We start from the raw sequence: 72,089 nt of genomic DNA, 5'->3' as shown, positions 1-72,089 counted from the left end.
TTGAAACATTGAAGGGTACAGCAAAATGCGTTATTTTGCATCAACGACCAACACAGTCTGCGGATTGTGCTTGGGGCAGCCCGTGAATATCGCCATGCTTCCGACACCAACAGAACCTGCCTACAACTGTAACCCGACTTTGGAATGAGGGAATGTCGTTGTCTTGGGAATGTAGGAAGAAATCGGAGCACCTGGAGGAAACCCAGATGACGAATGTCCAAACACCTTACAGTCAGCAATGAGAAATACACACTGAATGGTGCTGTAAAGCAATTGTGCTCATCACTATGCTACCGTGCTTCCAAACGACTGTGGGCGTTCACCCTATCTGTCCTCTTGTAGTTTTATACATCTCTACTGGATCACTCTTCTACACTCTGAGCAATAAAGGCCCAACGTGCCCAACCTCTCTGTGTAAGTCAGTCCCTTAGTCCTGGCAGAATCCTTGTAATCCTTTTCTTCACTCTCTCCAAAGGGCTGAAGCACCTGTTTCCCTGCTGTAAAAGTCTGTAACACTCTCAGCACAAAAAGAGGCCCTTTGGCCCAGTATGTCCATGCCAAACATTGTACTTATAGAAGATAGGCCAGTACAGCACAGAAACAGGGCCTTTTGCCCCCAATGTCTGTGCCAAAAACGATGCCAAGTTAAACTAAATCCCTTCCATTTTTCTGTTCAATGGCCTCTTGAACGCCAGTATCATATCTGCTTCCACCACCATACCTGGGGGTTCCAAACTGTCTGTTTACTCCATCTATGCCTCTAGTAGTCTTATAAACCTCTATCATACCTCCCCTCAGCCTGTTCCAGGAACCCACCACTTGCTGCGTATAAAAAACTTGCTCCATGTATCTCATGTAAACTTTCTCCTTTTCACTTTAAATGCATGTCCTAGAGTCATAGAAAGGTACTGTGCAGAAACAGGACATTTGGCCCATCTATTTTGAGCCGAACCATTTAATTTCCCAAGTCCCATCGACCAACATGAGGATCATAGCCCTTATTGCCGGTACTAGTCAAGGCATTGAATTCGAAGGTCAGGAAGTTATGTTGCAGCTTTATAAAACTCTAGTGAGGTTGCATTTGGAGTACTGAATACAGTTCTGGTGGCCTAGGAAATGATGAGGCTTTGTAGAGGGTGGATAAGAGGCTTGGATAAGAGGCCATGTTCTATAACAACAGGTTGGACAACTTGGGTTGTTTTCCTTGGAGTGGTGGAGGCTGAGGGGAAATATAATAGAGTTTTATAAGATTATGAGGTACATAGATGGAGTAGACAGACAGTATATTTTTCTCAGGGTTGAAATGTCTAATACCAGAGGGCATGTAATTAAGGTGAAAGGGGGTAATTTTAAAGGAGGCGGAGCTAAGTAGCTATGGCACCCAACGACGACTCCTTTTCTTGCATCTTCGAAAATACTTCTATTTCCACCTTTAATATCTCTACTTTTCCCTTTCAGGGTTCTTTTGAAGACCCTGACCTGGAGTTACACGTTGACTAGGGTTCTTTGCGGGAATGGGACCCGCTCGGCCGTTGTTATTCGGCACGCCAAAGGCTTGGCCTAAGATTTTGGCTCGGATTCGAAAGCCTGGGATCTCGGGGCTCTGCAGAAGTGCAGATCAAGGATCGGTGTCGCGACAGGAGACCCGTGTGTCGTTGGGGGAGTCGGAACATCTGCTGTGCGCCTGGGGACCCGGGATCCTTGCGATCTCCAGGCACAGAGCTCAAAAAAGCAACATAACGGACTTTTAACATCGAAAACCAGCCATTTCTTTGTTATGTCTCCTCGCTTATTGGAAAATGGAGTCACCCCTTTCTCCCTTATTAGGGGAGAGAGAGAGAGCGAGAGAGAGCCTGCAGCATGTCGAATTACCAGGAGTCTTTGGGGGTAACTGCAAGTCTCTGTCTTTGCTATTGCCTTGAGTGCTGGTGCGCTTTATTTTTGCTGGTGGGGGGGAGAGGTATGGTTTCTCGCTGCTGCTTACGTGCTGGAGGGAGGGTAGTTGAGGGGTGTCTTTGGGGTTCTAACTTTGAACTGTTGTTCATTCTTGGGGCAATTCTCTGTTTTTGTGGATGTTTGCGAAGAAAAAGCATTTCAGGATGTATATTGTATACATTTCTCTGGCATTAAATTGTACCTTTGAGATGTCAGGGGCAAGATTTTTTACACAGGGAGTGATAGGCTCCTGAAATGCACTGCCTGGGGTAGAGGCAGAGGAATTAGGGAGTTTAAAGAGACATTTAGATAAGCACATGGATATGAGGAAATTGGAGGTAGATGAACATTGCAGAGACACAGAAGAGATTACCTTAGTTGGCCAAGTAATTACTAATGTAATTGGTTTGGCACAACATTGTGGGCCGAAGGGCTGTTCCTGTGCTGTATTGTTCATGGGAGATGGCAGCAGAATGGAGTTGAGAGGGTAAATCAGCCGTGATTGACAGGTAGAATGGAGTCGATGGGCCGAATGGACTTATACCTCTTCTGCCGTATGTCTTTGATCTTTTGTGTGAGTTCAAAGGAGACGGGTGGTGCAGTTTGTTTTTAACACAGACTGTGGTGGGAGCCTCGAATCTGTTGCTACGTTTGATGGTGGAGCCAACGGCAATGGGCATGTTCAAGAGGCTCTTAGAATATGCAGAGAATGGAGGTGGCAGGGATGAGCTTTAAGTAAGCTAATTACTAGTATATTACTACATTTAATTACTAGTATAATGGCTAAATAAGCTCCTTTAAAGAACGGATTTCCCCTTCCTCCACCAGTGATGCTACCTTCACCCGCATCTCCTCCATTTCCCAAATGGCTGCGCTCACCCCATCTTCCCATCCCCTTAACAGTGATAGAGTTTCTCCTATTCTTACCTACTGCCCCATGAGCTCCACATTCAACAGATTATCCTCTGCAGCTTCCGCTATCTCCAAAATGATCCTACCACCAAAAATATCTTTACCTCTCCTCCTCTCTGTACTTTCCACAGCAAACCCTCCCTCTGTGATTTCTTTGTCCATTCGTCCCTCTCCACTGATCTCCCTCCTGGCTCTTACCCTGCAAGCAGCTTAAGTGCTACATTTTCCCATTCACCCCCTCCCTCACCTGCATTCAGGGCCCCAAACAGTCCTTCCAGCTGAGGCAAAATTTCACCTGCGAATCTGCTGGGTCATCTATTGTGTCCAGTGCTGAAAGCAGAACGTCCTGGAGGCCAAATATTTCAATTCTGCTTTTCATTCCCATTCTGACATGTTGGTCTATGGCCTTCTCTTACATGAATATTGACTCTTTTCAGTAAAATAAAATCCCTCCCCCTTCCTCTCTTCTTCTATGCCCCACCCTGGCTTTTTACCTCCCCTGGATCCCTTCCTCCAAAGTTCCTCTCTTCTCTCCCATCAGATCCCTTCCTCTCCATGGCTTTATCTTTCCTACCACCTGGCTTCACCTATCACCTTCTAACTATCCTCCTTCCCCTCCCCTCACCTTTTTATTCTGGCATCTTCCCCCTTCCTTTCCAGTCCTGAAGAAGGGTCTCAGCCTGAAATGTCGACTGTTTTTTTATTTCCATAGATTCAGCCTGAGCTCCTGAGTTCCTCCAGCATTTTGTGTGCATTGTAGTGTATAACTAGTCAAGTACATCACTGTGGGCCAAAGGACCTGTTCCTGTGTTGTACAGTTGTATGTTCAGTGGAAATAAACACTAGACTAAAACAGGAATGCCTGAGAGAGGAAAGGGAAGCAAAAGGCAAATGCGGAATAAATGATCTGAGATGTGGGATGGTACGTATTGGGTCATTTGATTATTTGCCTCCTCCCTTAGGCTTTATACAACTGCTCCGCCCCAGAGTGGTTTTCAGAAGCAACGGAGGTCCTCAGTTACTGCCCTGGCACCCTGCTCTGCTCCTCCTAGAGAAGACAAAAATGAAGCATTTCCTTCTCCTCGTGTGTGGTCTCGCTTTCTGCATGTCCCTGGGTAAGAGCACCAATTTACTTCGAAACACTTCCCACGTACATTATCTTTACCTTGATTTTATTGATTACAAATGAAGCATTTTGCATATAAAACAAAACACAGCTGATAGCATGGTTAAGAAGGTGTAAGGGTGTTGGTTGTTATTAGTCAAGAGCTGCAATGTAACGTTATAGCTCAATACAACCCTGGTTAGACCACTCTTGGAATATTGTGTTCAGTTCTGGTCGCCTCATTACAGGAAGGATTTAGATGCTTTTGAGAGGGTGCAGAGGAGACTTACCAAGATGCTGCCTGGATTATTGAGGGGAGGTTGAATGCAGTAGGGCTTTGGAGAGAAGGGGGATAAAAGGTAAGTAGATAGAGGTGCACAAGATGATAAGGGGCATTGACAGAGGGAACAGCCAGGGCGGAATGGCTCATATGAAAAGGCATAATGTGATTGGAGGAAAGAATAGGGGGGATATCAGAGGTAGGTTTCTGTACAGAGATTGATGGCTGTGTGGTGGGGTAGGGCAGATACATTAGGGGCATTTAAGAAAGATAAGCACATGGATGATAGAAAAATGAAAGGCTCTTTAGGAAGGAAAGGCTAGAATGATATTGGGAGATTGAAAGGTCAGCACATTAGGGGCTGAAGGGCCTGTCCTATGCTGTAGTATTCTGTATGTTCCACAAAAGGAGAACTAATGGAACATTACCCCTAATTCAATGGGACTAGCACAGCTATGAGACAGGGTGGTTATCCTGGAGCTGCATAAAGCATGCAGTGCTAATCTTAATCTTTCAAAAAGATTGGTGTACAAGATGGTAAGAGGCACAGATAGAGTGGACAGCCAGTGCCTTTCTCCGAGGATTGAAATAGCTGATGTGATGGGACATAAATTCAAGGTGACTGGAGAATAGTATGGGGGGAATGTTGGAAATATGAATTATTGGAGTATGAATCATGTTGTTGGGGTGGAGGTAGAGGCAGATACATTAGGGACATCATGAAATTCTCAGATAGGCACATGTGGGAGGGAAGGAGCAGATTAATCTTGTTGGTTAAAATGATGGCAAAACTTTGTGGGCCGAAGGGCCTGTACTGTTCTATATTCCGTTTTAAGCCATGCATGAGGAGGAGGAGGCAGATAAATGGTTGGTCGATCATGGTCTATCTTCTCGTACAAAGGGACCTAACAATTTAGGTGAGATTGCAGCTAAATTGCATTTCTCTGTAGCTGTTACAGTCTATTTTGCATTGTTATTATTTTATCTTGTCCTACCTCAATGCACCATGTAATGATTCGATCTGTACGAACAGTCGGCAAGACAAGCTTTTCACTGTATCTTGGAACATGTGACAATAAAGAACCAATAAATAACTAATTTAATCGTCATATAAGCTGTCTTCGAGCCAGGCGGTAGGTGCTTTCAGGCTTTTGTATCTTCTGCCCATTGGGGGAGAGGAGAGAGAGCGTCCCGGGCTGGGTGAGGTCTTTGATTATGCTGTCTGCCTTCCCAAGGCAGCCAGACGTGTAGTCAGAGTCCTTAGGGGTGGGGCAAGCTGGTTTCCGTGATGTGCTGAGCTGCGTCTACAACTCTGTGGTTTCATGCGATCTCGGGCAGAGCAGTTGCCGTAGCAAGCCGCTCTGCATCCAGGCACGTGGACAAGGTAATAGTTACAGGGAGAAGGGTAGGAAAACCACGGGGAACACCACCCCCTGGAAGCTGTCCTCCATGACACACACTGTTGCCGTTCCTTCACTGTTGCCTGGTCAATGTCCTGGAGGCCCCTCCCGGACAGCACTATGTGTGTACACTTAACACACGTCTCAAGGACTGCGGGGGTTCAATAAGACAGCTCACCAGTACTTTCGCAAGGACAAACAAGGTGTGGGCAATGAAATACTGATTCAGCCCACATGCACTGAATAATAAAAATACTTTCTGTCCTGTTCTTGATGTACAGGTCGCTGCCTGATGTGTTACAACTGTACAACAAAGGCCCATTGCAAAGACACCTGGATGAACTGCACCTCTGAAGATGATAGCTGCTACTATGGATTTTCAAGCCAAGGTCGGTAAGAATTGAAAGGGAGCAAGAAACCCTTGGACTGCACAATAGAGTCACAGACAAGATCTTCAGATGCTGGAAATCAAAGTCACACACACCAAAATGCTGGAGGGACTCAGCAGGCCAGGCAGCATCTATGGAAAAGAATAAACAGTTGATGTTTTAGGCCGAGGCCCTTCATCAGGATGTTTCATCTGTCCTGCTGAAGGGTTTTGGCCCGAAACGTCGACTGCACGTTTTTCCATTGATGTGTCCCGCTTGGCGGCGCAATAATATCAGCACCAGACTCCGGAGTGAAGGTTCCGGAATTCGAATCCAAGTCGGGTTGAGTGTCGAGCTAGCAACTCGGCCTCGTAAAACAAGAATAGCTTGCTACAGAAACACTGTCAAAAGACGGCGCCCCGATAACTCCATTGCTGATTTAAGGGCTATTCTTCTTCTTTTCCATTGATGATTCCTGGGTTCCTCCAGCATTTTGTACATACTGCTGCACAATAGAGTAGTGGTTTGCCTAACAAAAGTGACCAAGGTTCAGTTCAGCCCGTCGATAAGGACCTTGTGCGTTCTCCACAGGGCTGCATGACTTTCCACTGGCTACGCATCCAAGAGCATGTAGGTTAATCAGTCACATGGGTGTAACTCGGCAGAGTGTGCTCACTGGGCTGGAAGGGCTATAACTGCAGAATAAAAATAAGATCAGGGAGTATGTGTGCAAAGATGAACAGAATTAAAGGTGCAGATCAAAGATCCTTGGTCAGAAATGGGAAAGAGAAAGCAGTTTAGTTAGAGAGGGTGACAGGCTGATGGACAATGGATTGGCAGATCAAAGGGAATAGTTGGAATAGCTGGAAAGGAAATTTAGAAGAATGCAAATCACAAGAGATTCTGCAGAGTAACATACATAAAACGCTGGAGGAACTCTGTAGGCCAGGCAGCATCTATGGAGAAGGAGAAACAGTCAATGTTTTGAGCCAAGACTATTCATCAGGACTGGAAAGGAAGGAGGCAGAAGCCAGAATAAGAATCAAATCACAAATGAGAAATCTGCAGATACCAGAAACCCGAGCAAAACACACAAAATGCTGGAGGAACTCAGCAGCCCAGGCTGCATCTATGGTCAAATGCACAGTTCACATTTTGGGCCAAGACCCTTCAGCAGGACTGGGAAAAAAAGGAGGTAGATTTAAAAAAGGTGGGAGGAGGGGAAAGTGAAGCACAAGGTGATAGGTGAAAATGGGAGGTGTGTGGGAGTGGGGTATGAAGTAAAGAGCTGGGAAGTTGATGGGTGAAAGAGATACAGGGCTGGAGAAGGTTGGGGGGTCCAAAAGGAGAGAACGCTAGGCCATGGAAGAAAGAAAAGGAGGGGGGAGCAGCAGATAGAGGTGATGGGCAGGTAAGGAGATAAGGTGTGAGACGGAAAAGGGAGTGGGGAATGGTGAAGGGGAGGGGGGTGGGGGCATGACTGGAAGTTTGAGAAATCGATATTCATGCCATCAGGTTGGAGGCTACCCAGACAAAATATAAGATGTTGTTCCTCCAACCTGAGTGTGACCTTATCATGACAGTAGAGGAGGCCATGGATTGACATATGGGAATGGAAATGGCAAGTGGAATTAAGATGGGTGGCCGCTAGGAAATCTTGCTTCTTCTGGTGGACAGAGCATAGGTGCTCAGTGATGTGGTCTCCTGATTGATGTCGGGTCTCACCGATATACAGGAGGCCACTCAGGGAGTACCGTACACATTATATGTCCACAAGAGACTCACAGGTGAAGTGTTGCCTCACCTGGAAGGACTGTTTGGGGCCCTGAGTGGTAGTGAGGGAGGAGTTTTGGGGGCAGGTGTAGCACTTGTTCTCCTTGCAAGGATAAGTGCTAGGAGGGAGATCAGTGGGGGGGGGGGGATGAATGGATAAGGAAGTCGTGTAGGGAGCGTTCCCTGTGGAAAGCTGAAAGTGGGGTGTGGGGTTGGGGGTGGAACACGTGTTTGGTGGTGGGATCCCGTTGGAGATGGTGGAAGTTCTGGAGAAGTATGTGCTGGACACGGGACCATTTTGATTCCACTTCCCATTGTGGTACGTCAATCCATGGTCAATACTGTCGTGATGAGGAACAACACCTTGTATTCCGTCTGAGTAGTCTCCGACAAGGCGGCATGAATATCGATTTCTCAAACTTCTGGTAATGCCCTCCTCCTCTCCTTCACCGTTCCCCATCCCATTTTCCCTCTCTCATCTTACTTCCTTGCCTGCCCTTTGCCTTCCTCTGATGTTCTCCCCTGATGTTTCTTTCTTCCATGGCCTTCTATCTTCTCCTATCAGACTCTCTGTTCTCCAGCCCTGTATCTCTTTCACCAGTCAACTTCCCAGCTCTTTACTTCACCCCTCCCCCTCCCGGTTTCACCTATCACCTTGTCTTTCTCTCCGCCCTCTCCCCGGCTGTTAATTCTCTTCCTCATCTTTTTTCTCCAATCCTGCCGAAGGGTCTCGGCTCGAAATGTGGACTGTACTTTTTTTCCATAGTTGCTGCCTGGCCTGCTGAGTCCCTGCAGCAATTTGTGTGTGTAGTCAGAACAATAAGGGTGTTGCGTTGGTGAGAAGTGCTAGCTCCAAACACAAGAGTCTCTGCAGTCTCCTGTCTTTCTGCAATTCTGGAGCTCAGACATTTGGTACATTTTTGCATTAATAGCATGGGGACTGTGTTGAACTGGCAAAGGGAAAAGGTGAGACTTGGGTGCAGTTGGCCATAATCATATCAAATGTTCGGGCAGGTTTGAGGGGCTGAGTGGCTCCTCTTTTCTTGTGTAATGTTTTAACCATGGGTTCTTTTTATCTTGGCAGATAAAGAAAAGTATTCTGCTGGCTGTACCAATCAGACCATCTGCTCCTCGATAAATATGATAAATATGACCTCCTACAATATTACCTGCTGCAAGACCGACTTTTGTAACGAAGGCAGCCTTATGAAGGTGTCTCCTTTATTCTGCCTAGCTTCACTCACACCCTGGTTTGCACAGTTTCTCTGAAGCGGAACCTGCTTCAGGTGTGTGCCTGAACTTCTCGCGGTATTTCCCTCTGCCATGATGGCGAGTCTTTCTGATATGCAGTGATTTGACTACTTAATGTAATGAAAGTTAAAAGCACAATCCTTTCGCATGAAGAAGTCCACACCATCTGCTCCATAGAATAACTCTTTTAGTGTAAAAGGTCCAAATATTTAGTACAGCAAGTGTTTTTATTTTCTTTTGCCATTCAGCCCATCTGGTCAATGTCAGCTCACAGTGCAAACCCTTTCTCCTACTGGTTTCCCCTACATTCCCATCAACTCAAGGCTAATTAATTTCTAATGAAGCTTCTTATTTCACCCCCAGCCCCCAAGCAAACCACCTCCTCCCCTTACCTGGTCTCATCTATCACATGCCAGCTTGTACTCCTTCTTCTCCCCTTCCTTTGCAGCTCAGAAAAAGGGTTTTAATTTCTTTCCAGAGATGGTGCATGATTTTGCTGAGTTCCTCCAGCATTTTGTGCACATTGCTCAATATCTCCAATTTCCCTGGACTGGACCAATGGTTACAGAGGGAATCTATGACCCACGTGCACACACACACACACACACACACACACACACACACACACACACACAGTGCCTCAGTGATGAGTAATAAACATTCATTGTTTTGGAGAACACACACACTCTCACACTCACTCAAACACTCTCTCTCTCTCACACACATACAGACAACTCACTCTCTAACACTCACACACACACTCACATTCACACTGTCTCGCACTCACTCATACATTCAGACACACAGACTCTCTCACACTATCACTCAAGCACTCACAGACACTCACTTCCTCTCTCACACTCACTTACACTCACACTCTCTCACACTGACCCTCACATGCACTCACCCTCTCACTTACACTCTCTCACACACTCATGCACTCACCCTCTTGCTCTCACTCTCACACACACATACTCTTACACACTCATATACTCTCACTCACTCAGACATTCACACACCCTCTCATACTCACTCACATACTCTCTCACACTCTCACTGAAACACACTCACCCACAGCCACACATACTCTTATGCACTCGCACACTCACTCACACATACTCTTACGCACTCGCACACTCACTCACATATACTCTATCACACTCTCACTTATACACACTCGGTCACTCACTCGCACACATTCATTCTCACACTCTCTCACACACATTCATACATTCACACTCTCACACACTCACTCACATGAGACCTTCACACAGATCGAACCTGGATCTCTGGATCTTTGAGGCAGCGGCCCTACCTGCTGCATCATTGCACTTCCCCAATTGACCGGGGCAATTGTTATTTTTAATTGCCAGAGTTGACAGTGTATAGAATGGTGCATCACATAATATCTTAATTTTAAAAATACAATGTGCGTTTTAAAAGACTTGAGCACAAACTACAAGAACTGAATGTGCGGATTGGCGCCGGTGTGCAGTCAACTCCACCTCAGTCAGAGCACTGTTGGTGAACAGAAGCTCTGGTTTTGTTAAAACTGCTCTGCCCTTTCTGGCCTGCCATGGTATAAGGGACACGTTGTGTTCCGATGATACCACTATCCATTTACAGTTCCCCGCCCTGTCTATTTGTGTGGAACCCCAAAGGATACAGCCTTCCCTGTGGAAAGACGAGGTACTGTTGTTTGGAGTTTGGAGATAATCACAGCTTATGGTATCTGGCTGTTGGGGTGCTGGAAATGCTCGAAGCTTGGATACATAAACTGCAGGGAAATGAGGGGAGAATGAAACCATAAGACATAGAAGCTGAATGAGGCCATTTGGCCCATTGACTCTGGTCAGCAATTTGATCATGGCTAATTTATTATCCCCTCTTATTCCCATTCCCCTGCCTTCTCCCTGCAACCTTTGACACCCTTACTAATCAAGACCCCATCAACCTCCACTCTAATTATACACAATGTCTTGTCCTACACAGACACCAATGGCAATGAATTCCACAGTACCCTCCAACTAAGTAAATTCCTCCTCATCTCTGTTGTAAAGAGATGACTTTCTATTCTGAGGCTATGGCTTCCGATCCTAGACGCTCCTACTATTGGAAACATCTTGTCCATGTCCACTCTGTCTAGGCTTTTCAGTATATGGCAGGTATAGCCAGATGGGATTTACTCTTTTGGGAACTGGCATGGACACGATGGGCCAAATGGTCTTAAGTAAGCTTATAGTGGTCAGAAACAAGTTAATATACACTGAGAGATATCAAATGTAATTAAATGAATATTTTCATAGCAGGAACAATAGTTTATCTTCTTTAAAGGTTACAGGGAGAAGGCCAGGGAGAAGGGCTGAGGAGGGAAGAAAGGATCAGCCATGATGGAATGGCAGAGCAGACTTGATGGGCCAAATGGCCTAATTCTGCTCCTATGTCTTATGGTCTTATCTACCCCTATGGAACCATTATTTGCTCCATTTTCATCAGCACAGGTGGTGCGTATCTTTGATTATTTAAATATGCTTTGGGACTGGAGGCATTGTTTCACTGGTCTTTTGCCAAATCCTGATAAACTACTAATGTGCCAAACATGAGCCATTTCTTTCTTTTCCCCAAATCACCTACTTTGCTTTATAGCCTTTTATAAAATAAAGCACTCTGCTATATTTAGACAGCCAGATTACCAAACAACATCTGTATGCATCACCCAAGCTCCATCATGGCTGAGGGGCGAGGCGGAGTTAACATTTCACCCTGCCACTGGTTTCCAAATTTACCTAGATTTGTTATAACTGGAAATAGGTCAAATGTATAAAATTTATTATTTAAAGCAAGTTAAGTTTCAAACATTAATATTAAATAACTGAAGCTAAATAATATAATCACAGTGTTGGACTTTGTCTTTCTCCGTTTTCTTTTTTGTTCACGTAACACTTAATAAAATTGCTAACAACAAGCCTTATGCCTCATTCTTGCTTCATGCTAAAACCATCAGGATCCAACAATGGGTTCAAGGCCCAAGTTCAAAATATCATCTCTATTATTTATTCCCCCTTCCCATTCTCTCTCAACTTGTTCTTCACCTGCTTTCCTCTCTCATTGTTGCTGCTGGTAATCTGCTTCCTCCTCCAAAACTAGCTTCTCCCTCCCGATCTCCCTCCTTGATTGTCCCTCCCTCACTGTCTCCTCCACATCAACCCATTCCAACATCTCTCTCCCTTTTTCTCGGCCTCACCACTTCAGTTACCCTCACATCTCTTCCCATTCAGCCCATACCAACACCTGTCTCCCCTTCACTTCTCTGCCCCCTCATCAATCCCCAAAATCTCTCTCCTGTCCTCTATATCTCCCCACAACTGTCTCCCTCACTGGCTTCCCACATCTCTTCCCATATTAACCCATCCCAACATCTGTCTCCCCTTCACCTCTCTTCCTCTCAATTCTATCTCAATATCTGTCTCCCTCACTGCCCCCATCTTCCCCTCCATGCCTCTCTCCCAAAATCAACCCACTCCAAAATGACTCACATCATCTCTCCCTTCACAGCAATCCATTCCAGCATCTGTCCCCTTTTCCCATTATCAATCAACCCTGACATCTGCTTCCTTCCTGCATCTGCTTCCCACACATCTCTTTCTAGATCAAGCCCCATAGTTCTCCCCTGCTCAACAATCCATCCAAACTTCTCTTACCACTGCCTTACTGTCTCCCTACATTTTCTACATCAATCCACCCGGAGATATTTTTTCCTCCCACATCTGTCTCCCATTCATATTCCTCCACCCTCCCCAAATCAACACACCCTGATATCTGTCTCCTCTCTCTTTCTGCTTCCCCACATTAACCTATCCTGATTCTTCCCACTGCCTCCGCACTTCAATCCCTCGTTCACAACTCTCTCCCCACATGAATCCATCCCAATGCCCCCACCCTCCTACAACTCTCTCATCTTCCACACTGCTCTCCTCCCCCTTCCCACAAACCTCCTCCATATTATCTCCACATCTGACTGCCTTCCCAACTCTCTCAATACATCGGCCCATCCCTCCCTAACTTACTATAGCTCTCTATACTCCTGCACAGTCCCTCTTTAACTGTCAGTCAAGCCCTTGCCCATACTCTGACCACGTCCTGACCTCACCGAAGCCTCTCGTCGCCCACGTGAACTAGTGCCTCCCAGCTTTGCACCACTTTCCCTGCAGTAGACTGACAGGAGAGTTCCCCAAAGAAGATCAGTATAGGCCATCGGATTACTGGGTTATCCCTGTAGCTTAACCCAGAATCCCTTAAAGGATATATCACAACTCAATTTTATTTGCAGAATTGGGAGTATTTCAGATCTTGGGCTGAATAAACGGTGTAGGCTCCTCCTGTTGTATATACATCTGCAGGAGGTTGCAGAGAGTACTGACCACAGCCCTCCCCACAGCTGACACCATCTACAAAAGGTGCTGTCTTAACAAGGAGGCACCTACCATCGAAGGCTCCACGCCATCTGGATTACGTCTTTTTTGTTGCTGCTACTGTCGGGCAGGAGGTAAAGAACCCTGAAGTCCCACACCACCAGGTTCAGGAACAGCTACTCTTCTATAACCATCAGATTCTTGATTCCTGCTCAACCCTCACTTTATCTCAGGTACAGAATGCTGCTGACCGTCTCTTTCGCTACCATGGATTGTCTCAATCACAAGAAAATCTGCAGATGCTGGAAATCCACACACAAAATGATGGAGGAACTCAGCAGGCTCGGCAGCATGTATGGAGAAGTGTAAATGGTCAATGTTTTGGGCCGAGACCCTTCATCAGGGCTGGAAAAAAGATAAGAGGCCAAAGTAAGAAGGTGGGGGGAAGGAGAGGAAGAAGTACAAGGTGGTAGGTGATTGGTGAAATGGAGGGAGAGGAAAGGGGTGAAGTAACAAGCTGGGAAGTTGATTGGTGAATGAGATAAAGGACTGGAGGAGAGGAAATCTGATAGGAGAGGATAGAAGACCATGTTAAAAAGGAAAGAAGGCGGAGTACTAGATGGAGATGATGAGCACATAAGGAGATAAGGTGAGAGAGGGAAACAGGAATGGAGAATGGTGGGTGGGGGGTGCAATTACTGGAAGTTTGAGAAATCAACGTTCATGCCACAGGGTGGAAGCTACCCAGACAGAATATAAGGTGTTGCTCCTCCAACCTGAGTGTGGCCTCAGCTCAGCATACAGGAGGCCATGGACTAACATGTCAGAATGGGAATGGGAAGTAGAACTGAAATGGGTGGCTACTAGGAGATCCTGATTTTTCTAGCAGATGGAGTGTGGGTGCTTGGTGAAGCAGTCTCCCAATCGACATTGGGTCTTACCAATATAAAGGAGGCCACACTGAGAGCATGGGATACAGCAGATGACCCCAACAGACTGACAGGTGAAGTGTCACCTCAGCTGGAAGGATTGTTTGGGGCCCTGAATGGTAGTGAGGAGGAGGTGTAGATGCCATCTCCAATGGGATCACTTCTTTCCTCCCCCCCCAACTTTCCCAGTTTGCTCCCTACGCGACTCTCCTGTCCACTTGTCCCTCCCCACTGATCTCCTTCCTGATACTTATCCTTGCAGCTGGAACAAGTGCCACCTCTGCTCCTGCACGTCCTTGTGTTCCATGTGGGAAGCCTCCAACCTGATGACACGAACGGAGATCTCTCAAACTTCTGGTAATCCATAACCATTCCCCATTCCTGTTTCTCTCTCTCTCTCACCTTATCACCTCCCTCTGGTGCTCTTCTTCCTTCCGTTTCTGCCATGGTCTTCTACCCTCTCCTATCAGATTGCCCATCCTCCAGCCCTTTACGTCTTCCACCAATCAACTTCCCACTCTTTATTTTACCCCTCTCCCCATTTCCTGGTTTCACCTATTACCTACCACCTTGCACTTTATTCCTCTCCTCCCTGTAATGTTCAATCAGGCTCATAGTTCCAGCAAGCGAGACAGGAAATGCATGGACCAAACAGGTATATTAATCATTTATTTACTAACAGCAACAATTTGATCAAACATTCATGTTCCCCAAGCTATAGATGCTACAAAGAAGAGAAAATCTGCAAATGTTGGAAATCCAAGCAACACACATAAAATACTGAATACCCAATAGACATATGTACATTCAACAAACGTACTTACAGTGTCATGCAAAAGTTTGGGCACTCCAGTCAAAATTTCTGTTACTGTGAATAGCTAGGTGAGTAAAAGATGACCTGATTTCCAAAAGGCATAAAGATGACACATTTCTTTAATATCTTAAGCAAGATTACTTTTTTATTTCCATCTTTTACAGTTTCAAAATAACAAAAAAGGAAAGGGGCCCGAAGCAAAAGTATGGGCACCCTGCATGGTCAGTACTTAGTAACACTCCCTTTGGCAAGATTCACAGCTTGTTAACACTTTCTGTAGCCAGCTAAGAGTCTTTAAATTTTTGTTTGGGAGATATTCCATCCATTCTTCCTTGCAAAAAGCTTCTAGTTCTGTGAGATTCTTGGGCCGTCTTGCATGCACTGCTCTTTTGAGGTCTATCCACAGATATTCAATGATGCTTAGCTTGAGGACTGTGAGGGCCATGGCAAAACCCTCAACTTGTGCCTCTTGAGGTGGTCCATTGTGGATTTTGAGGTGTGTTTAGGACCATTATCATGTTGCAGAAGCCATCTCTTTTCATCTTCAGCTTTTTTACAGATGGTGTGATGTTTGCTTCCAGAATTTACTGGTATAGTATTTAATTGAATTCATTCTTCCCTCTAACAGTGAAATGTTCCCCATGCCACTGGCTGCAACACAAGCCCAAAGCATGATCGATCTACCCCCGTGCTTACCCGTTGGAGAGGTGTTCTTTTCATGAAATTCTACACCCTTTTGTCTCCAAACATACCTTTGCTCACTGTGGCCAGAAATTTCTATTTTAACTTCATCAGTCCACAGGACTTGTTTCCAAAATGCATCAGGCTTGTTTAGATGTTCCTTTGCAAACTTCTGACGCTGAATTTTGTGGTGAGGACGCAGGAAATGTTTTCTTCTGATGACTCTTCCATGAAGGTCATATTTATGCAGGAGTCGCTGCACAGTAGAACAGTGCACCACCACTCCAGAGTCTGCTAAATCTTCCTGAAGGTCTTTTGCAGTCAAACGGGGGTTTTGATTTACCTTTCTAGCAATCCTACGAGCAGTTCTCTCCGAAAGTTTTCTTTGTTTTCCAGACCTTGACCTCCACCATTCCTGTTAACTGCCATTTCTTAATTACATTACGAAATGAGGAAATGCCTACCTGAAAATGCTTTGCTATCTTTTTCTAGTCTTCCCCTGCTTTGTGGGCATCATTTATTTTAATTTTCAGAGTGCTAGGCAGCTGCATAGAAGGAGCCCATGGCTGCTGATTGTTGGGACAAGGTTTGAGGAGTCAGGGTATTTATAAAGCTTTGAAATTTGCATTACCTGGCCTTTCCTAATGATAACTGTGAACAAGCCATAGACCTAACAAGCTAATGAAGGTCTGAGACCTTGGTAAAAGTTATCTGAGAGCTCAAATCTCTTGGGATGCCCAAATTTTTGCATGGTGCTCCTTTCCTTTTTTTCATTCTAAAATTGTACAGAACAAAAATAATACACTAATCTTGCTTAAAATGTTGAAAAGAATGTTTCATCTTTAACTTGATGACTTTTGAAGATCAGTTCATCTTCTACTCACTTAACTATTCACAATAACAGAAATTTTGACTGGGGTGTCCAAACTTTTGCGTGCCACTGTAGTTGAAAGTGTGTGCAGAGCATAACTTCCCAATAGTCATGTCTTAAACAAAGGTGGAAGAAAGCAAGCCCCTTCTATGTGCTATTTTATTTACCCAAGATATGTGAAAGTGTCTACCAGGCATCTATTCAATGGGAAAGCAGCTGCACCTTTTAAACCAACCAATCACCAACAGAATAAAGCAACCCCCCCCCCCCACAGGACACTCCTTCCCACCTTCTTACTCCGAGATTTTTTTTAGTCCTGTTGAAGGGTCTCAGCCTGAAACGTTAACTGTTTGCTCTTTGCCATAGACGCTGCCTGGCCTGCTGATTACTCTGATTGTATCTCTTTGTTTTGCATGAATGTCTTGTTTTCACATTCTTTATTTTCTCTCTCTCTCTTCATTGTCTTTATGTTCTGTGCGGTCTGTGCATGCAAGAGTATGATGGAAGGTGCCAGCAAGTTTTCCTTCATTTTCACATGTGATAATCAGCTCAACTTGATAATTTCCCACTATGGCACAGGACACTTTAAACATTTAACCTGACAAAAGCATTGTAAGCCAAAATTTGACATTGCTGTGCTTAAGGTACTAGTCGCATGTTAGAATGTGCTAGGTTTTTTTACCTTGTAAGAAAACAGCAGGCCATTCAGCCCTTCAAGCTTAGGACAGCCCTCAGATCAGCCATGTTTCACTCCTTAGTACAAGAGGACATGGTTTTAAGGTAAGGGGTGGAAAGTTCAAGGGGGATATTAGAGGAAGGTTTTTCACTCAGGGAGTGGTTGGTGTGTGGAATGCACTGCCTGAGTCTGTGGTGGAGGCAGATGCACTAGTGAAGTTTAAGAGACTACTAGACAGGTATATGGAGGAATTTAAGGTGGGGGGTTATATGGGAGGTAGGATTTAAGGGTCAGCACAATATTGTGGGCCAAAGGTCCTGTACTGTGCTGTACTATTCTATGTTTTATGTAACCTATTCTCCCTGCTCCAAGTCATCCGTTGTGATGTTGGCTCAGTTCTTTCTCTCCCTGTAAGTACAGTCTTATCTTCCATTAGCAAGAAATCCATCATTAAGAACCCTCACCACCCGGGACATGTTTCTACTATCAGGAAGAAGGGACAGGAGCCTGAAGACACATACTCAATGTCTTAGGAACATCTTCTTCTCCTCTGACATCAGTCTTGAGAGCAGTCAATTAACCCATGAACTACCTCGCTATTCCTCTTTTCCACTATCTATCTATCTATCTGATGAAAGGTCTCGAGTCACGGAGCAGCTGCCGTACCAATTGCACATTGAGTTCTGTTGTCGCCAACATTTTGGTTAGATATGCCATTCTAGTATTTCAGGTTTGTCTGTGTTGTAACAGTTCACCTCCTTGCTGAGCCAGCCTTTATAAGACTGCTCCGATGAGTCCACTGGTCAGAAGCCAAAAGGATTTCAGGAACTCAGGTCAGATCTTGATAACAGCAATATCTCCATTTCTCGTTACCGTCAAAAACTCAAGCAAATCAAATCAGAAGCAAAATGAAGTACCTTCTTCTCCTGGGATGCGGTCTTCTTCTCTGTGCCTCTCTGGGTAAGAAATTTAAAGCTATTTCTAAAGTTTTCTAATTATTTTCCCCATCTTCAATTTGAGATTGGCATTGCAAACAATGCCAGGGGTTTTACAGTGCTCTCACCATTTCAGGGAGCAGCCTTGGTTCAAACCAGACCTCAGGGGCTTTCTCTGTGTCTGCGTGGGTTCCTTCTGGGCGCTCCTGTTTCCTCCCACATCGCCAGGGCATGCTGGAGGGCTCATTGTCTACCATAAATCACCCTTTAGGGTTGAATCAGAAAGCTTGTATGGGAAAAGTAAATTGGAAGGGCTATTGGGAAGTGAGGAGAAAAGGGACAGATGAGCCACTGTGTTTTAGTCCACTGGTTTGTACAGCCACCTCCTGTGCTGAAGAGGGAGAATTTACAGAACATTGTTCATTAATTTGGAATTACGGAAGAGACTGCTATTATAATTATAGTTGTTTGTGGTGTAGTTTAAGCTGTTCAATTATTTTATTATTGTAACACACAGCAAGGTATGTTGCAAAATTTTGCTCTGCGAGCCATCTGTACAGATAATCTCAGCCGATAAGTAAACTGAACAATTACAAATGAAAAATAGTAACAAAAAATGCAGAATGAAATTTTACAGTAACAGAGAGGGCAGATACTAAGGTTCAAGCCTGTATCGAGGTAAATTTGAGATCAAGAGTCTATTTGATCACATTGGAGAACTGTTCAACGGTCTTATATTAGTGAAGTAGAAGCTGTCCTTGATCCTGCTGTTATGTGCTTTCAGGCTTTTGTATGTACAGTCTGATGGGATATGGGAGAGGAGGGAATGTCCAAGACGGGTGGAGTCTTTGTTAATGTTGGCAGCTTTTCCTGAGTCCATGTACGAGAGGCTGGTTTCCATGATGTTCTAGGTGCTTCCACAACCCTCTGTGGTTTCAGGCAGATCAAGCTGTTTGATAGGATGTTTTCTATGTCTGCTTAAGTTTATATTAACTTGCTGTATGTTAGTCATGTGCTGTGCTGCTGTCACAGGAAGCTAGTTCTCAGGGTTTTTAAATCCTGGGCAAGTACACACGTGACACTAAACTTGTCAACTTCTCTCATGCTCAGCAGCCATGGAAGAAGGGGGTTGCCATGGTAGTGAAGTGGTTAGTACAACACCATTATAACCCACAGCAATGGAGTTCCGAGTCCAATTTTGACTCTGTTTGTGGTCCTTCTTGAGTGCGTGGGTTTCCTCTGGGTGCTCCTGTTTCCTCCATGGTCCAAAGATATATTGGCTCGTAGATTAATTGGTCATTGTGTAAATTGCCCCATGATTAGGCCAGGGTTAGTTCAGTAGGCTATTGGGTGAAGTGGCCTATTTGCTGGAAGGCCTGTTCTGCACTGTATCTTTAAAGAAAACTTGAATCTCACGTAATCTGTGGTGTTTATTTATTTATTGAGATACAGCGCGGACTAGGCTCCTCCTTCTCAACAAACTTGGGTTGTTTTCTCTGAAGTGGTGGAGGGTGAGGGGAAACCTGATGAAAGTTTGTAAAATTGTGAAAGCCATAGAGAGGAAACTCTGTGTACTTGGCTCTTAGAACTTGCTTAGAGGAGGCATGTGCAGGTTTGCTGAGGTTGAATTTACAAGGGCAAGGTGTGTGCTTGTAATCTCCTGTGTACTAGAAAGATTTATTTCTCACATGTACATTGAAAGATACAGCGAAATGTATTGTTTTGTATCAATGACCAGCACAGTCCAGGATCGAGATTCTTTGAAAAACTTGGACTCTCAATTTCAAACACTTCAGCAGACTACAACCCGAATTGAAAGTGAGCATGATCTATTCAAGCAAACTATTAAAGATCAAGGAATGAAGATATCTTTGATGGAAAAGAAAATCAATGAAATTACCTCGGAACTATCTAATATGAAGAAAAGAATGGTTGATTTAGATAGTAGAGGGCGTCAGCGGAATCTGCGTATTCTGGGACTGCCTGAAGCTGGTGATCTGTTAAAATTCTTTTCAGATATGCTGTACTCACTTTTCAATGAGAGTCTTAAAGCTAGCCCCTTAATTGACAGAGCTCACAGAATTTCATTTTCTCGGCATTCATCCGAATTATGTCCTCGAGCAGTTGTACTTTCTTTGCATCATTACAAGACTAAAGAAGCTATTCTTCGAGAAGCCAGAAATAAGTGGATATTATACTTTAATTCGGCACAGATTTGTATAGTTGAAGATTATCCTCCCGAGATTTTTGCCGAAAGAAAGAAATATCGAGAAGTTATGAGTGAAATGTATAAATTAGATTTAAATCCCTCTCTTCACTTTCCAGCAAAGCTGATCATTTTCCCTGAAAACTCTCAATCATTGAGAATCTACTCTCCTCAGGAGGGATGGGAGTATATTAAATACCTTAAAGTTAAGCCTACTGAATAAAATATTAAAGTTACTCCAATTACTCAATAGGCAATTTTGAAGTATTTGCTGTATGAGTTATTTATGGAGCTTCTGAGTTAAGTACATTCTATACCTTTTCATTCTTTGGTATGGGACGTGGCTGATGTAATTTTTTTTACCTTATTAATAATTAGTACATATATAACTGTCTTGTAGAGAACTTTTATAGTATTGTACTTTAATGGTCTGTGTAGGACCTGTTGTGTATTAATCTTATTTCTTTCATTTGTTTCAATACTTATAGTTTTAGGTCTGTTTTATATATATATATATATATACTCATTTACTTTTCTTCTTCTTCTTCTTCTTCTTTGAGAAAGAATACTAATTGTAATATTATTCGCTTGGATTTATTCCTTTTTCTGAATGTGTTTAAGCTACTTTAGCTGATTCTAAGATGGCTGTTGTTGATTATGTTTTTATTAATGTTAGACATAACATTATAGTAGCTGAATTCTGTTTGTGCATTTTATTATGACTATCTTCCGTGGGATTTTTGTTTTATTTTAATATACGGAGCTGCAAGATGGAGAACAGGGTCAAAGGTTTTTAGTTAGCATGGGACCAGCCTATTGGTTCCTTCCTTTCTATCTATTGGGTGGGGGGAGGGGTCTATTAGAGTAGGTTCTTTTCTTGATTGGGCAGTTCTTTTGATGGATTTCTCTTTCGTAAATGCATCACTCCTTCTGGTTGTACCCGCGCCTTTTGATTTAATATGTACTTGTGTAACATTTCTTTTATATAATATTAAATTCAATTTTAAACATGGATGTTAATAAAATCAATATAATATCTTGGAATTGGAACAGTGTCAATCACTCCATTAAGTGTAAAAAGATTTTTAAGAAATTAAAAACACTTAATGCTGATATTATTTTTGCGCAAGAAAATCATACATGAAAATAGGATGAGGATAGGTTTTTCTGCTTCTGGAAAGGACCTCTATTTCACTTGCTATCGGATTGTAAAACAAGAGGCGTTTCTATATTTCTCAGTCCCAAAATCCCTTTTGTACACTTTAATACAACTACTGATTCGATTGGAAGATAATTAATTGTTACTGGTTTATTATGCAAGCAAAAGATAGCTCTGGTGTGTGTATACGCACCTAATGTAGGTAATTCTGATTTTTTAAAGAAACTTTTTTCAGAGTTACCAAATCTCAATGAATATAAGCTGATCATGGGTGGTGACTTTAACTGTTGCTTAAATCCGGCGATTGACAGGTCATCAACCAATCGGTCACTTCCTAATAAAGCGGCAGCTTGTATTAACTCTTTTTTATTAGAATATGGCCTTGTCGATATTTGGAGATATAAACACCCCAATAATAAAGATTTCTCTTTTTTCTCATACGTTCATCACAAGTATTCTCGAATTGATTACTTTTTTTTAGATACACGTCTGTTAAACTCCGCTGTTGAATGTACTTATGACATCATTGCGCTGTCAGATCACGCGCCTTTAAAGTTAACCCTTAAGCTTTCAGATAGATTTTTGAAAATCTCACAGTGGAGATTGAACCCCGTATTGTTACAGGATCCGGCTTTTGTTAATTTTATTAAGGAGCAAATTTCTATATTTTTTGAATTTAATACAACTAAAGGAATGTCAAATCTGGTTATATGGGACACGTTGAAATCTTTTCTTAGGGGACAGATATTCAGCAGCCTTGAGAAAGAAAACTAAAGCGGATTTGTCAGTGCTTATTAATAAAATTAAACAGATAGATAAAGTGTATTCAGTTAAATCTACTGAAGACCTTTATAAAGAAAGGGTCGAACTTCAATCACAGTATGATTTGCTTCTGACCTTTCCCATTGAACAGCAAATTTTTAAATCTAAAAGTTTATTTTATATACATGAGGAAAAATCTGCTAAACTTTTAGCGGGTCAGTTAAAGGCTGGGATGGTCGGAAGACAGATTTTAAAAATTCGCTGACCAGATAGAACAGAAACTTTAGATCCTTATGAAATTAATAAGATATTTATGGACTTTTATTCTAATCTTTATAAATCTGAATTCTCTGATAGCACTATTATTATGAATAGATTTTTGCAAAGGTTAAACATACCTCAAATTTCGATTCCAGATGTTGATATGTTAGATGCACCTATTAAACAAGAGGAGATAGCCAAGGCTATATCCTCTATGCAATTAGGTAAAGCTCCGGAACCTGATGGTTATACGGTACAATTTTACAAGACTTTTCATGAAATGCTTATACCACATCTTCATCAAACGTTTACCGATTCTACTTCCTCTGGGAACCTTCCTAAAACTTTTTATGAGGCACTAATTTTGTTGATTCCAAAAAAAGGAAAAGACCCACTGGAATGTGTATCCTATAGACCTATTTCTTTATTCAATGTAGATTTTAAAATTTTCTCTAAGATTCTAGCAAATAGGCTTGAGAATATCTTGCCTAATGTTATCTCAAATGATCAAACAGGATTTATAAAAAATAAGTACTCACATTTTAATATTCAAAGATTGTTAAATATCATTTATTCCCCTTCAGGCAAAGAATCTGAATGTATTGTATCTTTGGACACAGAGAAAACCTTTGATAGGGTGGAGTGGCCTTATCTATTTCATGTTTTGAATAAGTTTAATTTTGGTCCAGGATTTATTTCCCGGATTAAATTGATCTATCATGACCTGGTAGCTGCGGTTCTATCTAATAATCAAAAGTCTCCCTATTCTAGATTATATAGAGGTACCCGTCAGGGTTGTCCCCTCAGTCCTTTATTATTTAATTTGGCTTTAGAACCACTTGCTATTACTCTTAGGGATTCTAATTCTGTGCAGGGTGTTAGGAGAGGGGATAAATTACATAAGGATTTGTTATATGCAGATGATTTATTAGTTTACATTTCAAATCCTAGGAAATCTATTCCTTTTATGTTATCTATATTTATGGAATTTGGTATTTTTTCTGGATATAAACTTAATTTACATAAAAGTGAATTATTTCCTATTAATAATTATTCTGATTATTATGATCGAATACCTTTTAATATTGTCAAAAACCATTTTACTTACCTTGGTATCAAAATTACAAAAAATTTTAAAGACCTATATAGGTATAATTTCTTCCCTTTAGTTGAATATACTCAACAGGCGCTTTCTAAATGGTCACCTATGTCGAGGTCATTGATAGGTCGAATAAATGCTATAAAAATGGTTATTCTACTGAAATGTTTATATATATTTCAAGCAGTTCCATCTTTTGTTCCAAAAACATTTTTTGATAAAATAGATTCTCTGATTTTGTCTTATGTTTGGAATAATAAAAGCTCTAGAGTGAATAAACTCTTATTGCAAAAATCAAAAAAAGATGGAGGACTGGCTTTACCAAACTTTAATTTTATTATTGGGCAATTAATATTTGTTATATTACTTTTTGGATTTATGATATAGACGACCAAGATTGCCCTTCATGGTTACAGCTGGAGGAAAATTCAGTAATGGGGTTTTCGTTAGCTTCTTTATTAGGAGCTCCTCTTCCGTTTTCGCTCTCCAGAATAGGTAGACAAGCTCTCAACCCTATTGTTAAACATACTTTAAAAAATTGGTTTCAATTTCATAGATTTTTTGAATTAAATGATTTTCTACTTTCTAGTAATATTTATTCTAATTTCTTTTTTAAACCATCAACTTTGGATAAGGCTTTCTTAATATAGAAAATTAAGGGAATAAAAACTTTTTAAGATTTGTTTTTACAAGACTGTTTAATGTCTTTTTCACAGTTAATGGATAAATATGATATCCCCAATATACATTTTTTCAGATATTTACAGGTTAGGAATTTTTTACGTGATTTTTTACCGAATTACCCCTCGGCCTGCTCTTTAAATTTGGCTTGTGCTATTTTTCAGTTTAAACCTTTTCAAAAACGATTAATAGCTATCATTTATAAACAGTTAATGAATGCTCGCATGCCGCCTAATGATAGGGTTCAACGCACCTGAGAAGTAGAACTTCAACATTCACTTTTAGATAATCAATGGAGTAAAATTTATTATTTAGTCAATAATTCAGCTATCTGCACACGCCATATTTTAATTCAGTTTAAGATAGTACACAGGGCCCATATGTCCAAAGGTAAATTGGGGCATATTTTTCCTAATATAAGCCCTATTTGTGACAGATGTAATACAGAAGTGGCTTCTCTAACTCATATGTTTTGGTCATGTGTAAGTTTAAGCAATTTTTGGAATATTCTTTCTTTCTTTTTAAATCTTTTTATTAATTTTTAAGCAAACATAAATGAAACATGAATACAAAGAGTTTGAGAGTACATAGTTTATAGTTTAAGTAGACATTCACATATATAATAATCAATATATATAACCTCCCAAACTCATAGTATTTATGAACAAAAGAAATAAAAAGAAAAAAAACCCAAAAAAAGAAAAGGAAAAAAACACTAACCAACATGGGCCATTGCATAATGTCAAATATATACAGTAGTGCCAATAACTCCGAACCTCCATCCAAATAATTAAGGATAATAAAAGTGAGGTTTAGGAAAAGACAATTTAACTCATATGAAAATGTTGAATAAATAGTCTCCAAGTTTCTTCAAATTTAACTGAAGGATCAAAAACAACACTTCTGATTTTTTCTAAGCTCAAACAAGAGATAGTTTGAGAAAACCACTGAAACATAGTTGGAGGATTAATTTCTTTCCACTTCAATAAAATAGCTCTTCTAGCCATTAATGTAACAAATGCAATCATTCGTTGAGATGAGGAGGATAAGTGACTATTATCCACCATTGGTAAACCGAAAATTGCAGTAATAGGATGCGGTTGGAAATTGATATTAAGAACTATTGAAATAATGCAGAAAATATCTTTCCAGTAATTTTGCAAACAAGGGCAAGACCAAAACATATGGGTCAATGAAGCAACATCAGAATGACATCTGTCACAGGTTGGATTAACATAAGAATAAAATCGAGCAAGTTTATCCTTAGACATATGAGCTCTATGTTCAACCTTAAATTGTATTAGGACATGTTTAGCACAAATAGAAGACGAATTGACTAATAGTAAAATTTTCTCCCACTGCTCAGTGGATATAAGACAATGAAGTTCTTTTTCCCATTCCTTCTTAATTTTTTCTGATACTTCTGGCTTTATTTTCATGATCATATTATAAATGACAGCTACTAAACCCTTTTGACAAGGATTCAGAGCTAAAATTCTTTTCGTAATGTCCAATGGACATAGTTTCGGAAAAGACTGTAACGCATTATACAAAAAATTTCTAGCTTGCAAATATCTAAAAAAAATGGGTTTTAGGTAAATTATATTTATTAGATAGCTGTTCAAAGGACATAAAGCTATCATCCAAAAACAAATCACGAAAACATGTTATACCTTTTGTTTTACATAAAAGAAAAGCTTGATCCATAAAAGAGGGCCAAAAAAATAGTTAGATATTATAGGGCTTGATAAAATGAACTTATTCAAACCAAAAAATTTACGTAATTGAAACCAAATTCGCAATGTATATTTGACTATAGGATTAGTTATTTGTTTATTCAATTTAGATAAAGAAAAAGGAAATGAAAATCCTAAAATTGAGAACAATGAAGTCTTGTACAGATTTACATTCCAAATTTACCCATTGTGGGCAAGCAGCTATAGTTGATTCTTGTGTCCAAAATATTAAATATCGTATATTAACTGGTGTTTGGAATATTATCTGAAGTTATAGATGTGGATGTTCAACCTAATCCAATTTTTGGGATTATTCCAGAGGAAACAAGCAAAGTGTCTGCTTCCGCCCAACATGTGATAGCTTTTTCAACTTTACTGGCTAGGAGAGCTATTTTGCTACACTGGAGAGAATCTAACCCACCTACTGTTTTCAATTGGCTCTCCTCCATTACGTCATGTCTAAGCTTGGAGAAAATTAGAAGCTGGACATTTGATACATCCTTTAATTTTGAACAAGTCTAGTGACCGTTTAGTCAATATTTTTACACGATTTAATAAATTTTTATTTATTTATTTTTCTTCATTCTCTTTGGGGAAAATCCTTATCCATGAAGGTTCGGAGATGACTGGAAGGATGTTTCTTTTCTCTCTTTTTTAAAAATTTTATCCTCAGTTGGACTGCCCAATCTTTCTTTTTCTTCCTTCCTTTTTTTCTTTCTTTTTTTTGTCTCAAGTTAGTTAGTATGGTTTTTTTCTTTTATCAATATTATTTCCAATCTTTTTTTTATGATTGCTATGAGGTTGTAGTTTTTTTTGACCATTGTATTGTTACGAACCCCGTAACTGGGTCACTTACCAGCAAAGATAGAGAGGTCCGTTGAAGTCTGATGGTACTATTTTTAACAGTATTTATTGATAAAAATATACAAAAATAATATCAATGCAACCATACAGATAACATATGTCGTCAATACTAAATCTAAAATCGCGGGTATAGTAATAATCAATAAGAAGTAACTCTATTGTTGTCTAGGGGATAATGTATTGTCCGATGGAAATATAAAAGTCACTCAAGTTCATTCAAGCTACAGGCTGCAGCCTTTGGTTGGAGTCCAGAGAGAGTTTAAAACTTGCCCATTCCTTTTATGATGTCAATCCTTCGAGAGTCGTTGGGGCTGATTTCTCCTTTGTTTTAGCTAAAGCCGTTCTTCTGTGGTAAGGCCCACCAATTCCGAGGCAAATAAAAAGCATGTACGTGGGCTTTCCACCGGCTTTCGCTGTTACGCTGTTACAGGATTTCTAGCGTTTATTCTGGTGCGTCTAAAGGGGCCGTTCCCCAGACCCTCTTTTATCCCCACTCACGGGGTCTCAGATGTCACTCAGGGTGGAATGATGCCATCCCCCAACCAGCCCACGTTGCCTGAGGGCTTCCACAATGCACAATACTCAATACATAGTTCCGTCTCCAAGAGACAAAGGCCGCTTCCCATTGCTTTGTATCCCTGAGAGCCAGGACATTTCAAACCCCTCTGTGGAATCTGCATGTCTTTCTCTCATTTCCTGGGTCACTTGACCCGAATCAATAGTGATGCTGTGATTCTCAAAAAGGAGGGGGCCCCTCAGAGTTGGGCACAGGCATAACAGTATATATAATAGCATAATATTTTATATATATACTTTCTGTTTTTATTTTTGCTGTTTATGTCCTTTATATTATCTGTTTGCTAAACTCCTCTTCTGATTTGTATATTTTTTATTTGAAAATCAATAAAAAGATTGAAAAATGAGATGAATAGAATTTATGAAAAACTACACATAAAGAAAGACTGACAAACAATCAATGAGCAAAAGAAGACAAACTGTGCAAATATAAATAATATTGAAAATATAATTTGTAAAAAGTCCATAAAAGTGAGTGAGAATACTTACACAACGCTGGAAGAACTGGGCATCTGCAGTTGTATTTTTGTGTTTTCATAAAAGTGAGTGTGTAGGTTGTGGAATTAGTTCAGAGTTGTGGTGAGTGAAGTTCTCCATGCGTTCAAGAGCCAGATGATTGTAGGTAATAATTGTTCCTGAACATGGAGGTGTGAGACCAAAGGCACATGCACCTCCTGCCTGATGGTAGTGGCAAGAAGAGGGCAAGATCTGGATGGAGTTGATCTTTTGTGATGGATCCTGCTTTCTTGTGGCAGCACTCCATGTAACTGTGCTCAATAGTGGGGAGGGCTCTGCTGTGATGGACTGGTGTTTCTGGTAACCATACCAGGCTGTGATACAACAGTGTAGGATACTCTTCCCTGCACATCTATAGAAGTTTGTCAAAGGTTCTATCCACCTATCACCCAGCAGCTTTTGCTTCACCCCCTGTCCAACCACCTTTTTATAAATCTCTCTTTCTTTGCAGTCCCGATGAAGGGTTGATTTCCATCATGGATGCTGCCTTACACACTGAGTTCCTCCAGCATTTTGTGTTGCTCCAGTCATCTGCCCCTGTGCCTATTCACACGTAGAATAAGACCATTTATTTCCCTCATCAAACTTATCATCTTGCCTTTTCCCTTTGATACCCTTATTGATCAAGAATCTTTCAAACTCTATTTAAAATATACACTATTACTTGACTTCCTCAGGCATCTGTGGCAATGAATTCCACAGATTCACCACACTTTAGCTAAAGAAATCCTTCAATCTCAGTTAGGGGGCAGTGCAGTTCTCTGTTGATGTGGAGGAGCTTGTTGAGTAGTGATTTTAGAATAGAAATTACTATGACGTGCGCTGCAGTGATATAACTTAGAATTGTACTATGTACATGGAAGAAAAATATTTTCAGCACTTCTACCCCGGAGCTGGTTCAGAAAAGGGCGAGCCAAGGGAACAATGCTGCCAGATCTAAATTGTGTTATCATAATTAAAGACATACAAGCAGTTCAGGTGCTGGGATTCCGACTGTCATATCAACATAGGGTCTACAACTTGCCAATTAGAGTCATATAGTCATATAGCACAGAAAAAGGCCTTTCGGCCCAAGTGGTCCATGCTGACCATGATGCCCAAACGAGCTAGTTCTATTTGGCAAAATTCCTTTAAATTTTCCCTGTCTGTGTACCTGCCCAGCAAGTACATGTATACAAGTCTGAGACTGCTGGAGCAATTGTACTGAACGTAGTCAAAAGATTGGGAAATGGGGCATGAAAAGGATGGTTAAAAGTTGCCCATGACATCACAGACAACGGTCTATCATAGAGCTCATGAGGAGGCCCTACTCTTTATTTCTTACCTATTTCGGTTTGACTTCCCATTGCCATTCTGACATATCAGTCCATGCAACGAGGAGGCAAACTCAGGTTGGAGGAGCTCAGATTCAGTTTGTGTACTTTTCAGCCAGATGGCATGAGCATCAGTTTCTCCAACTTCTAGTAATTTCTATCGCTTCTCTTTATTTCTGTTCCTCATTCTAGTTTCCCCTTCCACCCCCTCTCTTCTCCACACCTGCCCATCACCTTCCTCCGGAACCCCTCCTTCTTCCCTTCCTTCCATGGTGCTCTGGCCTCTCCTATTATTGACAGTCTTTGTGTGTAGTTTTCCACTGATTCTATTCAATTTCTTTGTTCTACTGCAAATGAGAATGAATCTCAGGGTTGTATCAGTGCTTTAATAATAAATTTAAACTATATTCCTTCTTCTTCAGCAATTTATCTCGTTCATCTATCCTCTCCCAGCTTTTTACTTCACTCCACCCTCCCCTACCCACCCACCTTCCCCTTCACCTGGTTCCACCTATCACTTGGCAGGCTGTACTCCTCCTCCCCCCTCCCTCTTAATTTGGTTTCTGCCACCATTCCAGTCCTCATGAAGAGTCTCAGCTAAAACATCTTCTCCATTCTTTATTCTTCTCCATAGATGCTGCCTGAAATGCTGAGCTCCTCCAGCATTTGGTGTATGGTGCTCAAGATCTCCAGCATCTGTAGAATTGTTTGTGTTTCTCTATTTCTCATGCCACCTTGCTAGAACATAGAATAAAGAATATTACAGCATAAGAACAGGCTCCTTGGCACCCAAACCAATTAAATTAGTTATCAAATGTCCAACTCTTCTGCCCACACAATGTCCATCCATTTTCTTCACATTCATGTGCTTTACTAAGCATCTCTTAAAAGTCCCTGATGCATCTGCCTCTACCACCACCCCAGGCAGCACATTCCAGGTACCCATCACTCTCTTTGTACTAAACCTGCCCCCCCATCTCTGAAATTAACCCCTCTGGTTGCTGCCAGTGCCGTGCACAGTGAGGACAGGAATAGGATGATTTGGTAGATGAATGTGTGGCTGAGGAACTGGTGCAGGGGGCAGTCTTTCAGATTTATGGATCACTGGGATCTCTGCTGGGAAAGGTATGACCTAAACAAAAAAGACAGGATACGTTGGGGACCAACATGCTTGTGGGCAGGTTTGCTTGAGCTGTTGGGGATGGTTTAAACTAATTAAGGGGGATAGGAACTGGAGTGTTAATGCTGAGGATGAGGTAGTTGGCTTACACAGGAAGTGTGTAATGAGATTGCTAATAAGAAGAGGACAATGATAGGGCAAAATTGCAGTTAGTAAGATGGGTTTCAGTGTAAAACATTGAAAACGATGAGAAATACAAGATGGAAGGTCTTATATTTGAATATAAGCAATTTATGGAATAAGGCAGATGATCTTGCAGCACCATTAGAGATTGGCAGGTATGACATTGTGGCTTTAGCTTCTCCCTCTCATATTGCAGGGTGAATTCTAACATAGAGTATTAAGTTCACTATTTCCTAAGGGTTCCTTTACCTTAAGCTCCCCAATCATGTCTGATTTGTTACACAACACATGGAATCATAGCTGAAAGATGATTTTGGATAGGAGGTTAATATCCAAGGGTACACAACCAATCAAAAGGATCAGCAAGTAGGCAGAGGAGGAGTGGCTCTGCTGAAATGAAATCAACTCATTAGAAAGAGGTAATATAGAATTGGAAGATGTAGAATCCTTGTGGATAGAGTTAAGAAATTGCAAAAGTAAAATGACCCTGATGGGAGTTACATACAGGCCTATCAACGATAGCCAGAATATGGACTACAAATTACAGAAGATAGCAAAAGGTAATGTTAGGTTAGTTATGGGGGATTTCAATATGAAGCTAGATTGGGAAAATCATGTTGATGCTGGATCCCAAGAGAGAGAAATTGTGGAATGTCCCTGAGATGGCTTTTTGGAGCAGCCTAGTGGAGCAACCACTAGGGGATCACCAATTTTAGATTGTGTGTTGTGTAACGAATCAGATATGACTGGGGAAGTTTAAGGTAAAGGAACCCTTAGGAAATAGTGATCCTAATAGTCTATGTTAGAACTCAACCTGCAATATGAGAGGGAGAAGCTAGTCAGATGTATCAATATTGAAGTGGAGTAAAAGGATTTACTGAGACATTAGAGAGCAGCTGTCCAAAGTTGACTGGGAAAGTGCACTGGCATGGATGAAGCCAGAACAGCAATGCTGGAGTTTCTAGGAGCAATTCAGAAGGCACAGGATAGATAGATCCCAAGGAAGAGGAAGTGTTCTATAGGAAGGATGATACAACTGTGGCTGAAAAGGGGAGGGAAAGCCAACATTTGGAGAAAGAAGTTGGAGGATCAGAACGGGAGTACGCAGGCATGTGATGTCAGGCAGTGAAGCGGGGAAGATTTAAAAAGGACACAGCCTTACACAGCGAGCCGGGAGTAGAGTGCAGTCTTAAGGGCTTGGGATCAACGGGCTTAGGTAGAAACGGGTGAGGCTCGGTAGGTTTAGGTTTCAGATTTTCCTGTTATTGGAGGAAGGGGGAAGTATGAGTGTGAGGGCAGCTTGTTGCTCTCGGTGTCGGATGTGGGAGATCCTGGAGTCTCCGAGCCTCCCGGGCAGAGAATTCAAAGTTCTGAGATCCAATGAGACTTGGGAGTCCTCGTGTAGGATACCCTTAAGATTAACCTCCAGGTTGAGTCAGTGGTGAAGAAGGCGAATGCAATGTTGGCATTCATTTCTAGAGTATAGGAGCAGGGATGTGATGTTGAGGCTCTATAAGGCACTGGTAAGACCTCACTTGGAATACTGCGTGCAGTTTTGGGCTCCTTATTTAAAACAGGATGTGCTGACATTGGAGAGGGTTCAGAGAAGATTCACTAGAATGCGAGGATTAACACATGAGGAACGTTTGACCGCTCTTGGACTGTACTCCTTGGAGTTTAGAAGAATGGGGAGGACCTCATAGAAACATTTCGAATGTTGAAAGGCATGGACAGAGTGGATGTGGCAAAGGTGTTTCCCATGGTGGGGGAGTCTAGTACGAGAGGACGTGACTTGAGGATTGCAGGGCGCCCATTCAGAACAGAGATGCAAAAAATTTTTTTTAGCCAGTGGGTGGTGAATCTGTGGAATTTGTTGCCACGGGCAGCAGTGGAGGTCAAGTCATTGGGTGTATTTAAGGCAGAGATTGATAGGTATCTGAGTAGTCAGGGCCTCAAAGGTTATGGTGAGAAGGTGGGGGAATGGGACTAAAGGGGAGATTGGATCAGCTCATGATGATGATGAAAACAAAACATAAAAGCAAGCGAGAAGGCATAGAATAGAGCAAAAATTGGTAGGCAGTTAACGGTTTGCGAAAATTTTCAAAATAAATGGAAGGCAACTAAAATAACACAAGGGGGTTAAATCATTGGGTAAAGTGGAGCTTGATAGGGTCTTGATCAATAAAGGCATCTAAGATTATGGGTTGAAGATAAGAGAATGGGGTTGAAAGGGAAAATAAATCAGGCATGATTGAAACTCTGAAAGGCATAACTGATGGGCCAAATGGTCTAATTCTGTTCCTATGTGACTAATAATCTTATTAAAGCGATTTTATGTGGGATCTACAAAATTACAGGGAGAACTTTGATAAGCTAGCCAGCAATATCAAAGAGGATACCAAAAGTCTTTTCAGATATGTAGAGTGAAAGAGAGGCAAGAGTAGATATCGGACTGCTGGAAAATGACGCTGGACAGATAGTAACTGGAGACAAAGAAATTAGATTAGATTAGATTCAACTTTGCTGTCAATGTGCTGAGTACAGATACAAAGCCAATGAAATGTAATTAACATCTAACCAGAAATGCAAAAGAATAGTGTTATTTACTGTTACGTACCCCATAACCGGATGTCTTACCAGCAAAGATAGAAGTGTCCGTTGGAGTCTGGTGGGACTATTTTCAAAACAGTGTTTATTAGTAAAAATATACGAATCAATATCAACAATGCAAATATACAGATAATACACGTTAGCAATACTAAACCTAAAAGTGTGGGTATAATAATAATTAATAATAAACAAGCTCTATCGTTGTCTAGGGGATAATGAATTATCATGGGAAAGTATAAAGTTCAATTCAGTTCATGTAGGCTGAGGTAGTTGTTGGTTCTTTTGTTGTAACCGTTGGAGGGAGAGAGAGAGAGAGAGAGAGCGAGCAAACAGTAACAGCTATTGTCTTGCAAACCTTCCTTTACGTTCTTGATCCGTCGATGCGTTGTTGTGGTCATTCAGGTATGACCACTCTGTCCTTTAGCTAGACCGTTCTTCTGTGGTGGACTCGTCACCCAGGCAAGGGTGGACACACACACACAAGCCCCCACCAGCCTCGCTATAAACACTGTGAGTTAAAACTGACCGATCCTTTGTTCGTCCCCGATGCCCCACACCTTCTCGCGGGTTCCAACACTTAAGCAGTGTTCACTAGTGTGTCTCCTGGTGCGTCTGAGGGGTGTCTCCCCAGACCTCACTTTTATCCCTACTCACGGGGTCTCAGGGGTCAATCAGTTTTGAATGGCTTAGTCCATCAAACCAGCCCACTCCGGCTGTCCACTGAGGAATTTTAATGAACAGAATAGTACCAAGTAAACAGCCCTCTCCGGAGCCGTGAGTCTTACAGGAGTCATAATATGGTCTCTCTCCCCCGGTGTTATCAGCAGCAGATGTTCCAGTTCCAGTATGTTTTTGTTCCATCTCTTTCTCTCTCATTAACATGTGGAAACAGTAACGGTTTGTAATTCTCCCAGGGGAGGGGGACATGGGCAACTCTGCACCCTTCTGCCCATCAGAGCTGTTCATCCTTCGTAACATTACAAAATAACTGCGAATAAAAAGTAAGTGCTACAGCATACAGATATGAAAGTACTGAGACAGTACAATATGGGGGCAGTACTGCTTAGCGCTGTGATGTGAGGTTCAGCAGGGTCACAACCTCAGGGAAGAAGCTCTTCCTGAGCCTGTTGGTGCAGGAGCGGAGGCTCCTGTAGCGCCTACCGGATGGGAAAAGGGTAAAAAGTCCATGGTTAGGGTGAGATGCATCCTTGATAATGCTTTTCACCCTGCCCAGGCAGCATTTATGGTAGATGTTCTCAATGGTGGGCAATTGGGTGCCGATAATCCACTGGGCAGTTTTCACCACCCGCTGGAGTGCTTTGCGGTCCGATATGGGACAATTGCCAAACCACACTGAGTTAGAGTTGGTGAGTATGCTCTCAATGGTACAGTGATAAAAATCCATCAGTATCCTGGGACAGAGGTGAACTTTCTTGATGCTCCGCAGGAAATAAAGACGCTGTAGATCAGGATGGAGGAGTTCAGGGATCAGGTGAGGTCATCGGAACTGTGGACACCAAGGAACTTCAAGCTCGATACACGCTCCGCTACAGCTCCGTTGATGTAGATGGGGACGCGAGTGTGGCTCCTAGCATGCCTGAAGTCCACAATAATCTCATCGGCCTTCTGAGTATTAAGGGCCAGGTTGTTGTCGGCACACCACACGGCCAGGTGCTGGACCTCGTCCCTGTAGGCCGTCTCATCATCCCCTCAGATCAGGCCAATCACCGTGGTGTTGTCTGCGAACTTGATTATGGAGTTAGAACCATGTACAGGAATGTAGTCATCGGTGAAAAGGGAGTACAGAAGAGGGCTCAGCACACAGACTTGAGGCATGACGGTATTCAGGGTGAGAATGGAGGAGAGGTTGTCTAACTTAACAGATTAGGGTCTGTTAGTCAGAAAGTTCAAGGTGCAATTGCAGAGGGATGAGCTGATACCAAGCTGGCGAAGTTTGGCGATCAGCTTGGAGGGATCACAGTATTGGATGCCGAACTAGAGTCAATGAACAGCATTCTGACATAAGAGTTGGGGCTGTCCAGGTGGGTCAGGGCAGAGTGAAGTGCCGTGGAGATGGCGTCCTCTATTGACCTGTCAGTGTGATAGACAAATGATGGGGGTCCAGGGTAGTGGGCAGACAGGATTTCAGATGTGATAGAACCAGTCTCTCAAAGCACTTTGCAATGGTGGGGGTGAGTGTAACTGGGCGGAAGTCATTCAGGCCCATGACAGTGGAATGCTTCAGCATTGGCACAATGGCGGTAATCTTGAAGCTTGAGGGGACAACTGCCTGGGCCAGGGACAGATTGAAAAAGTCCATGAACACCCTGGCCAACCACCCTACATGTCCCATTCCCATTCTGATATGCCTCCCCTACTGTCAAAATGAATCCAAACTCAGGTTGGAGGAACAACACCTTATGTACCGGCTGGGTAGCCTCCAACCTGATGGCATGAACATTGACTTCTCTAACTTCCGTTAATGCCCCTCCTCCCCTTCATACCCCATCCCTGACATATTTAGTTGTTTGCTCATACTCCCTTTTCTTCTGTTCCACATCCAACCTTAATTTTTCCAACTCAAACTGAACCACCCCAACAGCTGGTTTTCTTTTCAGGGAACAGATCCAATACCCCGGCCAAAAACACATCTTTATCCATATAATACTAGGCTATGGCCCTCTGTATCTCCTACTTTTTCATTGACGACTTCACCTCTGTGAGATTTAATCGTTTTGCAATATTCACCAAGACTGTCTTTGTGGCATCCTCTAGCGCCTTCAAAGTCAGGCTTTCTATAAATTTGTCTATATCCATCTTTGCTGGTTTCCCGTCTGGTTACCCATGCAACCAGATCAAATAATGGACTTATAGCCTGATTCACTGGCCCCCCAATTTGGTAATCAAATCTCGAGACGAGGCCCCAATTTGTTACGTACCCCGTAACCTGGTGTCTTACCAGCAAAGATAGAAGTATCCGTTGGAGTCTGGTACTATTTTCAAAACAGTGTTTATTAGTAAAATATACAAATCAATATCAGCAATGCAAATATACAGATAATACATGTTAGCAATACTAAACCTAAAAGTGTGGGTATAATAATAATCAATAATAAACAAGCTCTATTGTTGTCTAGGGGATAATGAATTATCATGGGAAAGTATAAAGTTCAGTTCAGTTCATGTAGGCTGAGGTAGTTGTTGGTTCTTTTGTTGTAACTGTTGGAGGGGGAGAGACCCCGTAAGTAGGGATAAAAGTGAGGTCTGGGGAGACACCCCTCAGACACACCAGGAGACACACGAGTGTTGAGTGTTGGAACCCACGAGAAGGTTTGGGGCATCGGGGACCAAACAAAGGATCGGTCAGTTTAACTCAGTGTTTATAGTAGGGCTGGGGGGGGGGCTTGTGTGTGTCCACCCTTGCCTGGGTGATGAGTCCACCACAGAAGAACGGTCTAGGTGAAGGACAGAGGGGTCATAACTGAATGGCCACAACACATCGACGGATCAAGAACGTAAAGGAAGGTTTGACTGACTGTAGCTGTCACGGTTCGCTCTCTCTCTCTCTCTCGCTCTCTCCCTCTCTCTCTCTCTCTCGCTCTCTCTCTCTCTCTCGCTCTCTCTCTCCCTCTCTCTCTCTCTTGCTCTCTCTCTCTCTCTCTCTCTCTCTCTCTCTCCAACGATTAAAACACAAGAACCAACAACTACCTCAGCACGTATCAACTGAACTGAACTTTATATTCACATATGACAATTCATTATCCCCTAGACATCAATAGAGCTTGTTTATTATTGATTATTATTATACCCACACTTTTAGGTTTAGTATTGCTCATGTGTATTATCTGTATATTTGCATTGTTGATATTGATTTGTATATTTTACTAATAAACACTGTTTGAAAATAGTCCCACCAGACTCCAACGGATTCTTCTATCTTTGCTGGTCAGACACCCAGTTATGGGGTACGTAACACAGGAAACAAAGAAAAATTGTGAAACTTGTGAAAATGCCCGTCCTCCCCTTCTTACCTCATCCCTGACATATTTAGTTGTTTGCCTGTTCTCCATCTCCCTCTGGTGCTTCCCCCCCCCTTTCTTTCTCCTGAGGCCTCCCATCCCATGATCCTTTCCCTTCTCCAGCTCTGTATCACTTTCGCCAATCACCTTTCCAGCTCTTAGCCTCATCCCACCCCCTCCGGTCTTCTCCTATCATTTCACATTTCCCCCTTCCCCCACTACTTTCAAATCTCTTACTATCTTTCCTTTTAGTTAGTCCTGATGAAGGGTCTCAGCCCGAAACGTCGACAGTGCTTCTCCTGGCCTGCTGTGTTCCACCAGCATTTTGTGTGTGTTGTTTCAATTTCCAGCATCTGCAGATTTCCTTGTGTTTACCCTACACAGACTCTGAGCACACGGCCAGGTATTCCATCCGGACCAGCTGCCTTCTGTATATTCACCCTGCTCAGGGTGGCACAAACTTCAGAGGTGGAAAGTGAGAGAGGCAGTTCACCAGGTGGGATATCCACTTTGAGGGTGACCTCCTTGTTTCCGCGGACAAAGTGAGCGTAGAAGTAATTGAGCTCATCAGAGAAAGAAGCAGGTGGTTTGAAGTCTGTAATAATCTGTATGCCATGCCACATGCAACGGGGCTCTGAGGAGTTAAAATGCTCCTCGATCCTCTGCTTGTATGTGTGTTTAGCCTGAGCCATTCCCTCCTCAGGTTGGTCCTGGTTGAGCTGTAAGTCTCCCGGTCTCCAGACCTGAAGGCTGAATCACTGGCTTTGAGCAGAAGGAGAACCTCTCTGTTCATCCATGGTTCCTGATTTATTTGTTTTCGTGATGTCACTCTATCTACACACTTGTTGATGTGCTCAAGGACAGAATTGGTATATAAGTCAATGTTAATCTGAGAGTCTGTGGTGGCATGGGCAGCAAATGCACTCCAATCTGTGTGCTGGGAATGCTGCAGAAGAACAGAGTCAGCACCCTCCAGCCAGATCTAATGGAAGCTCAATCTTCACAGTAGCAGATACTAGTAGTATACCAGAAGTTTGAGTGTGTCAAGGGGCGGAAGTGAGTGCAGTTGTTATTATTCTTCTATGGAGAAGGTGCTTGGGAAATTGAAAGGTCTGAAGTTAGATAAGTAATTTGGACTTGATAGACTACACCAGAGGGTTCTAAAAGAAGTAGCTGAAGAAGAGGCATTGATATTGATCTTCAAGAGTCACTAGATTCTGGAATGGTTCCGGATGATGGAAAATTTCAAATGTCAAGAAGGGAGGAAGGCAGAAAAAAGGAAATTATCGACCAGTTAGCCTGAGCTCAGTGGTTGGGAAGATTGTTAAGGATGTTGTTTTGGGGTACTTGAAAGCACATGACAAATAGGCCAAGGGAAAATCTTGCCTGACAAATCTGTTGGAATTCTTTGAAGAAATAACAAGCAGGATAGACAAAGGAGAATCGGTGGATGGTGTACTTGGATTTTCAGAAGCCCTGTTGACAAGGTGCCACACATGAGGCTGCTAAACAAGACAAAAGCACAAGGTATTACAGTGTAACTCTCGGTTCATTAGTGGCTTAATCTAGAGGATGACAGCCCCCGGCCTGGCCAACCTTAAGAAATTTGGGTGGATGCTGTGCGATGTGTCCCCTGTTACAAACTAGTACCACGGAATAACAAACAGCACACAATATGTGATTAAACGATTGAGCTTTATAATTCTTAATTATAATGACTATATGGTTAGTAAAGAAACAAAAAAAGGAAAGGGCCCGTTCTCATGAAACAGTCTAACACACAAACATTGGAGCTCACTAATAAGGCTGTTTGTCCACCATCGACCTCCTCCGATCATCGCTGATCTTCAGACCCTCACTCCAAGTCCACTCCATGAGGCAGCCTAACTGATCTCTCCATTCGCATCTTCTCTCCTCATCTCTCCCTGGCAAAAGACTGCAAAATTCCTCTCCCAGACACACAAGAAAGAACAACATCCTGCTCATTGGTTAACATGCCCCATTATCTCTAGTCATAGCCCAAACATTACCGTAGCAGTGGAACATTACAGAGAGGCCATTACATTAGCAGTGAAACCTTAGAGCGAGTTACAACAGGAAAGATACTAGCATGCATAGAACATTTGCTAATTGGCAGGAAGTAAAGAGTGGGAATAAAGGGAGACTTTTTAGATTGGCTGCCAGTGACTAATGGTGTCTCACAGGGGTCTGTGTTGGGACGGTTTCTTTTTTACATTGTATGTCAATGATTAGTTTGATGAAATCAATGGCTCTGTGGTTAATTTGTAAACTTTTGTGTATGATTTGAAGATAAATGGAGGGGAAAATAGTATTGAGGAAGTTGAAATGCTGCAGAAGGACTTGGACAGATTAGGAGAACGGGCAAGGAGGTGACAGATAGAATACAGTGTCAGGAAGTATATGGTCATGCACTTTGGTAAAAAGAATAAAAGTAGACTATTTTCTAAACATGGAAAAATTCAAAAATCTGAAGTGCAAAGGGACTTGGCAGTCTTTGTGTAGGATTCCCTAAAAGTTAATTTGCTGACCCTGTTCCAATCTTATTTGTTTTTCCGGTTTTGATTATATATATGTTGAGAGGATCGGAGTTGGGGACACTGATGATTCTTTATAGTATCTATAAAAAGACAAACAGCCCATTTTTTTCCTTTATTAGTTAGTGGTTAGTTTGTTAGATTAGTTTTTCTTAGGGCAATAATTTTTTTTTTCTCTTTTTCTCTTTTCTGTTTTTTTCAACATGATTACCTAGTTTTTTTGTTTCGTTTATATGATATTTGTATCATTCATGATTTGGAAAGACTTAACTATATTGTACTTATTGCTTGTGTATCCTTTTATGTTCATTTTAATCTTGTAATCCCAATAACTTATCATGTTGATATTAATAAAAAGATTGAAAAAGAAAGAAAGAAAGAATTTGCAGTTTGAATCAGCGGTGAGGAAGACAAATGCAATGCTAGCATTCATTTTGAGAGGACTAGATGTAATGTTGATGTTGTATAAAGCACTGGTGAGGCCTCCCTTGGAGTATTGTGAGCAGTTTTTGTCCCCTTATTTAAGAAAGGATGTGCTGACATTGGAAAAGGTTCAAAGGAAGTTCACAAGAGTGATTCTGGGAATGAACAGCTTTTCATATGAGCAGCGATTGAGGCTCTGGGCCTGTACTTGCTGAAATTTAGAAGAATGGTGTGTGTGGGGGTGTAATCTCATTAAAACTATTGAATGTTGAAAGGCCTAGATGGAGTATGATGCACTCACTCTGAGACGTAAAGGCGAGATATCGGCTTTTATTGACTGGAAGAAGGAACCAGCAGTGAGTGACCATCATACTACATCCTGGAGACTGAGAGGCCGGGCTCAGGCCTCGATCGCCTTTATACAGGGGTCTGTGGGAGGAGCCACAGGAGCAGTCAGCAGGGGGCGTGTCCAGACAGGCACATAGTTCACCACAGAGTAGATGTGAAGAAGATGTTTACTTTGGAGGGGGAGTTTAGGACCAGAGGGAACAGCCTCAAATTATAGGGATGTCCATTTAGAACAAAAATGAGAAGGACTTTCTTTAGCCAGAGAGTGGTGAATCTGTGGAATTCATTGCCACAGACAGCTGCGGAGGCCAGGTCACTGCGTGCATTTAAGGCAGATTTTAGGTTCTTGATTAGTCAGGGCATGAAAGGCTATGGGGTGAAGGCAGGAGCCTGGGCTTGAGAGGGAAATTGACCAGCTATGGTGAAATGATGTTGCTTATATGATGGGTCAAATGGCCTAATTCTGCTTCTATTTCTTTGGTCTATCAAATCTCCCCTCAGTGAAAACAACTCAAGTTTGTCCAACCTCTCGTTAGTACGCATACCCTCCTGGAAAAACTCTTCTGCGCCCACTTCAAAGCCTCGACATCCTTCCTGATGGGGCAACCAGAACTGTATGCAATACTCCAGATGCAGCCTAACCAGAGTTCTTTAAGCTGCAACAAAATTTCTTGACTTTTGAAGTCAATACCTCAACTAATGAAGGCAAGCATGCAACGTGCCTTCTTAACCACCCCCTAAACATGTGTAGCCACTTTCGGGGAGCTATGAACTTGAACCCCAAGATCTCTCTGTTAATCAACACTGTCAAGGGTTGCTTTACTTTCTTGTTCTTGAGATTATTATCACTGCTCTGCATTAATTCATCTTTTTTGAATACTGATATAAATCACGGCTTACTTTTAACAACATTACCAAAACTAGGGAAATACAAGCATTTCCTACTCAACCTTGTCTCCTCTCTTTTCTACATACAGGTACCTGTCTGGAGTGTTTCAGATGTGCAATCTCATTGAACAAGTGTATATCTGATAAGGTTAATTGCACCCAAGCTAATGAGAAATGCTTCCTTCAGGTTGGGAAAGCCGGTAAGTGAGAACCAATTTGCGTTACACAGTTTGGGTCATGTTGTTCTCGTGAAAGATTTTCCAGACAGGAAGTGCTTAATTCAGCAGCAACATTGGAGAGAAGACACATTTAGGAATTCATTGGCTTATGTTATTGTAATGTTATGGATTCAGCAACAATAAATATATAAGTGAGGTGGGGTTTTTTTTATAACAAATAAACATTTATTAAACACTGAAAAACAAACCCCCAAAAGTAAGCAAACAACTAACGCAACCAGAAATCAGCTGCTGTGCGGCAGCTTAAACAGTTCTTAAAGCAATGTTGCAAAAAAAGTTCTTCAAAGTAGTACTGCAAAAGTTCAAAATGCTTACAGTCCATTAAAGGAGAGACTTTTTAGATGATTTAAATTCTCTTTCACGTTGTTTTGTTGCGGTTCCCAGTCGAACTATACTTTTCCCGGAGAATTTACGAAGATGAATGTGAAATGGCTTAAAGGCACTGACCTTTCCTTGACAAAACTGTACCCAACCCTTTCTGCTATTATTTGCAGGGGTTACCACGGGGACGGCCAACGAATTCCTTCCAAATGAGGATCAAACAAGGTCGAACCTGTTTCACTGTCGAAATTGACTTTCCTTGATCCTTTAACTCCTGAACTCCGATCTTTACTCTCCACCGATTTTTAACTGGCAGTATTATAAAGAAACTGCCGGCAATGACCTTTTAAACTTTAGGCATTAAATAAAACTCCACCTTTCAACCAAACTGCATCATAATATTGGACCACACAGTGGCATGGAATCAAAATGGCAAATCCAGCCACGAACTGCCCCTCCTCACAGGGAGGGGTCCTCTTTTTATTCCCTGAAAAAAAACCTGTCACATGACCTCTACTGGCGGGAAAATGACGTCACTCCACCATCACAAGACCACTACCTTAGGTCCAGCATATCTTCAACACCACTGTCACGTGACAAGTACCAGATACCCACGGGTACGTAACAATAGAAACAGGACATTTCAGGTTCTCAGTTCAAAACATCAACTGTTTCTTCCTCTCCATAGATGCTGCCTGACCTGCTGAGTTTCTCCAGCAAGTTATGCATGTTGCTCAAAATTTCATTTCATGGATTCATATATTTATACAGTACTACAATACAGAAACTGGCCCTTTGGCTGATATAGTTCATGGCGATATGTTATTCTATCTAGTGCCATCAACATGCATGATTCCATGATTTCATCAACTAATTGATTTCAAGGTCTGTAAACACAGGAAAAAAAAGTGCAGCAATTCCTGGGTGCAGCAATTGCACGTTCAGGATTGCAGTGCTAGGGATGAAAAGAGCTGTCGTTAGATACATTATAGGGCACAGTCAGCACTCAAGGTTAAGTGCACCTAGTAAAAGTCTATAAATACTTTAATAGGAGCTATTTGGTTTTCCAGGTCAGGTTTCTCCGATTAACCACATCCATATTATCCCTCCCATCGATGAGGCGAGTTTTAAGGTCGTGCTGAAATGGCTGATATGAGAGGACATAGTTTTAAGGTGCTTGGAAGTAGGTACAGAGGAGGTCAGGTGTAAGTTTTTTATGCAGAGTGGTGAGTGTGTGGAATAGGCTGCTGGCGAAGGTGGATACAATAGGGTCTTTTAAGACACTTCTGGAAAGGTACATAGAGCTTAGAAAAATAGAAGGCAATGGGTAATCCGAGGTAATTTCTAAAGTAAGTACATGTTCAACACAGCATTGTGGGCCGTATGGCCTGTATTGTGCTGTAGGATTTCTTTGTTTCCATGAAATACCCCACATCATTTAGTAGTAGAAATCTTAACCACGGCAATACATAAGAAAGGATCTGCTGGCACCGGAGAAGGTCCAGAGGAGGTTCATGAGAATGATCCCAGGAATGAAAGTGTTAACATCTGAGGAGTGTTTGAATGCTCTGGGCCTGTACTTGCTGGAGTTTTGAAGAATGGGAGGTTGCGGGGGGGGGGGGGGGATCTCAATGAAACCCACAGGATATCAAAAAGCCTAGAAAGAGTGAACATACAGACGAAGTTTCCAGCAGCGGGAGAGTCTTGGACCAGATGACATGGCCTCAAATTAGGATATCCCTTTAGAAAATAGATGAGAAATTTCTTTAGCCAGAGGGTAGTTAATGTGCTGAGTTCATTACCACCAATAGCTGTGGAGGCTAAATCTTTGTGTATATTTAAAGTGGAGGTTGATAAGAGTCCTGATCAGCAGTAAAGGCATCGAAGGTTTTGTGGAGGAGACATGAGAACAGGGTTGAAAGGGAAAATCAATCAGCCATGATTGAATATCAGAGAACTTGGGCCAAGTGGCCTACTTCTGCTCCTATTCTATGCCTTATGATCTTGTTAAAGTGATTTTATGTAGGATCAACAAAATTACAGGGGGAAGTTGATCAGCTGAGAAAGTAGGCCATGAAATGGCAAATGGAGTTTATTTTGGACAGGTTCCACTTTAGAAAGCTAAACCCAGGTAGGACCTTCACAGTGAACAGCAGAGCCCTGGGGAGTGTTGTAGAACGGCTGGCCCTCAGAGTACAAGTATACAGTTCACTGAATGTCAAATCACAGATAGGCAGGGTGGTGAAAAGGATTTTGTCATGCTGGCCTTCATTAGTCAGGGCACTGAGGATAAAAGTTAGGAGGTCAAGGTAGGTTTGTACAGGTGAGTATTGCATTCAGTTTTGGTTGTCGCCCTACTAAAGGAACAATGTTATTAAGTGATAAAAATTGTAGAAATGATTTGCAAGTACTTTGTCAGGACTTAAGAGTTTGAGTTATAAAGAGAGGTTGGGCAGGCTAAGACTTTATTCCTTAAAGCATAGAATTTGGATTTTATCCATGTACCTGTCCAAGTACATTTTAAACATTGTTAACATACCTGCTTAATTACTTCCTCTGGTAGCTCATTCCCTGCAAGACCATTCGACAATAAGACATAGGAGCATAATTAGACTACATGGTCCATCGAGTCTCCTCCATCATGGCTGATTTATTTTTCCTCTCAACCCCATTCTCCTGCCTTCTCCTTGTAACCTTTGATGCTCTGACTAACCAAGAACATATCAACCTCCACTTTAAATATACTTAGAGACTTGGCCTCCACAGCTGTCCATGCCAATGAATTCTACAAATTCACCACCCTCTTCCTAACAAAATTTCTTCTCATCTCTATTCTAAATGGATGTCCCTCAATTCCGAGGCCATACCCTCTGGCTCTAGACTCACTCACCATACAAAACATCCTCTTTACATCCACTCTAATTAGGCCTTTCAATATTCAATAGGTTTCAATGAGATTCCTCCCCACCCCATTCTTCTAAATACCACTGAGTATTGATTACATGATTTGTGCATTTTTTCTCTCCTTCTCTGCACAGTGGTTTTTGGTCTTTTTTTTAAAGTAGGTTATTCAGGTTTTTACTTTGTAACTGCTGGTAAGCAGACAAATTACAAATTTCAAGGTGTATAATTTATACATTCTTTGACAATAAATGTGTTTTGAATCTCTGAATCTTGAGTACAGGCCCTGAGCCATCAAATGCTCCTTGTATGTTAACCCTTTCATTCCAGAGTAATTCTTGTGAACCTCTTCTGGACCCTCTCCAATGCCAGCACATCCTCACTTAGATCAGGAGCTCAACAATGCTCAAAATACTCCAAAGAGTAGTCTGACCAATGCCTTATAAAGCTTCAGCATCACATCCTTGCTCTTATATTCTAGTCCACTAGGAAAGAAGACAAAATGACATAGGAGCGGAATAGGCCATTTGGCCCATCAAGCCATGGGTGATCCTTCTTTTACTCCTCTTCAACCCTAGTTCCTGGCCTTCTCCCTGTAACCTCTGATGCCATGTCCAATCAAGAACTAATCAACTTTTGTCTTAAATACACCCAACACCATGGCATCCACAGCTGCATGTGACAAGAAATTCCACAAGTTCACCACCCTCTTGCGAAAGAAACCTTTTCTGCATCTCTGTTTTGAATGGACACCTCCTCTATCCTGAGGCTGTGCCCTCTTGTCCTAGACTCTCCCACCATGGGAAAATCCTTTCCACATCTACTCTTTCAACATTCAAAAGGTTTCAATGAGATTCCCCCGTCATTCTTCTAAATTCCATTGAGTACAGACCCAGAGCCAACAAACATTCCTCGTAAACCTCTCATTCCTGGAATCATCCGTGAACCTCCTCCGGACTGTCTCCAATGCCAGCAGATCTTTTCGTAGATGAAGAGCCCAAAACTGTTCCCAATACTCAAGGTGAGTCCTCACCAGCGCCTTCTAAAGCCTCAGCATCACTTCCCTGCTCTTGTATTCTTGACCTCTGAAATGAATGCTAACGTTGCATTTGCCTTGCTCACCACACGCTCAATCTGCAAGTTAACCTTTAGGGTATTCTGAACAAGGACTCCCAAGTCCCTTTGCTTCTCAGATTTTTGTATTTTCTCCCTGTTTAGAAAATAATCCACGCACTTATTTCTACTACCAAAGTACATGACCATGCATTTTCCAACATTGTACAAACGTTTGTATTTCATTTGACACTTTCTTGCCTATTCTCCTAATCTGTCTAAGTCCTTCTGCATCCTAGCTGTTTCCTCAACACTACCTGCCCCTTCACCAATCTTCATATCATCTGCAAACTGGGCAACAAAGCCATCTATTTCATCATCTAAATCTAATCTCGGGATTACTTCCTGTGCCATGTGACAGTGAGTATAGGAATAGAGTGAGGTGGAGAATAAGTACATGGCTGAGGGATTGGAGCAGGGGACAGGGATTCAGATTTCTGGTTCATCGGGATCTCTTTTGGGGCAGGCTTGATGTGCACAAAAAGGATGGGTTGTACTTGAATCCAAGGTGTACCAATATCCTGGTGGGGTGGTTTGCTAGGCTATTGGGGAGAGTTTAAACTAGAATTGCTGGAGGTTGAGAACTGATCTGAAGAGACGGAGGAAGGTGCTGTTGGCTCTCAAATAGAAAAAGTTTGGAGACAGTGCAAGAGGGAGGATAGGCAGATGACAGAGAAGGGATGCGCTCAATCTGATCATTTGAGATGTGTCTATTTTAATGCAAGAAGCATCATGAACAAAGCAGATGAGGCTTTAATTAGAGTGTGGATCAGTACTTGGAGCTATGATGTTGTGGCCATTACAGAGATTTGGATGGTTACTCAGAGTGCTAGACTTTATATGTTTCAGAAAAGACAGGGAGGGAGGCAAAAGAGGTGGGGTCCTGGCACTGCTAATTAGATATAGTGTCACAGCTGTAGAACAGGAGGAAATCATGGAGGGATTGTCTACTGAGTCTCTGTGGGTGGAAGTCAGAAACAGGAAGGGGTCAATAACTTTACTTGGTGTTTTTTATAGACCACCCAATAGTAACAGGGACATCTAGGAGCAGATAGGAAGACAGATTCTGGAAAGGTATAATAAAAACACGGTTGTCGGGATGGGAGATTTTAATTTCCCAGTTGTTAATTGGTATCTCCCGAGAGCAAGGGGTTTAGATGGAGTGGAGTTTGTAGGTGTGCTCAGGAAGGGTTCTTGATATAATATGTTGATAAGTCTACTAGAGGAGTGGCTGTACTTGATCTGGTATTGGGAAATGAACCTTGTCAGGTGTCAGCCCTCTCACTGGGAGAGGATTTTGGAGATAGTGATCACAATTCTATCTGCTTTACCATAGTGTTGAAGAGGGATAGGAACAGACAAGTTAGGAAAGTGTTTAATTGGAGTAAGGGGAATTATGAAGCTATCAGGCAGGAACTTGGAAGTATAAATTGGGAACAGATGTTCTCAGGGAAATATATGGCAGAAATGTGGCAAATGTTTAGGGGATATTTGTATGGCACTCTGCATAGGTATGTTCCAATGAGACAGGGAAAGGATGGTAGGGTACAGGAACTGTGGTGTACAAAGGCTGTTGAATATCGAGTCAAGAAGAAAAGCTTACGAAAGGTTCAAAAAACTTGGTAATGATAGATATCTAGAAGATTATAAGGCTAGCAGGAAGGAGCTTAAGAATGAAATTAGGAGAGCCAGAAGAGGCAATGTACAAACTATCAGTGATGATTTAACTGTGTACTCTTCATTCTTACACTTTTTTTTTACAGGTATTGCATCGGTTTACAGGGCTGGATGTTCCACTCCTGAGGTGTGTGGCCAAAACTCTGAGCAATCTTTTTTGGGACAAACAGTCTCTCTCAAGACTAGCTGTTGTGATACTGATCTCTGCAATGGAAGTGATTACATTAAGTTATCTCTTCCGTTGTGCCTCATTGTGGTTGCACTTTGGTTTCTCTGAAGCAATTACCAGAATGCTACTAATTGTGCTTGGGGATCAGGGATAATGAATCTAACAATGGGATTTCTCAAAGATGAGCTATGCAATCTAATATGTGTAAAATTGCTTTAATGAAGAAATCAGTACTTAGTCAAGGCCAGGAACCTGTTCAGTTGTTCATGACCATAGTTTGTTCATTAACACTCTGACATGAATATAATGTGTTGCTCCTCCAACCTGAGTTTGGCCTCATCATGGCAGAAGACAAGGACAAACATGTCAGAATGTTAATGAACAAATAATTAATTCATAATCACAAAGTGGCTAGTGCTATTATTTCTATAAATCTTTGATCTTTCAATTAAAAAAAATGATTTCAAGTAAGTTTTGTAAATGGCTATGCATTCACAGATTTAGTACGTACGATTGTATTTTAAATGTGAGACCCATGAGGTTCAGAGAGGGTTATGGTTTGGATATTATTGCTGGTGACATTGATAGATGAGTTTGTCTCCCATTTTCTGTAGCCATGGTCTCAGAAGCACTAATGGTGAATGGGCATCCTGATTTCTTTAACACAGCTTTCCCTTGAGTGACAGAGAAAAGGAATGAACGCATACAAGAGATTCTGCAGATGCTGGAAATCCACAGCAACACACACAAACACAAAGTGCTGGAGAAACTCAGCAGGACTGGCAGCATCTATGGAGAGGAATAAACAGTTGACGTTTCAGGCTGAAACCCTTCATCAGGACTGCTTCATCATAAGATGCTGCCTGACTTGCTGAGTTCCTCCAGCACTTTGTGTCTGCCTATACATTGAGGGAAGAAGCCAGAATAAGAAGGTGGGGATGAAGGACAAGCAGGGAGATGACAGGTGAAACCAGGTGAGGGGGGAAGTGGGTGGATGGGGGAGGGGTATGAAATAAGAAATGGGAGGTGATAGGTGTTAGAGGCGAAGGACTGAACGTCTCCCTCTGCAACTGGATCCTAGACTTTCTGACTGGGAGACCTCAGTCAGTCCGGATCGGGAGCAGCATCTCCAACACCATCACACTGGGCATGGGGGGCTCCCCAGGGCTGTGTGCTCAGTCCACCACTGTTCACTCTGCTGACCCACAACTGTGATACAACACACAGCTCAAATCACATCATCTAGTTCGCCGATGACACGACAGTGGTGGGTCTCTTCAGCAAGAACGACGAGTCAGCATACAGAGAAGAGGTGCAGCGGCTAACAGACTAGTGCAGAGCCAACAACCTGTCTCTGAATGTGAACGAAAGAGATGGTTGTTGACTTCAGGAGAGCACAGAGTGACCACACTCCGCTGAACATTGACAGCTCCTCTGTTGAGATCATTAAGAACACCAAATTTCTTGGTGTTCACCTGTTGGAGAATCTCACCTGGTTGTTTAACATCAGCTTCATAGCAAAGAAAGCCCAGCAGTGTCTCTACTTTCTGCAAAGGCTGAGAAAAGTCCATCTCCCACCCCCCATCCTCATCACATTCTACAGGGGTTGTATTGAGAGCATCCTGAGCAGCTGCATCACTGCCTGGTTCGGGAATTGCATCATTTGGATCGCAAGACCCCGCAGCGGATAGTGAGGTCAGCTGAGAAGATCATCAGGGTCTCTCTTCCCACTATTACAGACATTTACACCAAACACTGCACCCGCAAAGCTAACAGTATTGTGAAAGACTCAACGCACCCCTCAACCAAACTCATCTCCCTCCTGCCGTGCGGCAAAAGTTACCGAAGCATTTGGGCTTTCACAACCAGACTGTGCAACAGTTTCTTCCTCCAAGCCATCAGACTCCTCAATACTCAGAGTCTAGCCTGACATCTACATCATTTATTATTATACTGTAGTTGGTCCTCTACTGTGCTTATTGTCTTGTTTATTAATTATTGTACTGCCCTGCACTGTCTGTTCACTTTATGTAGTCCTGTGCATGTCTGTAGTTCAGTGCAGTTTTCATGTTGTTTTACGTAGTCTAGTGTAGCCTTGAGCTGTCTCACATAGTCTAATGTAGTTTTGTGATTTTTCATGTAGCACCAGGGTCCTGGAGGAACGTTGCTTCATTTTTACTGTGTACTGTACCAGCAGTTTACAGCCGAAATGACAATAAACTTGACTTGACTGAAGAAGGAGTCTGATTGGAGAGGAGAGTGGACAATGGGAGAAGGGAATGGAGAGGTACAGAAGGAGGTGATGGATATGCAAGAAGGGGTAAGAGGGGAGCCAGAATTGGGAATGAACAAAATGGAAGGTCTGGAATGCTGCAGAGAGAGAGATGGACTGACTGATAAAAAATAAAAATGATGGTGCAAGGCCCGAGGGGGTGACATGTAATGGGGCAAATGGAGAAACAAAGGACCAGAAATGATGTAAATGGTAAAAGGGGAAATAATATCAGTGCTCACACCCCAAGTCCAAAGGAGTAGCAGCTTGGAAGTTAAATTGCTGAAATTATGTTGTGTCAGCAAGGCCTAAGGAAATGAAGAGATGCTGCTCCTTAAGCTTGTCTAGGCCATAGGCAAGCAGGTCACAATGGGAATGAAATGCAGAACTGGGTAAATGCAAGCCATTTTGGTCTGACAATGGGAACACTAATACACAGTAAGCTTGATATTTGCAATTTTTATGTACCAGGATACAATTTGCAGTCTGTAGCATTTTTGTGTTATTTGTTGCTTAATAAACTCATGGTTCCAAAAGAAAAGTGTTTCTTCCATTTCTTCAAAGCGGGTACATTCTTTAACGTTTTGCTGACACACTGGGAAGGGAGTTAATATATACTGAGAAGAAGTGGGTGGATGGGGTTGAAAGCCAAAAAAAGAAAAAAACAGCCATAAATACAAGAGATTCTGTAGGTGCTGGAAATCTACAACAGACAGAAAATGCTGGAGGAGCTCAGCAAGTTAGGTAGTAATTATGAAGGGGAATAATCAGTCAATGTTTTGGGCCGAGATCCTTCAGCAGGACTGGAAATGAAGGGAGCAGAAGCAAGAATAAGAAGTTGGGGAGGGGGAAGGGAAGGGGTGTTGGGGAGGGGAAATTATTTGAAGTTAGAGAGGAATATGAGGTGTTGCTCCTCCAACCTGAGTTTGGCTCCATCATGGCACAGGACGAGGTCATGGACAAACATGTCATAATGTTAATGGGAAGTCAAATTGAAAAGGGTAGCCACTGGGAGAACCTGTCTCTTCTGGCTGACAAAATAGTCCCCTAATTTTGCAATCTGTCTCAGGTTTCACCAAAGCAGAGGAGGCTGCACTAGGAGAATTGGAAACTTTTAATGTCCCCAACAGATTCGCAGGTAGCATGTTGCTTCACCTCAAAGGACTGTCTGTCTCTGGATGGTGGTGAGGGAGAAGATATAGAAGCAGGTGTAGCACTTGTCCTGCCTGGAGGGATAAGTGCCAGGAAAGTCATCAGCCATGATTGAACGCGGAGAGACTGGATGGACTGAATGGCCTGATGGTGCCTCTGTATGGCTAGATATCTGATTTGGTTGTGTTATCAGAAGTTGTGGTACACTATATGGGCAGTTCCAGCACTGGGCACATCACTGCAGTGAACCATCCTAGAATCTTCTCTATCTCCCCTACCTGTCATCACAGATCCACGTCAATATAAAGTAAACAAAACCATTGCCTAAGAATTCCATTGCATCCACATGGGTGAGCTTGAGATGCATCGCAGATACTTTAGACTATAAGACATAGGAGCAGGATAAGGTCATTTGGCCAAACGTAATGGTCACCAACCTTTTTTAGCCCAAGATCCCCTACCTCGGCCTTAATGAAAGGCAAGATCGACCCCAGATCAATTAGTTACACGCATGCGCACCGGGGCAGAAAGACCGGAAGTAAAATCCCGCAACCCGGAGGTAGAAATAATGCATAAGCACAAGGGGTACCCACGCTTTATCTGCACCACTGACCGGTTTAATATTGACAATACTCTTGCGGACTGGCTGACGGGGGTGGGGGGGGGGGTGTGTTAAACACGACGGGAATACAGCAATACGCGAAGCAGGTTCCTTATGTCCAGTCTATTCTGCAAATTAGTTTTCTCGGCTCTCAGCACTTCGCTGCTGTCCTGTGCTGCTCACGTTTTTTCCACTGAAAAAGGTCAATGGGTTCATCTTTAAGCGCAGGGTGCTTGGACTCAGGGTACCGAAGCAGTTTTGAGGGCTTCATAGCCTCATCAGACAACCTCCCGGACCGCCCGCCGCCAGACGCCTTGGCCAGGTGCAGCTGGTTGTGGGTGGGGTGAGAGAACAAGGTCAGTGCCGGGGCTGTGCCGGTCACAGTCCAGAGAGATCGACCGACCGAGTGAGGAGTGCAACAAGGAGAGCCACCCCCCCCATGGGATCTTCCGGCCAACAAAAGTTTGTTTCAGTGGATGGCAGCGAGGTTGCTGCTCTGCTGCTTATGAAACCCTGAGCCCAAAAATATTTTGCACCGGGTTCCCTACAAAAATTCGGTGTGCTAAACTGGTTTAGAGGTGGCACCCATCTGTCCGCGCTCCGCGCCAGTAACAACGGCAGCTCCCACCGGCCGCCCGAGGCCAAACAGTGATCCCTGGCGCGAGGGTGTCACTGCGTTTAGGCGACTGATGACCTTGCGTGTATTCAAGTTCAACAGTGGCCGTGACAGGGACTGAGGAAAGGAGCAGCTGACTCATATCATTTCCTCGCGGCCTGGTGGTTGGGGACCGCTGAAGTACACTGTGTAGTGTGGGGGAGCTAAGTGCACTGGACAGAAAGAACAGAACTAAAAGCCCGCAACCCAGAAACAATCGCTCAACAGTATTTACGTATTTATTTTTCTTCTTTTTTCAGAATCTACTGGGAAGCTCTCAAAGATCGACCAGTCGATCGTGATCGATGGGTTGGTGACCACTAACCTACAACAAAATGATTATTTACTCACCTTCTTGGGAGACAACTAAGTAGGAGTGAGTTTAAGCCAGTCAAAAATGGAAGGAAAAGAGTATTATTGGAATTAGTGGGAGCAAGTTTTGCATCAGGGGTAGCAACAGTCAACAGCCGGGATGTAGCAGAGTTGGAAAACCAGAAAATAACGGATACTGCTGCAGAAAATGATCAAGATCGAGTGCAAGTTAATCAAATTGGTTGAGATGCATCCCAGGTAACTCTGGATGCGGTAAAATTTCTGAAACCCCTTCAAGATACAACAAATCTGATTATTGTCTGCATAGATCTCATGTCTAAGGAAACGCATAAAACTGAGATAGAACTGAGGTTGGCAGATAGAAAGCAAAGGGTAACGGTGAACGGGTGTTTCTCGGAATGGCTGGTGCTGACTTGTGGGGTGCCACAGGGCTCGGTATTGGGACCACAGCTGTTTACGATTTACATCAACGATTTAGATGAAGGCATTGAGAATAACATCAGCAAATTTGCTGATGATACTAAGCTGGGTGGCAATGTGACATATGATGAGGATGTTAGGAGAATTCAGGGTGACTTGGATAGGCTGAGTGAGTGGGCAGATACTTGGCAGATGACATTTAATGTGAATAAGTGTGAGGTTATCCACTTTGGGAGTAAGAACAGGAAGACAGATTATTATCTGAACTGTGTAGAGTTAGCTACGGGAGAAATACAAAGAGATCTAGGAGTCCTTGTTCATCAGTCACTGAAGGTGAATGAGCAAGTGCAGCAGGCAATGAAGAAGGCTGATGGAATGTTGGCCTTTATTACAAAGGGAATTGAGTACAAGAGCAAGGAAATCCTCTTGCATTTGTACAGGGCCCTGGTGAGACCACACCTGGAGTATTATGTACAGTTTTGGTCTCCAGGGTTAAGAAAGGACATCCTGGCTGTAGAGGAAGTGCAGCGTAGATTCACGAGGTTAATTCCTGGGATGTCTGGACTGTCTTACGCAGAGAGGTTAGGGAGACTGGGCTTGTACATGCTGGAATTTAGGAGGTTGAGAGGGGATCTGATTGCAACATATAAGATTATTAAGGGATTGGACAAGATAGAGGCAGGAAATATGTTCCAGATGTTCCAGGAGCTAGATAGGTATCTTATGGATAGGGGTATCAAGGGATATGGGGACAAGGCAGGAACCGGGTATTGATAGTAGATGATCAGCCATGATCTGAGAATGGCGGTGTAGGCTCGAAGGGCTGAATGGTCTACTTCTGCACCTATTGTCTATTGTCTATTGGGACCTGTGCTGTATATGCTAGTTGGTTGCTTGCCGTGACGGGTACTATTACAACTTGATACACATCAAGTAGAAAATTGGGTCTCAGATGAGTATCTAAAAGAATGGGTTGGAGAAAAGGCGCTGTTATGTCAGATTAGAAGCCTTACAACAACCAATGGGGTACTGGGTACCTGTGGTGATGGTAATGAAAGGTTTTATATTGGACCAGCATCAACACAATCCCCAACATGGAAATAATTCAACCTGCCCTTTGAAAAGGGTTCACAATGTTGGTAAATATCATGAGAATATGTAATAGTTTTTAAGTAACCAACCAGCACATTCTATTGTTATGAACAGAACTGGGAAAGGGATAGATTTAACAAGATGCCATCAAGGGGGAGACCACTGGTCTTGTCCATAAAAAAATGACAAAGCAGAAGCTTACAAATTGTGACTTCACAGCTTATGAAATTGTTCATTGTCTATTTTGTCTGTGAGTAATCAGTCTTTCTTACAATATGCATCGGTGGGTTAGACATGCTATGTAGCAACACAGCCACAAGTTATACGAAGGGATGGAAACATTGCTCTTTGGAAAGTCACAGTTGCCATAGGGAATGTGACTTTAGATCTGGCCGCTGGAGAATGAACTTTGCCTCAGCCAGCAGGAGACACAGTAATGAAGGAGAACATCAAGATGCAATGCGCTGGTACATATGTGGTAAACTATGTATACCTGTCTGGACACACCCTCCCCTCCGCTGACTGCTCCTGTGGCTCCTCCCACAGACCCCTGTATAAAGGTGATTGGAGGCACTGCTCCTCCCTCAGTCTCGACATGGTCGTGGTCCCTCTTTCACTGTTAATAAAAGCCTATCGTTCACTTCCAGTCTCCTAGAGTTATTGATGGTGCATCAATTTTATTAACAGCGAATTAAAACATGGAGCAAATTTTACAACCTGACAGATTGGATATTGATCCTCAATCTCTGGAAGCTGGCATCACTTTTGAACTCTGGCTTGCATGCTTCCAATCATACCTGGAGGAGATTCATGTGACCGAGCTTGCCACGTTGCACAGAGTTCTCCTCTCCAGGATCAGTCCTCAGGTCTACTCCCTGATCAGGGACCTGCCAAACTACCAGGGGTTCACTGGACACCCTCAAAAGACAATACCTGCAGCCGGTGAACACCGTCTACACAAGACATCGCTTAGCGACACGGCAGCAGCGGGCGGAAGAGTTGAGCGCTGAGTTTGTCCGGGCCCTACAGATACCCGAGCGGGCCTGCGATTGCAGGGGACTGACGGCGGAACAGCATGCGGAGCTGCTAGTTAGAGACGCCTTCGTTATGGGGATCAGGTCAGTGTACATGCGCCAGCGGCTGCTGGAACAGGCCAATCTTACCTTACAGTCAGTGATCGAGCTGGCCGACACGCTGGAGGCCACTCTGCACAATGCTGACGCTGTCCAAGCGCGTGATCTCCTGCCGGCCTCGTGGACGCTGCAGACCCCGCAACCCGCTGGAGAATCGACCTCGGCTGCTACCAGTCACGAGTCCGTGAAGTCCCTGCAACCCACCGGTGAATTGACCGCGGCTGCTGCCACTCACAATTCAACTAAGTGTTACTTCTGCGGACTCAAGAAGCACCCCCGAAAACGCTGCCTGGCCCGAGAAGCTACCTGCTCCAGCTGCGGAAAGAAGGGCCACTTTGCCAAGGCCTGTAAGTCAAAACCGCAAGCGGGGTCGAGCAGCGCCGCGTGCGAAGCATGGGGTCGTCGCCATTTTGCCTGCCCACCGCATGCGAAACATGGAGGTCACCATCTCAGTCACCGCCATCTTGCCTGCTTGCCGCGTGTGAGGCATGGGGGCGGCCATCTCGGCCGGCGCCACCTCACACCATCTCCAACCAACGGATGCTTACCGGGCACCAAGACAGCGATGCAACTCTGGCCTCCATGACCTTCGACCAAAGCGTTCCACACCATCTCCCAAGGTCAATGATGGACATCCTGGTGGAGAAGCGCAGGACTAGCTGCCTGTTTGACACAGGCAGCACTGAGAGTTTTATTCGCCTGGACACGGTGCAACGCTGCAGACTCGTGACACGGCCGGTAAGCCAGACGGTCACCATGGCTTCTGGATCACATTCCACAGACATCCGGGGGGGGCGGCGGGGGGGGTTGTGTAGCGACACTGATGGTGCAGGGCACAGAATATCGGGACTTTACATTACTGGTCATGCCTCAACTGTGTGCCCCTGTGCTATTGGGGCTGGACTTCCAGAATCATGGAAGTATGATGGGCCCTCCCACCAATCACTGAAGGCCACGCTCTTAGCCTTTAGGTCAAAGGGACTGCTGGTCTCTCACTGGCAGGAGGTTCTCCCCGAGGCACTCCATTCCATCCGCTCCCTGTTATGCACGCCCACCAATGCCACCCCTCATGAGCAACTCTTCCCTTCCTAGGAAGTCGACCACTGGGACCACCCTACTGGCTTGGCTGACGTCCCCAGGACCAGTGCTGCTCCGGAAACATGCGAGGAGCAGTAAATACTTCCTGATGGTCGAGAGGGTTCACCTACTACATGTGAACCCTAGTATGCCTACGTGGTCTTACCTGATGGGCGGGAGAACGTGGTCTCCATCTGAGACCTGGCGCCTGCAAGAGCACCAGACCCCTACCCCGAATACTCCACGGTGACTATGAACCCCGTACCCACCGATGTATATACCCATGAGACACCTACCCTGAACGAGACCCTTACCCTGAATGCTCCATGGTGACTATGAACCCCGTACCCACCAATGTATATGCGACGAGACACCTACCCATGAGACACTGCGCATGCCAAGCCCTACACCGACTCCTCCCGACACTCCCATACCGGGCGCCATGCACACACATGAGGGGTTACTGATGCCTAACGGGCTGGCACCTCCAGTCAGGCCTGGGCCAGCACAACCAACGTCACTGGTGCTACGTAGAATGCAGCGACGGACTCGGCCGCCTGATAGACTCAACCTGTAAATATACTGTCAGAAACTTCGCCCTGTGGGGACTCTCTTTTAAAACAAAGGAGGGGTGAATGTGGTAAACTATGTATACCTGTCTGGACACGCCCCTCTGCTGACTGCTCCTGTGGCTCCTCCCACAGATCCCTGTATAAAGGCGATTGGGGCACTGTCCTCCCTCAGTCTCCAAGATATCGTGCTCCCTTTTTCACTGTTAATAAAAGCCTATCATTCACTTCCAGTATCCTAGAGTTATTGATGGTGCATCAACATATGAATATCTGTGGGACTAAGTTGTTACTGAGTTGCCACCAATTCCTCACTTGACTGCAGACAGGACTGGTGCTGTGGCAGAGGCACGGGAGATAATCTGTCAATGAACTATACACACAAAGCTATTAAAACACACGTAAAGAAAATGAAATATTGAGTGACCCAGGCTTATGGAGTAAGTTTTAGAATTGGGAAACAAATGTTCAGACATATCCATGGGTGAGGATAGTATCACATGCTGCTGTAATACTAATTTTATGTATGCTGATAAATGTATTTTTCAATGTATATCAACTGAGAAAATGGAAGGCTGAAATAATGGAAAAAATAGTGGATAATTCATTCATGAAACAGCAGAGATGTTTGTCAGTATAAAGTAGGTGAATTGAGTGAGTAAATGTTAATATTATTTGTAGAATGTTGTGTTGCACACCTACTGGAGATCAATGGCAGTCCTATGGGCAGTCAACTGAATGAGAGTAATGATCCTTAGATAAATATCTTTAGCATCAAGAGGAGGGAGATGTTGGCCAGAAGAAACTACAGTCTACATACACTTAGTGGGTTTGATGAATGAAGGACAGGGTAAGCAGACAAACTAGTTGTCTTTGTTCCCCCATCCCCCAACTCGTGGACTCTGAACTGATTCTTGCTCTGGGATAATCTAATCAGAGCAATTGGATATGGACACTGGGACCTTCAGATATTGACTTGCTAAACCTGAGGCAATTTCCAGATGAGTAGCTATTTGTTCTACAAAATGCCAGGCATACCATAAAAGCAATCGATAATCTTGTTAGGCTATATCTGGTTTGCCTCATTTAACTAGTTTGGTCCAGTCAAATTTGAAAGGCACAAATACACAAGGCAGGGTTGGGCAGAACCATGAAACAATATTTGTTGTAGCCCTAGGCTGGCCAGCAAAGGCAAATCCAGCGACCCCCAAACCAACATGACTCTCTCCCTTAGTCTACACTGCCAAAGAACTTTTTAAGCGTGGATTAGCCTCTTCAGCCATCTGTGTACCCACAGAAGTCTAGTCCCTACAAATCGTGGATGACTACTACTATGACCAGTGAAGTTATCATCGTTCAGGAAGGAGGTACAGAAGCATCAAGACTTGGACTGCCAGACTGGATAACAGTTTCTTCCCTCAGGCTGTGGGACTAATGAATACCCTGCCACCAGTGAAGACAAATCTCTGAGTTGTATACTGCATACTGTACATACCTAGATAATAAAATGAACCTTTGAAACTTTGAACATCTAATTCCAGCTTTCCCTGCAGGCTTCAGTTAAGTTGGCCATCTTCTTGAATTCTCTCATTGAACCATTAAAACTCTCTCTTTCTCTCTTTGTCTATCTATCCATATCTCACTTTATCTCTATCTATCTATTACTCTCTCTTATTTCATTTTCTCACTTTCTTTATCTATTATTCTCAGTCTTTCTCTATATCTATCTATCTATCCACCTATCTCTCTCTCTCTCTTGAACGCTCTTCTTTATATATCTATCTTTCTCCTTGAAAGCCATATCCTTGGCCAAACTGTGGCTCTTTGTGAAATTCTCTAGACTGTAACACAGCATGCAAAGTTTCATTCAGTTAGTCAGTGGAAGGATCCAATTAACTCACTAAATCTGTAACAGATCGTTACTATATTGGGTCATCTTCTAAGGAAGACTCAGGCGAGATGGTCTTATTATTGGTTTATCATTGTAACAAACAACAAAATACAGTGAAAAATATTAGTTTTGTATGCCATTCAGACAGAACATGCCATATTTCAAAACATCGAGGCAATCAAAATATAAACATAAATGTGGATTGGAAATAACATCTCCACCTCGCTGACAATTAACACTGGAGTGCCACAGGGATGCATGCTCAGCCCACTGCTCTACTCTCGCTACACCCATGACTGCCTGGCTAGGCATAGCTCAAACAGAGTCTATAAATTTGCTGATATTACAATCACTGTTGGCAGAACTTCAGATGGTGGCATTAGGGCATACAGGAGTGAGATATACCAGTTAGTTGAGCGGTATCACAGCAACAACCTTGCCCTTAATGTCAGCAAGACCAAAGAGCTGATTGTGAACTTTCAGGAAGGGTAAAATAAGGCAACACAAGCCAATCCTCATAAAGGGATCATAAAGGGAGCAATTTCAAGTTCCTGGGTGTCAATACCTTTGAGGACCTAATCTGGATATAACATATTGATGCAGCTATAAAGAAGGCTTTTTTGGGAAACCCATATTGCTTCTGTGGTTTGGGGTCTGGACCATGTCTGCACACATACCCAGTCATCCTTCCACCATCATGCTTGTGCCTTGCAAATGCCCCCGAGTTCTGTGCAATAATTTGCTGCACCTTCTGCTCATTGATAATCTCCTCCGGGTTTATCCACATTTCACCCATTGTGCATATTCTATCCTGATAGAATACTGCTGGGATCTGCATGTGGTGTATGTTATTCACACCAGTTGGAATCTGCCAAACTGTACATTTAACTAGGTCAAAACAAAGCCCGCTTTGGCCATATAATCACTCCTCAGTATACTGTATGTTCCTGCTCCCGGGGTAATTCCACCAACACTACTGAATGTTCCAATGCTATGTCTCCTATCCTTACTTTCAATGGTACACTCACATGTCCCACTTGTGAATGTCCTGTAATCAGGATAATTTTACCTTGTATCTGCCTAATTGCATTATTTATGTTAGTGGTGTTGAAGTGGTTCAGGATCCTCCAGTGTCACACCCATGTCGGTGAGGCCTGACACTGTCATTGAAGCTCAAGGTACAATTCCCTAAATGGTGGCATCTCCACCATGTGATTTTGTGGGATGGGTCTTTCTGGCCCCTCCAAGGGCAAACCTCCTTTCTTTGATATTTCTCTTCTCAGGTTTGAACATTCTCTTTAATGTGACTCTTTTGACCGCAGTTACAGCATTTAATTACTCGGCTTTCAGTTTTCCCTGTTCCTGGCCCTATTCCATTTCCTCCGCCTTTCCTTGCCCCTTGATAGCGTGGCAGGGTCCACTATCCTCATTTCTCCAGACAGATCACCTGCCCATTACAGGGCTTAGTTGGTCTTTGTGTCTCCTTTTCCCACACTCTACTCATTTTCCTCAGTACCCATGCCTCAGTATGTGGGGATTCAGAAGGATCAAAAATGTCCAGTGCCTTCTTGGATTCATTGGTACAGTGAGAAGCCAGTGCTCTCAACCATCTATTAGAGGCCTCTGGTCCTAAATGGTCCCACTCCAATGCTGTTCCATATACCTCTTGGAACACAGTCCATAAACGGGATGCAAATGCAGTGGGATGTTCACATCTCCTCTGGTAACATTTGGCTAGCGCGTCTACCGGGTCCCTTCTGTTAACACCCCTAAGAGTCAAAATTGTGTTCCTCTGTTCCTCACTTGTTCCCCCACCATGTTGTTGTACATCTGGCAAATCTAAGTGTAAATCTGAATGTGAACGTATCAGTTTCCTTTCCTCTGAGTCACCTAAGCCGTGTATCATTCTCTGATGACTAGTTGCTTGGAAAAGCTCTCGAGATTGACTCCAAGCACACATGTCCCGATATCCTTAGCAATATCTCTAAGCTGATGTAGCCCGTACGGTGTGCTGTATTCCGATTTTGATTTTCTCCCACCGCTCCCCCCTCTCTGATAGTAACTGGAGGTGCTAATCATGCAGATGGTAGCATCGGCTCCTGTTGACAGGATGTCGTAGTGCAAGAATCAGTTCAGAGACCACGAACTTTACATAACAAATAGCTACTTGGCTGAGAATGGTCTCGTGTTTAGCAAATCATTATCTGAAGCACCTTGTATCCACATTCAATTGCTCTGATTAGATTATCCCAGAGCAAGAATCAGTTCAGAGTCCACAAAATGGGGAGAAATAACGACAACTGGTTTGTCTGCTTACACTGTACTTGATTTGTCAAATGCTCTAAACGTAAACAGCAGTTTCTTCTGGCTGACAACACAAAGAGCATCTGACTCAAAAACAGTTACTTTCCTGAAGCAGTAAGGCTGATCAACGCCTCCACCCACTCATCCACCCTAGCACACTCCCACCACTGCTACTTTATCATTACTGGAAATAACAAGAAACAAATCTTGAATCTTGGTCTTGCAGACATTGAGAAGACACTGCTCAACCAGCTGATGTATCTCACTCCTGTACACCTCCTTGTCACAATTTCAGATTCTACCAACAATAGTGCTGTCATTGGTGAGTTTATAGATGGTGTTTCAGCTCCGTGTAGCCACACATGGGCAGAGATAGAGAGAGTAGGGCAGTGGGCTAAACACACACCCTTGAGGTGTGGCTGTGTAATCATCAGTTCCCCTAATGATAGTCATTGTCATAGTCACACATCCTGAAGTTGGTCCTTTGGCCCAGCCAGTTCATGCCAACCAAATTACCAATCAAAACTAGTCCCAATTGCCCATGTTTGGCCAATAATCTTCTTTCCAACATGTCCAACTGTTTTAAAAATGTTATTAATACACCTGTCTAAACCACTTCCTCTGGCAGCTTATTCCAACACTGTGTAACAGAAAGATGCCCCTCAAGTTCCTTATTAGAGCTTTCTGCTCTTACCTTGATCCTATGCAATCCAGTTCCTGATTCAATAAACTTGGGAAAAAGACGAAGGATTGACACTATCATGATATATAAACATGTCATGATTCTGACAGTCCAATCAGCGCCAGGAGCAGGCCACAGTGATGAGGACTTTTGCATGTCAGTGATGTTTGTTTAAAAGTACAGAATTGACAAGTGGGCTGGCCATTATTGGGAGTCGGCCTGTGGTGAGAGTGGGAGTGTCAGGCTTTGGCTCAAAGGAGGTTTCAGCTTAAAAGAGGCTTTCGCTCTGGGTAGGTTTCTGTTAAGTTTCCCTTTCCCCCCCTCTCTTCCTGCATCTAGTGTAGCAAATGGCCATTGTGTGTTCATCATGTTGGATGTTGGTGTTCTGGAATTCTTAGAGACTCCCAGGGACTGTCAGGATAAATGGAAATATGAATAGGCAATTAGTGCAGAGCACCCCATGGCCATTCCCCTCAAAAATAAACATGGAAAACATAGAATATAGAAATCTACAGCAAATAGCAGGCCCGTTGGCCCACAATTTCTTGGTGTTCACCTGGCGGTGAATGCCACCTGGTCCCTCAACACCTGCTCCATAGCCAACAGAGCCCAGCAGCATCTCTACTTTCTGCGAAGCCTGAGGAAATTCCATCTCCCACCCCCCATCCTCATCACATTCTACAGGGGTTGTATTGAGAGCATCCTGAGCAGCTGCATCACTGCCTGGTTCGGGAATTGCACTGTCTCGGATCGCAAGGTCAGCTGAGAAGATCATCGGGGTCTCTCTTCCCGCTATTACAGACATATACACCACATGCTGCACCCGCAAAGCAAACAGTATTGTAAAGGAACCCATGCACCCCTCACCCAAACTCATCTCCCTCCTGATGTCTGGTAAAAGGTACCAAGGCACGAGGAGACTGTGCAACAGTTTCTTCCCCTAAGCCATCAGACTCCTCAAAACTCAGAGTCTAGACTGACATCTACATCATTTATTATTATACTATAGTTGGTCCTCTACTGTGCCTATTGTCTTGTTTATTAATAATTGTACTGCCCTGCACTGTTTTGTGCAATTTATGTAGTCCTGTGCAGGTGTGGTAGTCCAGTGCAGTTTTTATCTTGTTTTACTAGTCTAGTATAATCTTGTGCTGTCTCACATAGTCGAGTGTAGTTTTCTGTGTTGTTCCATGTAGCACCAGGGTCCTGGAGGAACATTGTTTTGTTTTTACTGTGTACTGTACCAGCAGTTTATGGTCGATGTTTTATGTTGTGCTAATCATGTAACCTACTCCAGAAACTGCCTAGAATTCCCCTAGCGCATAGCCCTCTGTTTTACTAAGGTCCATGTACCTATCCAAGAGGCTTTTAAAAGGCCCTATTGTATCCACTTCCACCACCAACGCCGGCAGTGCATTTCACACACCCACCACTTTCTGTGTGAAAAACCTACCCCTGGCATCCCCTCCGTACTTATTTCCAAGCACCTCAAAACTATGGCCCGTGTGTTAGCCATTTCAGCTCTGGGAAAAAGCCTCTGGCTATCCACAAGATCAATGCCCCTCATCATCTTGTACACTTTGGATACTGTTGTGGGGTATAACCTTCCTGGGGGAATGCCATGGAAACCAGGTGACAGATCTGTGGTGCAGAGGGGACAGAGGGAAGCGGTAGTGATAGGGGACTCAGACAGGAGATTCTGTGGACATAAGCAGGTCATTTGGATGGTGTGTTTCTTCCCAGGTGCCAGGGTCAGGGCCGTCTCAGATCACACCTGAACACAAGGGGAACCAATATTCTCACAGGCAGGTTTGTTAGAGCTCTTGGGAGGGCTTAAACTAATTTGGCAAGGGGGTAGGAGCAAGAAGGCTGAGGATAGGATGAATGGTTAAAAGCAAAGATAGCGTGCAGTCAGTCTGTCAGGAAAGGCAGGTAGATAATAAGACGTAATTACAGCCAGCAAGGTGCATTAGGGATGCAGAATTAAAAAAGATAGTAAATACAGTATTTGAAGTGTTATATCTCAATGCACAGAGTATAAGAAATAAGGTGGATGATCTTGTTGCACTATTTCAGATTGTCAGGTATGATGTTGTGGCCATCACTGAATTGAGGCTGAAGGATAGTTATAGTTGGCAGCTGAATGTCCAAGGTTACATGTTGTATCAGAGAGATGGGAAGGTAGGCAAAGGGGGTGGCATGGTTCTACTGGTAAAGAATGGCATCAAATCGTTATAGAGATGTGACTGTGACATAGGATCGGAAGATGTTGAAACCTTGTGGGTTGAGTTAACCAACTACAAGGGTAAAAGGACCTTGATGGCAGTTGCCTCCCAACTGTAGCTGGGAGGTATACCACAGACTACAACAGAAAATAAAATAGGGCATTGTTATGAGAGTCATGGGAGATTTCAACATGCAGGATGATTGGGAAAATCAGGTTGGGAACGGATCTCACGAGTGTAAGTCTGTTGAATGCCTACAAGGTGGCTTTTCAGAGCAATTTGTCATTGAGCTTACTATGAGACCAGCTTCATTGGAGTGTGCGTTATATAATAATGTAATTATATAACTCGCAATCCAATGGTGATTAGGAAGCTGAAGAAAAAACAACTCACAGGAGGCAGTGATCACAATATGATGGAGTTCAACTTGAAATTTGATAGGCTGACATAGTCATATTTCAGTGGAGTAAAGGAAATTACAGTGGTTTGAGAGAGGAGTTGGGAAAATTAGGAATCTGCAGGATAGATGTATTAGAAAAACAAAGAAATACTCAAATGGCAAAATAGTACAACTATGGTTGACAAGGGAAGTCAATGCTAATGTAAAAGCCAAAGAGAAGGCATACAACAAAGCAAAAACTAATGGGAAGACAGCGGATTGTGAAGCTTTTAAGCTAAAAGAATCATTAGGAGGGAAAAGATTAAATACGAAAGTAAGCTAGGAAACAATATCAAAGTGAATATTCAAAGCTTTTTCAAGTATATAAAAATAAAAGAGAGATGAGAGTAGATATTAATTAATTAATGGCTCCCTCTGTCTAAGTAGACAACAGATGCGCCCGGATTGGGGCGCCAACCTGGGCGATGAATATGGAAATCCTGGGCTGCCCAGACATCAACATCCCCCTCTCAGCCTCATGGATATGGTCCAAAGGAATGCGAAACAGTACATTTGGCATCAGCTTGGCTGCAGGAGCTACGACATTCAACTGCCTTAGGGGCTCCACTCTGTATTTGTGTCGGGTTTACTCCTTAACCTTCTCTTCTCCCGAAGATACCCACAAGGCAGTGGGATACGTAACCCTGGATAGGGGCCCATACCAGGTACTGTCAGCCGGAGCCATCTGAGCCCAAAACTCATGTAAGACAGGGCCGTCACACCCTGTAGTAGTGACATATGGAGCCACTACCCATTTGTATATAGGACCGTCAGAAAATGAGGTCAGAGAAATAATAACGGGGACAAGGAGATGGCAGATGAACTAAAGGAGTATTTTGCATCAGTCTTCAAAGTGTGCATATGGGTGCAGGTTCAAGAGTGGAGTGACCATCAGCCACCTCCTGTACATGGATGACATGAAGCTGTACGCTAGAAATGAAAGAGACATTGACTCACTCATGTTTGTTTCATTTCTAGCATATAGCTTCCGAGACATCGGGATGTCATTTGGACTGGAAAAGTGCATCGGATGGTAGTAAAAAGAGGCAAACCCATCGTGACTGTTGAGTTACCTGAAGGCCATGCACCTGATGTACAGGGTAACTACAAATACCTGGGGCTCTTGCAGGCGCATGGAAGACATGATGAGGACTCAAAGAAGGTTGCGACATCTAAATATCTCCAAAGAGTGAGACAAGTCCTTAAAAAGCCAGCTGAATGGGAAGAACAAGATCAGAGCCATCAACACTTTGCTCTGAACAGAAGAGCAATAGGAGCAGGCGTCTGTCACACCAGACAAGACCCAAGATGCAGACTGTGCAAGGGATCTGCTGAAGCCATCCAGCACGTTCTCGCAGGGTGCAAGATACAGACAGAGACAGCATACACTGAACGACACAACCAAGTTGCAGGAATTGTGTACAGGAACATTTGAGCTGAGTATGGATTGGACAAGTTCAAACGGGAACCAACCAAGAAGGTAATGGAGATCAACAGAGCTAAGATCCCATGGGACTTCCAAATACAGACTGATAAGCAGGTACTGGCCAACCAACCAGACATAGTAATACTGGACAAGGAACAGAAGAAAGCAATAGTAACAGATGTGGCATTTCTGAATGACAGTAACATCAGGAAGAAAGAATATGAGAAGCTGGATAAATACTAGAGCTTGAAAGAGCAGATAGAAAGGATGTGAAAGATTGAAGCCAGAGTAATCCCAGTGGTGACAGGAGCAATTGGTGTTGTGACATCTAGAATGGGAAAGTGGCTCCAATAAATCTCAGAAACAACATCTGAGATTTTGGTCCAGAAGAGCACACTGCTAGGAACAGCAAAGATACTGTGCTGAACCCACAAGCTCCCAGGCCTCTGGCAGAGGACCTGAGACTGAAGGAAAGATACACATACATGCCACCCATATTGGGTGAGAAAAATATATATATAATACTGAGAACCTGAATTGCAGAGTCCTTGAAAGTGGTGATATCAGTTCAGAGTTGAGGTGAGTGCAGCTATCTATAATGTAGAGCCTACTGGTTACAGGGTTATAACTGATGATGTGGGACAAAAGGCTCCATTACCTCCTGCCTGATGAGAAGAGAGAAAAGCCCGGATGTGGGGGTCTTTGATGATGATACTGCTCTATTGTGGCAGGGCCCCTTGTGAGTCTGCTCAATGGCGGGGAAGAAGTTTGCCTACAAGGGGTAGGCTACATCTACCACTCTCTGTAGCCTTTTCTGTTCCTAAGGAATGGTTCATGATAGAGCATGTTTTCTGTTGCTGTGGATGCTGGGTAAAGAGTTCTCCATTTTGCAAGAGGTGTCCCTTCACAAAAATCACTGCCATCTTGTGCTGAATATCTTGTGTATCTTGGAGTACATAATCTGTAAAGTTACCTACTCTGGTTTAGGAGCCTGATGATTGTAGGCTTACTGTTTCTGAACCTGGTGATGAGTGGCAGACTACTGATGGATGTGGAATGGGAAAGTGGGGAGAATAAAATGGGATTAGTGAAGCATTAGCATAAATGCTTGCTTAAAGACTAGCTTGGGCTGAATGGGCTGAAGGACCAGTTTCTATTCTGTGTGTAAGTGGAGGTGTGGAAAGGTTGGCATTGGTCATCATAAGGTATTTGAAGAAAGAAGAAGATAGATGGTCATAAAATTATGAGAGGTATTTGCAAACTAAGTTTGGTGCAGTTGTGAATAGAGTTGACAACTGTCAAAGGGTACAGAAGAATATAGATCAGTCACAGATATGGGTGGGAAAATGGTGGATGGAGCTTTATCTGAGTAAGGAGAGTGGCTTTCCCCACTGGGTGCTCTACTTCCCTCCCACATCCCAAAGATATGCGAGCAGGTGGGTTAATTTGCTGCTGTGAATTGCTGCTAGAGTGTGGGTGAGTGGTCGAATCTGGGTGGTGGGGAGGGAAGTTGATGTGAAGGGCAAGAGAAGAGTTTACAGGGATTGCCATTAATCTGTGAGCTGGCATGAATTTGACGAGTCAATATGTCCTACTTTGTTTGAAGAAAATATAGAAGCAAAGTCTGTTTAATGATTGGGTAACTCCTCTATCTCACCAATCAGCTGGCTGGGTTATACAGTTGAAGAATACTACAGAACAGAAACAGGTCCCTCGGCCCATCTAGTCCATGTCGAACTATTAATCTGTCTAGTCCCATCAATTTGCTCCTGGATCATAGCCTTCCCTTACCCTCCCATCCATGTACCTATCTAAACTTCTGTTAAATGTTGAAATCAAACCGACATTCACTACCTCTGCTGACAGCTTGCTCCACATTCTCACCACCTTCTGAATGAAGAAGTTCCCCCTAATGTTTCCCTTAAAAATTTCACCTTTCATCCTTAACCCATGCCCTCTCGTTCTAGGGATTGGGCAGAAAAGCCTTGGGATTTATCCAGAGTGAGGACACTGGCTACTAGTTCAAAATCTGAGCCAGTTGCATATGGACAACCTTGAAAAGGACTCAGAACATAGAAGAATACAGCAGAGCAACAGGCCCTTTAGCTTATGGCGTCCCTTCCCAAAATTATGTGAATTAAATTGAATCTTCACTTTTCCATATTTCCTTAATTTTTTCTCAGAAATAACATATAAATAACATATAATCCAAGCCCTCTGATTCCCAAAATCAGGGATAACTTACTGCCAGGACTGCAGAACACAATTCCCACAGATAAATATGTGACATTCCTCCAAGCACTTAATGAAGCATACTATCACCGTGCTCTGCACGGTATTGTTATACTCTCAGTGGCCACTTTATTAGGTACACCTAAACACCTGTATGTTAATGCAAATATCTAATCAGCTGATAATGTGGCAGCAGTTCAATGCATACAAGAACGCAGACATGGTCAAGAGGTTCAGTTGTTGTTCAGACCAAACATCAGAATGAGAAGAAATATGATCTAAGTGACTTTGACTTTGACCGTAAAATAATTGTTGGGGTGAGGCAGGGTGGGTTGAGTGTCTCAGAAACTGCTGATTTCTGGGATTCCACAGACAATAGAAGCATAGAAAACCTACAGCACAATACAGGCCCTTCAGCCCACAAACCTGTGCTGAACATGTCCTTACCTTAGAACTACCTAGGCTTACCCATAGCCCTCCATGTAGCCATCTAGGAGTCTCTATCATTTCCACCTCCACCATTGCTGCCAGCAGCCCATTCCACGCACTCATTGCTCTCTGAGTAAAAAACTTACCTCTGACATCCCCTCTGTACCTACTTCCAAGCACCTGAAACCTATGCTCTATTTTGCTAGCTATTTCAGCCCTGGGAAAAAGCCTCTGACTATCCACACGATCAATGCCTCCCATCATTTGTACCCCTCTATCAGGTCACCTCTCATCCTCCGTCGCTCCAAGGAGAAAAGGACGAGTTCACTCAACCTATTCTCATAAGGCATGCTCCCCAATCCAGGCAACATCCTTGTAAATCTCCTCTGCGTCCTTTCTATGGCTTCCATATCCTTCCTGTAGCGAGGCCAGCAGAACTGAGCACAGTACTCCAAGAGGGGTCTGACCAGTGTCCTATATAGCTGCAATATTACCTCTCGGCTCTTATACGCAATCCCACGATTGATGAAGGCCAATGCACCGTATGTCTTCTTAACCACAGAGTCAACCTGCGCAGCAGCTTTGAGTGTCCAATGGACTCCGACCACAAGATCCCTCTGATCCTCCACACTGCTATTATCCATTATCCATTACACTGTCTATCCATTAATGCTATATTTTGCCATCATATTTGACCTACCAAAATGAACCACCTCACATTTATTTGGGTTGAACTCCATCTGCCACTTCTCAGCCCATTTTTGCAACCTATCAATGTCCCGCTGTAACCTCTGACAGCCCTCCACACTATCCACAACACCTCCAACCTTTTTGTCATCAGCAAACTTACTAACCCATCCCTCCATTTCCTCATCCAGGTCATTTATAAAAATCACCAAGAGTAAGGGTCCCAGAACAGATCCCTGAGGCACCCCTCTGGTGACTGACCTCCATGCAGAATATGACCCGTTTACAACCACTCTTTGCCTTCTGTGGGCAAAGATAAAGTAATGACTGAGAACAAATACACAGAGGAGAAAGATAATTCTGAATTTAAAGTTTTTGTAGATGGCTATTAGTACGATGTCATCATCATATCTGATGTTATTTACATTAAGGCCTCCAATTGTGTGTCTGTTGATGTCTTTGACACTTCTCAAGATATTTTCACTATACAGGTTGAATAAGTCAGGTGAAAAGACACAACCCTGCCTGACTCCTCTCATGATATTCACGTACTCACTCGCTTCTCCTTCTATTCTGATGGATGCTGTCTGGTCCCAGTATAAGTTTCTTAAGAAACGTATATCTTTCCCATCTGTGTCAAGATTTTGAAACACTTCCAGGAGATCTTGATATCTGACAGTATCAAAAGCTTTTGTATAATCGATGAAATATCCAGGTCTTTTTTACCTGGATGGCTCGTTCACAGATCATCCGTAGCATTTCTGGTTCCAGTGTTTTCCACAAAGCCACATTGTTCTTTACTTAATTCTGGTTTTATACAGTGTCTTGCTCTCATCATGATGACTCTGAGGATAATTTTTGCCACGTGGTTCATCAAGCTTATTGTACGATGTAACTCACATTCTGTTGAGCCCTCTTTCTCTTTAAGTGTGATAAACACTGATTTACTTAAATCATCAGGTATTTCCCCATGATCATAGATTTCATTTGCTATTTCTGTTATTTTCTCTATTCCAAAATCATCCAAGGCCAATATCATTTCAACATTGATGCTATCTGGACCCCTTGCTCTGTTATGTTTTGTTTTATTTATGGCTGCTCGAATTTCTGATTTTAGAATGTTGGGTCCTTCAAGATTCTTCTTTCTGTTCAGTTTTTCTCCTCTTTTTCTCATGGGACCGACTGGTAATTCCCCATCTTGCCACTATCTCATTGATTGTGCCTTAATTCCTGTCGGCTGATTCCCTATGATTGCTGGATCCATTAATTGCCGCACACCTGGTTCCCATTAGTGAACATAAGATAAAACTCGGGTTCCTGATTCGTTAGGACTGTCAGTTCTAAGCTCCGCATCATTTCCTGGATACTCTGCATACGCCTTGTCTCCATGTAAAGACTTCCCTGGATATCGGTTCCCTGTTCACTATGGTGCTAAAGCCTCACGACTCTGCCTCTGCGCCTGTGTCCTGTGTTCATCCTCAGCCTCATTCTTGGAACACTCTGGTCTTCAAAGAGTTCTTTTATATATTCTGTCCATCTGTTTAGGAGACCATGTATGTAGACCATAGTCTGGTTAAGTTGTGGACACTAAAACTATGATTGCAAACATCGTGCAACAGCATGGAATAACAGTTTCAATAGGAGGGGACAGGTCCTATCAAGGGGGTGATTATCAGCTCCCTCATCCTGATAACTGGGGGAGTTTTGTAATAAAACTGAAAGGGAATGGAAAATGTGCCAGTGCTTGTCTCTCCTATACCATAATAAAACTGGGGTAGGAAAAATGGACACCTGAAGTCCAAAGACAATTGACAGTCTGGATTGGATAGTCTGGAAAAACAAGTAGAAGATGTGGACTTAAAATAATTTGTTTTAACCTGGAAATAAGAGCAGAAATTACCTTCTGTGTTACAGATATAATTCAACATGAAGGGAATAATGTATTCTGTTGTTATTGAAGCTGGTTGTGCAGTGTCCATTCAGTGTCAGCAAGACCAAGATTCAAGACTGTTTGATGTGATTTCCTGTGTACTTGTGTAAAGAAGAACATAATTGTTACACTGGCTCCAATGCAGCACAAATAAAAATAAGATGAATAACACAACAATAATAAATATAAATACTGTATATAAGATACCTCACTTGCATACATTGATTGTATGTCTTTGAAGTGCCAGTAGACACAGAAAAGTCTGCACATAAAGTGACTGACAGGAAATAATAAAGTAGCAGTGGTGGGTTAGTGGCGGGAGTTGTTGATCAGCCTCTCTGACCGGAGGCCGGAGACCGGAGTGTTGTACCACAGGGATCGGTTCTGGATCCATTGCTGCTTGTAATCTATATCAATGATCTGGATGATAATGTAGTTAACTGGATTCGCAAATAATTG

At 43.1% G+C, this 72,089-nt stretch overlaps 1 protein-coding gene across 1 annotated transcript; it reads left to right on the top strand.

The window, feature by feature from the left end:
* Positions 1-18,124: 18,124 nt before the first annotated feature.
* On the top strand, positions 18,125-48,189 carry LOC132394826 (prostate stem cell antigen-like). The gene is made up of 3 exons (XM_059971229.1): positions 18,125-18,367; positions 41,751-41,861; positions 47,999-48,189. The coding sequence occupies exons 1-3, from the start codon at positions 18,316-18,318 to the stop codon at positions 48,187-48,189; spliced, it is 354 nt and encodes a 117-aa protein (XP_059827212.1). The 5' UTR covers positions 18,125-18,315.
* Positions 48,190-72,089: the final 23,900 nt, after the last annotated feature.

The sequence above is a fragment of the Hypanus sabinus genome, chromosome 5 (assembly GCF_030144855.1).
Source record: "Hypanus sabinus isolate sHypSab1 chromosome 5, sHypSab1.hap1, whole genome shotgun sequence".
Classification (NCBI taxonomy): Eukaryota; Metazoa; Chordata; class Chondrichthyes; order Myliobatiformes; family Dasyatidae; genus Hypanus; species Hypanus sabinus.
Note: the sequence above shows the minus strand (reverse complement) of the source record. Positions and strands in the feature narration are given on the sequence as shown.

Excerpts from the sequence above, each read along its gene's own strand:
- LOC132394826 (XM_059971229.1), top strand. The coding sequence starts at position 18,316 with ATGAAGTACCTTCTTCTCCTGGGATGCGGTCTTCTTCTCTGTGCCTCT. Across the intron at positions 18,368-41,750 it reads TCTTCTCTGTGCCTCTCTGG|GTACCTGTCTGGAGTGTTTC; the intron begins GTAAGAAATTTA and ends TTCTACATACAG. Across the intron at positions 41,862-47,998 it reads CCTTCAGGTTGGGAAAGCCG|GTATTGCATCGGTTTACAGG; the intron begins GTAAGTGAGAAC and ends TTTTTTTTACAG.